Source organism: Indicator indicator, chromosome 19 (assembly GCF_027791375.1).
Source record: "Indicator indicator isolate 239-I01 chromosome 19, UM_Iind_1.1, whole genome shotgun sequence".
Classification (NCBI taxonomy): domain Eukaryota; kingdom Metazoa; phylum Chordata; class Aves; order Piciformes; family Indicatoridae; genus Indicator; species Indicator indicator.
Window position 1 is genome coordinate 3,067,038 of NC_072028.1, and position 72,089 is coordinate 3,139,126.

A 72,089-nucleotide genomic window follows, 5' to 3' on the forward strand; every position below is an offset into this window, starting at 1 on the left:
TGATACCCAGGTGAGCTGCTATGGCATCAGATGTCACCTCAAACCCTGGTCCTAAAATTTTCCTGATTACAGCACAGAAATCTGTGAGGGCTTTTTTGAAGTCTTGATTGCTTTTTGCTGCTGAATTCTAGCTTGGGCAGAAAGAACTATGAGGAGGTAGCATGCACCTTTCCTCTTAGCTGCTGTTTTTAAGGATTTGAAATCTAAGTACATGTCATGGGTGGGTACTATTAGTGTCTGTATAAAATGCACTCACTGAGCTGTCTACAGTACAGACACACCCTGGCTGAGGGAATGAGCAGGATTTTTCTGTTTCAGAAATTCCAACTCCTGCACTCCATGTTTGGGAGTACCCCAGAATTTTTAAAAGAAAAGCTGAAGGAATTGGCAGAAAGGAGGCTGCAGTTATACCTGATAGGGTGGAGTCATCTGCATTTTAGAGAGATTCTAGGAGCAGGGATTATCAGTCTGGACATAACATTCTTCAGGACTGAAAGAATTCATGTTGTAACATCATAGCTAGCTAGAAGTGGCTGTTGGTCATGAAAAGGAAGGTATAAACACCCACTTTTCCTCATTTTCTTTTCTTTCTGAAAAATGAGATTCTGGTAAAGTTGGGGGATGCTGAAAGATGAGTATCTCTCAGTGCACTGCTTGGGCTAGGTGTGACTCTGTGTCCCTTTCCTGGGTCACTGTCCATCTCCCATGTGTTTTCAGCCCAGTAAAGTATCCTCTTCCTTTGCCACAACCCCACAAGCCAGAGCTGTGGCTTTATAGTGAGTGCAGAATTAAACAGCTGGGGATGTGCAAGTGGCAGGGCCATAGACCCTGGGAGGCTCTTTAAAGAGGATTTGGAGCCACAACACAGTTTGTGAGCAAGATGTTTGTAAAAAAGATTTGTAGGTAAAGAGGAAAAGAGATTTGCATGATCCCCTGTATCAAAGAGCAAAGCCAGCTGGTGCTTGCACCCATCCAAAGTCTGAAACTTGGCCTGGACTTTATTCCCAGTACATGATGGAATATATTTTGCATGTATGTTTCATGCCCTTACACATCAGGGAAGAAAGGAGTTCAAAAACTCTTCAGACTTGAAGGTTTTTTGAAACTGAAATTTGATTCCTCGGTGGCAGCTAGAACAGCAGGAATAAACAGGTTGTTTAGCCAAGGATTTTCAAATAACACTTTCAAATGGAAAGTATTCAGCCATTTTCCAAGTGATTTAGACACTGTGTAAACAAACTTTGCAGAATTTGTCATTATTTCATTATTCATTCTGTCCTGTACATTCTTACTGCAGTTTATTTTAATTTCCAGCAGATGTCTTAAGTGTCCTAGAAATGATTAGGAGAGCTCTGATTTTGTATTGCTTATCAAAGTAAAAGAGATGTAAACAGTCTTTCCCCTGTCTGCCTAATACTCAGGGTAAAAAAAATACTTTATGTGGCCTTACTCCAGTGTTACCCAGTAGGGGACCAAGCTTCATATACAACCTGGCACTTGATGCAGGAGCTTGGCTGGCCTTTGCATGCTGCCTCTGGTAGAGCAGGAGGGCTGGAGCATCAGAAGCAGCACAGCTGCAGGGGAGCAGCTGTGTTCTCTCTGCAAGGACTTTCCATCTTGTACTTCATTTACTTGCTCCAGCCACTCCATAAAACCAGTATAAACCAATACTGCATCCTCAAAAAGAGAATTGTTTGGCAGCGTGTGCAGTGTATGTAATTGTGGGGAATTGAGTAGGGATTAACAAAAAAATCCTGTGTGGTTTTCCCCACCAAATAAGTTACATGGAAATAAATATTATTCCCTGAGTTTTTAATACTGCAGCTATGATTAGGTTCATTTAGAGGACCAATCAGCTTGATGCTGTCTCTATCAAAACCAGTGGTAAAACCCTGTGAGATTCCAGTTTGAGTTCAGTTTACCATCTTAATGGGAATAAGGAAGGAAGCTTGCAACAATTATCCTTTTATTATCCTGTTTTGCTTGATGATCAGCAAACAGAACACTGTGTAATAACCTTATACATTGCTGACATGTTGAACAAAGCACAGATCAAAAATCTTCTATGAATCACATTATGTATGCTTCATTCAATTAACCTACAGTGCCAGGGAATGTGCTGCCAGAAAGCCAATATTGAAATGAGACTGGCACTTCACATCTGAACTGTGCGAACTGGTTCCAGCAAGTGTCCTGTGTCTAATCCATTTAGGTGAGTGGCTGCAGGTCAATCACCCAAGTGGCACCTTAAAGACAATCTCCTGTTGTGTGTGTGTGCTGAGTCTCTGAGTACTGCCTCTGTAGTAACAGCCTGCAGAAACACACCACCAAGGGGTGGCTCCAACAGCACTGGGCAATCGGGTTTCATTGTGGCACTCATTTTTACAGCCCACTATGCAACACCATTTTCCATCTGATCCTCAGATGGAGTAATCCCGGTCCCACCCATGAGGGGAGGATAAGCCAGCAGGGTTGGATCTGCAGTCTCCTCTGAATCCAGGCACAGCTTCTTGGAAAAGGCTAGGCTGGGGTGCTGGGTTGCTCCTTTCTCTGTGATGCCCTATCACAGGTAGTCACTCAGATATGTGTGGATGATCAAGAAAATAGTTGGAAATGCTTATAATGGTCACATTCAGTGTTGGTTCAGGCTCTTAGCTGTCCTATTGAATAAGCAAGCAAGGAAAATGTAGGCTATTGTATCTCAAATGTATTTATTTCTGACAGGGTCCCAGCTGATGGTATTCAACATAAGGTTCTGTGCATCTCCTTTGCTTTGGAGCAGGTATGATTTCAGAAACAGCTTTCAACCATGGAGGCAATAATTCCAGCTCAGCTGTTCAGTTAAGTAGGATTTCTTCAGTTAGTGCAGAACTAAAAGCCAGAGAACTGTAAGTCCTTAAACCAAATGGCAGCATAATGGCATTGGAAAAGTCAATTTAATTTTTCCTGTCTACTATAGAAATGATCCAGAAACGGAAAATGATGCTTTTATATGACCAAGGAGACACTTGGCAGTAACAAGAGACTTGGTTTGATTATTTTTTTTTTTTTTGGTTAGGAAAATATTCCTAATGTAAATATGCAGACACTCGAAGGAAAAAAAACAGCAACAGAGAAACAGAAAAATAATCTGCCAAAGCAAACTGACTTAGAGAAGAAAACCATTTCACATGCCATCATGTCTTTTCTGTGTTAGCATCAAAAGCAATGGTTTCTCCTAAAAGCCTCTGGAAGATCTGCTATACTCTCCAGACCATACAATGCCTGTATCACCAGAAGACAGCCCAGTCACCATTCAGCTAACTTGCCCCACCAGCCTTTGCAGATATTGTTTGGCTATTATCTTATGTGGCAGTTTAGGCTGGGTGCCCCCTGCCACTGCTGCATGAGATACACCTCTGGTGTCCTGGGTGCCCACCCAGAGGGGTGGACACAGGAAACGACGTATTTCTACCCATAAGTCCTGCACCCTATAAGGCCATCTGGAAAGTCATTCTCTTCCTCTTTCTTCCCTCTCTGCTCCCACGGGAGATGTCCTCTCTTATCGGGTAATGCCGGGGCAGTATCCTCAAGGCCTCTTAGGCCTGTCTAGGCCTAATGCCAGGAGGAGAATGGAGGGGGGGCAGTCTCAGACCTGGCCAGCCTGAGACTTGCCTAGCAGCGGGAGGGGGAAGAAAGAGCCCTGGGGAGTTTGGGTTTACCCTCAGGTGGGAAGAAGGGAAGGATTGGGAAGCTTTGGGAATTCTGTGAGGGGTTCTGTACGCTTTGGGATACTCTTTGTCACTATGCTTAGTAGTTTGTAGTTTTTTTTTGTAGCCTCACCAATTGCTTTTCCATTTAAACTTTCCATCACTCTCCAATCCGTTTGTGTGAGTCTCATTCTTTTGTCCCTTTTGGGGCAAGAGACGATCTGTCTGGCCCCAAACCAGCACATCTTATCACTTGGCCAGCCCAAGGGCTAAGCCATTTCAGAAATCCTTATCATAAATAATGCATCTAGCATATCTGCCATCTCACTTCTTCTAGGGTAGCTAAGATGCTGCATCATTACTGCTGTACTATATAGTGAAACACCTCTCTCTGTGTAGGAAATGTATTTACAAAGATTACCCATCAGAAGAGCACAAAATGATTTGTACTGGAACCAGCAGCTTATCAGGAAAATGATGTTTGGCAGGGCCTCAGCTGGTCTGGCAGAACGTAGCACATTTCCAGTTCTGGCAGTTGTGGATGTAGAGCTGCTTCCAGCAGGGCTGCAGGTAGCTGGGAAGTGATTGATGGCAGCCAGGTCTTGGACCTGAGACCTACAGAGCCCTGTGCCTGGCAGGCAAGACAGCTTGCAGGAGCTGTGGGTGACAGAAGCACTTCACAGCTGTAGCTGCCCCTAGAGAAGTGCCTAATTCCCAGCCCCTCAGCCTTCACAGCAGAACAGTTTTTCCTTCACTATTTTCCCCAGTTATTTTGGGCTAATTGTAGCATCTTGGCATGGTCACAAAGAAAGAAAAAAAACCCATCCATCCAAATCACAAGTCTCTTCCCCTTTTTATAGCTGGCAGCTGCTATTCCTAAGCTAACAATTTCCAGTGGCACCTCAGCCCACCCATTTAATCCCTGGCTGCCCAGTGTGCGGCTTTGTCTAGTGGTGTCAAAAGAGTCTTCGTTTGTCCTTTTAGATAATGTTTTAGTTCAGTCATTTTAAAAGCTTTTACCAACCACCGTGAAGACTATTTCCTTCTGAATGAGAGCTGGTCTTGCATGATGGCAGGTGATGGAGTTTTCAAGAGACAGGCCAATCACTATGCAGGTTGTCAGTGCTTGTCCCTGGCCTTTTTTTCCTATCTTGCCCAAAAAGCAGAGTTCCCATATGTGAGAAAATGGTTCCCATGTATGAAGACTTAATCTACCTGTGTTAAGTCCACTAGGAGTTTGTTACTCTTTGTGAGGGATGAAGGAGGGCATGGAGCAGTATTCTTCAGGAGGTAAAAAAATTAGTTTTCCTGAAATGCTACCAGAGAGCAACGATGATGATTGAGTATTGTAGAGAATCTAGAAACCCTGAAGAGAAGGGTTGGGAGCTCCTTGTCAAACCTGGTAAGAGATGGAGGGGCTGTTAAAGTAGCTCCAAGGAGCAGTGTCAGTGCCAGGCACTCCTATATACAGAAACTCCCCTTTATACACCTGTCCCCTGTGGGCTTTGCACAGGCCTAGCTGGCTGGGGTAGGAAGCAATAGTGCAGCTGCCCTATTTACCTCCCAAATGTGTGCTGATGGGCACTTTGGCAGCCTGCTCAACATGCATGGCTTCATACAGAGAGATGGGAGCTAAACTGAACTCTTGAGTACTGAACTCTTTCCTTGCAGTAAGCTGGATTTACAGTGATGTGGTAAAAACCAGAAAGCCTCAGAGGCTGCCACACAGGATGCAACAGCCTGGGCAGTGCCTAAACTCCACACCTGTAACAAAGCAGCCCATGGCCTCCCTTTCCAGCATGCAAATAAAAAACAGGTAACATGCTGCAAATTCTACTCGCTTGCTACTCTTGGGCAGAGACATACATGACTCGTTTATCTTCATACATTCATCATCTTCATTATCGGTGCTGTTCCCACACCACTTCCCACTTTCTCCTCAGCACTGGTGGGGAGGTGCCCCACACAGCATTGTTAGATGGAGACAGTGCTCAGAGCTTGCTGCAGAGGTGGCCGACAGAGATGGGCCAGGTAAACATGAAAGAAATGGCTAAGGATCAACTGAGCACGATCAATCAGCACAGCAGCTCAGACTGAGGAGATAAAGCTACATTTGCATTTATACTCTAACCTCTTCTCTCCAAGGAGACCATTGGGATGTTTGCCTGGATGTTACAAATTCCTTGGGAAAGGTACCTGGATGCAGATAGCAGTTACAGTGTGTTGATTGCTTTGGCTTTTTCTGCAGTGAAATGAAACACCAGCTCACACCAAAGACCAAGCTGCTGCCAGGGGCAGAAACTCCTGCATGGTTCTCTAGAAGCTAGAGGTTTTAAGTGTGTTTTGTGCTGGCAATTGTGGCCATACTAGAAGAATCTTTTCTGACAAAAAACAACCAGTATTAATCACTAAGCTTACAGAAGATGAAAAGGGAAGCACAAAATGAAGGATGATGTGAGGCCCAAGGATACTCATAATCCTAGGATGATTTTTGCATTTTATCAGGCCACATGCCACACAGTGGCAGCCTTCTGCATCCCTGCCTGCCTGCCTGCCTGCCTGGCAGCAGCCTCTGTGTGTTCGATTGGATGACAGTAGGGTAGAGATGGCCTAGCGGGAAGGCTGGTAAAAGGCAGAGCTTTATTAGTAATCACAGAGAGACTGCAAAAGGCTAGAGCTGTTTGCTTTCAGCCTTATCCTGACCCTCTGATTAGGGATGCACTGATCATTATTTGCTTATTAAGACTTAAAAACAGAGAGCAGAAATTTTTCTCAGCTCCTCTTCACAATCAGCAAGTGCTCATATGAGCTTTTGGATTATAAAGCAAATGCAGTAACTACTGAAGTGAGATTTTCCAGGGACATTACAGGCTTTAGAGCATGTCCTGCATGACTGGGATGAATCAAAGTTAACATTTTCTCTTTGTTTGGATATTAAACTGCAGTTCATGGAACCCTTTCTTCTTTTCATGCAGGGAGACCTTCAAAGTCATGTACTGAAGTGCAGGCTTGAGATGACCTGCAAGGTTTAGTAACCATAATCAGTTCTTTGAAAGAAAAGGTAGAAGCCTCCTTGCAGGCCTAAGTCATGCCCTCCTGCTTTCTCTTAGCTAATTTGATGGTGGCTGTTTGGGATCCTCTTTGAACATTATTCCCTTAGATCATCTTCCTTTCTGAAAGGAACTGTCTCTTTGAGGATGTCTTGAGTATCAGTCCATCTCCCAGTGCAAAATCTAGAGACTAGTTTCTGTCTGTATCAAAATACACTTCCCTGAACAATTCATGACTGCTGCTTATGTAATGTTTTGAATTTCTTAAACTGTAACATTCAATGCTTTATATATGAATTTAATAAAATCTGTCTAGATACATATCCCTCAGTGACCAAAAGGGAATCTAAGACCTCAAATTTTCCTCTTAACCAGTTCCAAGTCAGCTCTCTAATGAGACCATAATACTAGAATAAAACATGTAAGCCAAGGATAATGCTATGCTCAATATTTTATTTATATTTTTATGTAAACATAATTTGCTTTGTAGGCACAATATAACAAAAGCTCTAAAGCAACAAATACAATTAAACAGTGTTTCAGTTCACTTCAATCAGGCTTAAGTTAAAGAGAAGCTTTCACAGTTCCTTTAAGGCAAATTGAGAAATAATTTGTTTCACTTGAGGAAACTATCCAATTGTTTTACAGTTGTTTAAACAACACTGTCAGTAGTAAGCATAAACCTTCATTTCTACTACAATAAGACCTGGTCAATAGCAAGTCTCAGCATTGTCATTTTGTATAGCATGCCCTCTACCACTTCAGATGCAATACTACTGTTTGTGATATTCTAAAAGGTACTTAGGGCTTGGGGGCCATATTATGTTAGCACGAATCCTGCTTCCAGGATTTCCATTAATAGCAGTGAAACACAGAGCAGAGTTGAGCTTGCTGATGGTAACACTCATCCGTGTTGCACTCAGGTAGATCCAGAAGTACTCCTCACTGCAATTACCTGATATTCTGCTGATCAGAAAATGGCCCTAAAATTGGTATGAATTAGCATGAAGAGTATTTTTGCCTTGCTAACAAAACCAGAAAGAACTAGCCAAAATGATTTCATTTGATTGTTGTCCCTATGGTGTGTGTGGCCATGACCAAGATCACCCATCTTTGTCTTGAAGGGTAATTTCACTGCAGAGCCACCCATACTGCAATTATTGTAACAGAAGAACGGATTTGCTAGTCTGCTTGCCCTACTAATTTAAGGCCTTGAGAATGCCACTTTACTGCCAGCTCAAAGATCACCAGCAATATTGCTCACTTTGGCATCAAATCAAAATTCCTAGTTATGTTAAGGTTGGTTGCAGGACAACATCATTACACTAACTGCAAAACAAAATTGGGCATGTTTCCTACTGTTGTCAGCTTATGAGTCATGAGAACTTAATGACCTTTCTTAAAAGCCCAATTGGCAAGCCCAGTACGTGGTAAACTCTCACTGAATACATAATGTTTCTGTGGATAAAAATCCCTGTTTGGGCCTGATATGGCACTGGAGGTACAGAAAGTCTAGCTTGAAAAGAAAATCAACTGTAGTGAAGTTCTGTATCAACATCTAAAGAAAACTGAAGTTCTGGTTCAATTCATATTTCAAAAGCTCTTTTGGCATTTTTCTCCAGTTATTTCTTCTCATTGTTTTTGAATTTAACTCACTGGAAACTCCATCAGAATGAAAAATTATCTGATATTGGAACAGCAACTTCATGAGTACAGTGGAAAGAGATGGACGTTAATACTCAGGCAGCAAGATGAAACAAACAGGAAAAATAAGAGAGGATCTTCTAAAACCACACATAAAAGTCATCCAGGCCTACAAGTCCTTTCACATTGAGAAAAGCCTGAGAAACCCTCCCTCTCCACTTCTCTCTATTAGCTTTTAACTTCTGTCACCACAGGATATTTGTAGATTTAGGTGAACAATTAGCCATGGCTGGGGAAATACTTTGGAAAAAAAGACATTGATTCAAGGCTACATGGCATTATAGACAGCCTTTGATATCCCTTTAGCATTTCTGCTGGAGGGCATTGCAGTTATTTTAAAATCATTGTTTTAACAAGACAGTTGTGGACCTGAGTAGCTGCTGCTTGGATAGGTAAAAGACATGGAGAAAACCTTTGCTTCTGTCATAGATATACTTTCCACTACTGGGAGGTAGATAAGACTAGCTGGTCTTTGAATATCTTGAATACAAACATAACTGTACATATGGAGCACAGCTCGTGATAGAACTCCTCACCTAGACAGAGTTATCCCCATTCATAATTTCTGATGGGATTAAGGCCTAAAACTCATTTTTAGCAGGGTTAAACTCTATAGGAGTTCAGCTCCAGCTTTGACAGTTGATCAGCCCATTAGAGATTTCAGAGCAGTAAACTCCAGCAACAAATTTCTTTCTCCATACTGATGAGTGATCCTTACCAATATGATTTAAAAATGAAGTTTAACGTTGGTTTGGATTTTGGACACAGATGAGTCAATGTGTCCTTGGCAGAAGATGTTGATCTGTTGATAACAATGCTAATTGCTACAGGCAATTAGAGTTCTGGGTCTAAACAGAGCAGCTCACTGACAGATTTCTTTGCCTGTAACCTACAGGGTGATAGCTCAGCTCAACAGCGAAGCATGGTAGTTGACACTCTGAACGGTGCTGATGACCTACGTGGTTATACGACACTCATCGAAGTCTCTCAATTAATGGTTTCTTGAGCTATTCAAATTCCACAATTTGAATCGAGGTATTTTGGAAAATGGAGAAAGGATTGCTTATAAAATGCTAAAGCATGACTGAGGAAAATGAATACTCTTCTTTTTTGCAACTTTTATCTGTGGTTCATAAAAGGAAAACTATTTTAACACTGAAAATCCACAAAATTAAAATCCTCCCTCCAGTTATTAAAGTCTTCCAGACAGCAAGTGGGGAAATTTTGTGTTACTATTTCCAGCTTGCAAAGAAAAAGCCAACCTCCCCCCAGATAACTGTATGCAAAATGCTGGAATTGCATGAGGAAGATGCCCATCTAAAATTACACAGTAACTTAATAAGGTTTTTAAACCAGAACTGAAAATCCATGGGAATCCTACAGGGTAATTGGATATTACACAGGAATGTCATAATACTGCACTGGATGAGAATGGCACTTGAGTTCAAAACAACAATGATCAACAGCTCATAGCTCAGCTGACTGCAGACAAATACAACACACACTGTACTACAGCATTTGTTCACTGATGCACAGGATAGATTTCCCAGTCTTGTTCCCTTCTCCTTCATCAATCTTTCTGCTTCCACCACTTCTAGCTGTTACTGGATGAATGGCATGCGCTCTTTATTCTCATTGTCCCCTTCATGGTCTTCTTCCTCTTCCCCAGCCTCACTGGTCTCTGTGCTGTCGTTGGCCATCTGTGGCATGAAAGATGAAGGACATCAGAGCACCTTTCACATTGTTTCAGTCATTCTTATTTCAGTTTGATTCATTTGATAAAGCAATTTAAAAGTGAAAGACTAGATGGTTGTAACATGAAAATCAGAACTCTTCCTGTGCAAAGCTGCTACTGGCACTACACCACTTCCAGCTAAAATTGTAAGCTGTTCCATCGTGGATAACAGCTGAATTACCTCACAGAAAGCAGCTCTGTAGGACAATTGCATCTGTGCACTTGTAGCAAACTGATACTAAGGCACTCGGCAAGGAAATGTGACTGTGTAGGAAGTTAGAGAATGCGTGTGAGCTCTGCTTTACAGCTTTCTGTATCTGCTCTTCCAGAACTGTGAGCTTTGGTTTACAGCCTTCTGTATCTGCTCTCCCAGAAATGTGAGCCCTGGTTTACAGCTTTCTGTGTCTGCTCTTCCAGAACTGTGAGCCCTAGTTTACAGCTTTCTGTATCTGCTCTTCCAGAAACAGGTAACATTAGTCTTTAATGCCAGCTAGTCTCTTCCTTACTCTCTTTCTTTTTCCCTTTGGGAAGGGAGAGGGGTTAATAGAGAGCATCTGTCACTCGTTTAGTGGCCTGCCCAGCCCTGATCCTTGACAGACCTGTCTCTGAAGCACAAGAGTGGTTAACTGGACAAAGTGGCAGTGTTTAACAGCATAGATTAGTTCTCTTACACACCAACATGACCTCTCTTAGCACACAAGGTGATTCTTGTATTAGCTTATAACGATTTCAAAACCAACTAAAAAGGGACCCATTACTTTTTAGGGAGAAATGCAGTGACATTGTATGTTCCCTGTTTGATTACTAGCCTCTGCTTGAAATGACACCAAAACTCTCAAACACAGCCTGATTTTACTGGAGGAAAGCAATGCTCAGAAGTTCTCCTTAATTTAAGACTCTTTCATGGAATTGTATCAAATTTATTGTCACCTCTAACCCATGGCTACTGTGAATGTACACTATCAAGCTAATAGATGGAATAAATATATTAATGTTCTGTTGTTGTGGTTTTTTGTTTACATTTTAAAAATGCAATTCAGCTAAAAATAATGCTCAGTTTCCATATGAGTTCCCAAAGCCTTTTCCTTGCAGTGATTTTATATGAGATTTGGGGTCAATTTCAGAGCAAGTGTGAATAAGAGCTTAACTCCAGATTCTTCTCTGTTCTTTTGAAACAGGAGATATTTTGAGTCTGAAAGCAAACTTCATACATCAGTATTGATTTCAAGTCTGTTTTTCACTACCTTTACTACTCCTTCCCACATCATTTAGGCATGTGCCTGGCTTTCATTTACTACTGCCCACTGTAATGTTGTGGGACCATGTGAAGTGCTCCAAATCAAGTGGCACAGAGCTCCATCACAACTATCTTCCTTCAGAACATTTCTAGAAGTGTTTAGATACTATAATTTAAAAAGAAGAAATTCCTACCAAAGGTATAGTCCAGCTTTTGTATGGGAATCAGAAAGCAGTTCTGTTTGTACCCTGAAGTACTTCTGTGTCATTTTCTGTTCCATCCATTAATTCTTACTAATACAGGAATTCTGTATTATATGACATGTCTGCTTGCTTTCCAGCACATGGACAGAAATAGATGTGGCTGTTCCACCCTGATCTAAGACTTGCAGACACATTTTTGGAGAGGCAGGCAGCTGTTCAGCATAGAAAAGTAACTGCTGGGACTCTAGGAATTACAATTATATTTCACTTTGGGTTACATATATAAATTGTGATTATTGGTTGTAATTAGGTGCTGTAGATGTAGAAGAAAGCCATATTAAAAAAAAGAAATCTCTAGCATGCTTTAACTCGTGTGACTGTACAGCATGTATGTAGTGCTTGGCACTCACCAGAGGAGTGGGTGCTTTCTCCACATCCAGAATTAGTTTCCCTATATTTCCTCGGTCATGGATTCTCTGCATGGCCTCCTTCACCTGTAAGAAAGACAATTTATTGGTAATTTTCAGGCACACTCTAAGAGAATCATCTCCTTCCAAAACCAGCAATATATTTAAGGCATGTTTTGATTGCCCATGATATGTCCAAAGTCATTCAAACAGCTGCTTGAAACAAAATTAATCGGTAAACATTTTTGACTGAATTTGTGAGGTCTGATTTTTGCATTGGGTTTGTCAAAATGAGATGTGAGTCTTGATGACAGTTTCTGAATAATGTGATACATACAAAATGTTAATGCAATACAAAAGTAATGGTTAGCTGAGGTGCAGAGAAAAATACAGGCTCAGGGAGTTAATCCTTACAGGCTGGTTGTTAGATTTTGTCTCTGCAGAATATTTATCATTAGCCCAAACTTTTCACCAGAAGTATGAGATGTTTTTCTAACTGACTGATGATATTTTGCAGTTAATTTCTTTTCCATTTGTACAGAGGGAATGCTGTATCCAGGCACTGCCTGTGATTACTGCAACACTGTGGTTCTCACTGCAGAAGCAAGTGTTTCTTTCCTTCTTTTTTCTTTCTAATTAATTTTAGAATTTTATCGTGCCGTACAGATACCACTAAGACCAGACAGTTAATTGCTGGCTGCAATTAGCACAAGTGAGAAAGGAACAAAAACTTACTAGTGCACTGGAGAGGAGTTTAATCTGATACATGAAGTTTCAGAACTCATGAGAGCTCAGTGTTGATGAATGGAAATTGTGTGTGTGTTGCACTGAGCATTCACTATGCAGCATGCTGCCTGCTACTAAATTGCTGAAAATTGGAAGACATCAAGAGTTTCCTTGCTTTCTTGGTGGGAAACCTCAGGAACACAAAATATACACAAAAAGGCTATTTCATATCCTCATCACACTAATTTTTGCCCACATAAAAGGACATGTTGAGACAAGAAAGAGTTTAATGTTAATAGCATCTGCCATCTGTGACATAGTTTGAACACCGTAGGAATAATGGCACAGAAGTTTCAACCAATACGCTGACTTGGGAACAGGTGGCTCCCACAGTACATTTAAAAACCTGACCTGGGGTCCAGGTACCTGAGATAATTACTGACTGCCTAATACATAAGGAGGTGTGAGATTTTTAAAGATACTAAGCAAACACAGTTTTCAGCTTTCAATTAAATGCAATGGATGCTGGGCACAAAATGTCTTTACCATCTGTCAGCCTTATTTCAAAAGCTGACTGCAGTGAACTCAATAACTCAGTATCACACCCTTCATTTGGCTAAGTGGTTCCCTTAATTTGTAAATACCAGACTTAAAAAAAAAAAAAAAGCCAATCTGCTAAAACAAAAGAAAAATTGCCCTGCAATACACAATGGTTTTCCAACTTGGGCCACAATTATGAATTAACCTTGGAAAACACACTCTTATGAATCCACTGGAGAAAAGGCTGATCTGTAAATGAAGTCCACAAAATCACAATGACTTTTATGAAGTTATCTTATAGCATAAACAATACCTAACTATCCTCATAATAATAATAACAATACTTAACAATAATACCTAACAATACCCATCTATCACAAAGATGATCCAAGGGCTGGAACACTTCTGCTATGAGGACAGCCTAAGGGAGCTGGGGTTGTTCAGCCTAGAGAAGACTCCAGGGGGACCTTAGAGCTGCCTTCCAATACCTGAAGGGATCCTACAAGAAGGCTGGAGAGGGACTTTTCATAAGTGTGTCTAGCAATAGGACATGGGGGAATGGTTTTAAGATGAGGGAGAATAGGTTTAGACTGGATGCTAGGAAGAAGTTCTCTCTTCTCTAGGAAGAAGTGAGGGTGGCGAGACTCTGGAATAGGTTGCCCAGGGAGGCTGTGGCTGCCTCCTCCCTGGGGGTATTCAAGGCCAGGTTGGATGAGGCCTTGAGCAGCAGAATCTAGTTGAAAGGCATTCCTGCCCATAGCAGGGAGGTTGGAGTAGATGATCTCTGAGGTCCCTTCCAGCCTAGGCCATTCTATGATTCTGCAGGACTTCTTCAGCACTATGGACAATATTCCATCACAAACATCCAACAAAGACTGAGGAAGCAGCAGTTGTATTATTTTTTATCACTCTTATTAGCCAAATCAATCTTTTAGGAGTCTGTAACACAGCGTAAATAACCAAAAGACTCGTGACAGAACTGGAGAACTCAGCAAGCACACTTGCTCGGCCATTGAAATTTATGAGCAGAACATCATGTGGTCAGCAGGGTATGCAACATTTATTTTAATTTGTACCATATCATATTTAGCAAGGCAAATCAGAGAAAATGTGCTTTCCCTGCATTTTTTACATGCACACTATCAAATTTAAGACTCTAGAGAAAGATTCAGGAATTGTTTCCAGGACACTCATAAGTAGCTTGCAAATGCAAACAGCAGGCAGAGGCAAAGGGAACAATAAAACTTCTCACAATAATAGTGGCTATGGAATCCAGATGGAGCTATCAAATACATAAAAAATTGAGAAAAAGTTTGAAGAGCTGACACAACATTTGTGTATTTTAGTGTTATTTGCATCTTACCTACCCAGTTAGTCAAGTTCTGTGCTAGTGCAATGCCATTTGCCATGTCTGAGTTATGAGACCGTGAGCTATTTTATAAAGGATTAATTTTTATGTTTGCAGCTGCTAACAGTCCACTTATTCAACCAAGACTGCAATTACTTGTTTCCCAAGATGCCTGAATATAAAAAACATTCCCTTCTCATACTATAGCAGGCAGAGAGCATTAAATACCTTCTTTGCTATGCAAGTATGGTTAAGACTTAAGTTGTTCTATGCAGACTACAAAAGTGCTGTGCATAGCCTGCCCATCACAGAGTGGGGTATGTCTGCACGTGCTGGAGGTGTCCAGGGAAAGCTGCTGAAGGGTCTAGAGAACAAGTCTCATGAGGAGCAGCTGCAGGAAGTGGGGTTGTTTAGTCTGGAGAAGGGGAGGCTGAGAGGAGACCTCATTGCTCTCCACAAAATTCCTGAAAGGAGGTTGGATGAGGTGGGGTTGGTCTCTTCTCCCTAGTATCAGGTGATAGAATGAGAGGAAACAGTCTGAAATTGAGCCATGGGAGGGTTAGATTGCATATTTAGAAAGATTTCTTTCCTGAAAGTGTGGTCAGACATTGGAACAGGCTGCTCAAGGAGGTGGTGGAGTCACCATCCCTGGAAGTGTTCACAAAATGTGTGGACATGGCACAGATGTCTTGTCTGGCTTTTCATCTTAAGTCATTCATTTCAGGTCTTCATCTCTGCTGTCCTGGCAGTCATGGCACTGATTCTAAAAGCTGCCAAAGCCTGCAACCGAAGTGAGACAAGTTAACCTTGGATGCCCACTACAGAAGAAGCCTGAAAACTGTACTGAGACCATGACTACTTCAGAAAGTTCCTGTATAGAGATGTTTTCCTGGATATAAGTCTGACCCTCTATAAATAATACATGCCTGAAACAACTGTGCTCCAACTTTGTATTGCTATAGTCAAGCTTCCACTCATTTACCCATTTTACTTCAAACTAATTTGTTGGCTCTTCTGCATTTGAAATCAAGAGCCAACAGTAATCTCTACTGAGGTATTCATAAATGCTTGCTGACATTCAGTTGCCTCTGGAATCTCGTTTTGTTGATAGAATATAGCAAAAGCAGTCTAGTGCTTTATAAATATAGGAGAAGTTCAATGGAAAATGTATTGCTAATTATCTGTTGCACCATTTCACAGTGTGAAAAATAAATGCAGCCCACCTAAGAAATGGATGCTATTTTCCAGCCCTTGGATATTATTTTAAACATAATGATCCATTTCTGTATTTGGCTCTTATAAGGAACCAATCTCAGGAGTGAAATAAGAGAGACTGCAGAGCTGGAACACTGAACTCCTCACTTTGCCAATATAACACATTGGGGTCTTTAGGCCCACATTAGTAGTATGGATGTTTAATAGAGAGAAACAATGAAGGCAGCATGCCATGGAGAAGCTTCCTAGTGGAAATGTCAAAACATAAAGCTTTCATCATCCTACATGAAGCTGTTCAACTCAGTACTATCATTAATTGTGTGGTTTTTAAGTCAAGTTATACATTTACTTCAGGAAATAAAAAGAGAATTGAAAGACACTGGTGATACAGAGAGGGGACATTCTTTTACCTCTATGAGGTCAAATGCAGTTTGTTGCACAAGCTGCCATCTGTGGATTAGAGTTTCATTTACACAGACAACTTTACCCCCTCACTGTCAGCTAAGGCAGCTTTATTGGATAGTGGCAGAGGACTGTGTACTTTGTTTTCTTAGCTTCTCTGCTGATAGTGGGTTTCCTGAGGTGTATAAAAGGACTTCTGCTTGCAATAACGGAATCCTTCATTCCCTTTTGGTAAATAAAGGCTTAGTATGAAAGGCTAAAGAATCTCATGCCAAGGTTACAAACTTAATACAAGCCAGAAGTGAAATAATTTCAATTACCTCAGTGTAATGTGTCAAACTCACCAACTGTTCTAATGCTGTATCATCACATGTTGTCACAAAGGTGATTAGCACACGTCCTTCACCTCCAGATGGGCGCAGTGGAACAGAGCATCAATTTAGTCTATGATCTACAACTGTAATTTTTTCCTCTCATTAGTTCCCCACCTTTAGGTTCAACATTGCTGTTTATCTTCACACATCATTTCAAAGAATCACCTTTTGTCTTCTGTTTACATGACTTTACACACTGAAAACATCCAAGCCTTCCAGCATGGCAAAACAGTAATCCCCAAAACAACAAAGTCATTGCAACCCCTCAAATTCTTAAGTCTCTTCAGGTGTGTCTACGGGAAGCTGAAAGCAGCTGAGTATTTGAGAAGTAGCTGCCATAGTCCTGTACCCTCCCTCACTGGCTAATACCATGGCATGCTCTTGGCCAGTTTTAGAAGCAGCATCTGTGTCTTCTTAAACGTACATACATCATGTCAGCAGAACCTCCACTTGATCATAGCCAAGCCTGCTAATCACAGCTGTGGCACACAGAAATAGTAACAGCATCTTTTAACCATCTGTCATTCTACAGCCAGTTTCATATACAAGTAAGAGAGGTGGAACAAACTATTTTTCAACAACAGAACAGCTTCATCCTGAGGTCCTCTTACTAGGAATTGGCTGGCTTCACTCAGAGAGTTGTGGTCAATGGCTCAATGTCCAAATGGAGACCAGCATCAAATGGCGTCCCTCAGGGGTCAGTACTGGGACCAGTGCTGTTTAACACCTTTGTCAGTGACATGGACAGTGGCATTGAGGTACGTACCCTCAGCAAGTTTATGGATGACACCAAGTTGTGTGGTCTGGTTCACTTGCTGCAGAGAAGGGATGCCATCCAGAGGGACTTGGACAGGATTAAGAGGTGGGCCCAAGCCAGCTTCATGAAGTTCAATGAGGGCAAGGGCCAGGTCCTGCACTTGGGTCGGGGCAATCTCAAGCACAAATACAGGCTGGGCGAGGAGTGGCTCGAGAGTGGTCTCGAGGAGAAGAACTTGGCAGTGTCAGTTGATGAAAAACTCAACATGAGCTAGCAATGGGCACTTGCAGCCCAGAAGGCAACCATCTCCTGGGCTGCATCAAAAGAAGAGTGACCAGCAGGATGAGAGAAATCATTCTTCACCTCTGCTCTGCTCTCATGAGACCCCACCCAAAGTACTGTGTCCAGTTCTGGTGCCCCCACCATTAAGGCTGGGATGTGTGAGGCCTTGAGCGACCTGGTCTATTGCAGGGGGGTTAAAACTAGAGGATCTTTAAGGTCCCTTCCAACCTTAACCGTTTTATGAATCTACTTGGTAGTGCAATTATGAGGTTCAGTGTGTGTTGGAAAGGGCAGCTCACAGCAGGACAGCTCCTTTTTGAGGACAATTTGGAATATTCTGTGTATACTGGTTCCACTGGTGTAACTTCCATGACATCACTAGGTTGCATGTCAATGAGAAGAGCAGGTATTGTGAAAGGACAGAAGCCTCAGCTGATAAAGGAATACCAGTAGTGTTCAGTAGGCTTCAATTACTCTAACATACATTCTGTATATGACTTATCCTTCAAATATGATTTTCACACAGGTCAGCAATTTCTGACCACTCTTCCAATCTTGGCAGAACATGAACTTTCCATTAGGAGAACTCAGTATGTTCCTTATGAAAGCTGAGAGAGCTTTCTCCTATGACCCTTGCCCTAATTCTTTATATGCAGCTAAAACAAGTTCAGCTTTTGCATTACTTCTATGCAGGCCTTCTCTGACAGAAGAAGAGCAGTCTGCAAGAGCCTTCCTTACCAATAATTAATTCCTCTCTTTGCTCACTTGTGCGTCTGAGAAGCCTGCAACTGCATCATGTCTGCAAAATCACATGGACAGGATCTCCATGGTGATGGTGTCATGCGGTATGCAAACATCAGCTGGCTAGTCAAGGTTACTTTGGCAACCCAAGTGTCACAGGTAATGATCCAAATCTTGTTCAGATTTATGAAAGAATAATCTGAAGCCTGTTTTTCATGCTAGGGCTGGTTCTGTTCTGTTGCTGTTCATAGCAGACACCATTTCAATAAGCCCAGAGCTATCTCCATTAGAATTACAAACACTAATATCAATAATATTTATGCATCATTTGTGTGCAGTAATGAAGAAAAAGATGGGCACTGCTGTCTGTTCTAGCTGAGATACCACATAAGCAAAGCTTTACTATTGAAACTTTCATTAGTGCTATAAGGCAACATGATTTTTATTACCAGACTCACTGCTGTGGTCTATTACCAAGCTATGCTTTAATATGAATTGTGAGCTGCATTATAATTCCAGATTCTCTTCTCAGACAAGGAGAGTGTTTTTTTCATGTCATTGGCACGTGTGGCTTTTAAACCTGAGCACAGCTCTCCATACAAAGAGAAATCACACAGTCTGTTTTCTGGGTTTATGTCTGGTTAGCTTTGGTCTGGGGAAGGGAGCAAACTCAGTTATCAGAGGATAACTGTTTCTTAACTGCAGCTGGCAGCTGCAGGGGAAGTGGACTGGTACACTGCTCTGTGCAGCTTTTGGAGGGCATTAGGGCATGGGAAGCATAGAGCAAATGTCCCTTGTAGAATCACTTGCCAAAGCCCTCTTATCATGGCTTGGGCTACGAGAAGGGACAGGACACAGGGCTCCCTGGGTCTCCTGTGACACACACTGAGCGAGCAGTCACCAGGCTCCTTTGCGTGAATGACTGTGTCCTTCTATCTTCAAAAGTGACATCTGTCAAGATTAGTCCTGTTGCTATGCTGGCGTATTTCCCCCTTGCCAGCTTTGGAATGCATCTCATGTTTATGCAGCATGATTGAGTGGAGTAATATTTCATTGGGAAACATGCTGACTGTCTTTAAAGGTTGTTGGGTTTTTTTCAAAATGAGTTTGCAATACTTCCCTTTCTCAGGCTAAGTCTTATGTGCAAGGTTTTGTAGAAAAGCTGTTTGCCTGGGTGTGATCACTGATAATTACCCTATCACAGACACTTCCTTGGACAAAACCAAACCTTTACTGGCAGGGATTGTTTCCCGTGGGACTACCCCTTTGCTGGTAGGGATCGTTCCCCTTGGGAGCAATGGAAGAACCTGTGTTGAGCACAACATACTTCCATGGGACTGATCTGCATTCATGATACGAATATTTTCCTTGCTCTGTGTAGCAGACTAGATATCAGAGAAGTGTCTCTAGTATTGAATTGACTTAACTGCTGTGACAAAATCCTCCAATTATGTGTTTCAAGGGAGCTGGGTATATGGGAGGCTGGTAACCCCACATCTGTAATTGGCCTGGGTTCTCTTCTCTTACCTACACCATTAATTCTAAAGAGACCTCTCAAACTCCCTTTCTTCTCCTGGAGGCTGAGGGTATGCAGCACCTTGCAGACAGATAAAGCAGCACAATATTTACAGGATTTTGAGCAGGCTTTATTCCTGCCCATGGTGAATACAGACAGCTCTTAACATGCAGAAGTGAAGCACTGAGCATGTACAAGACGACACAGCAAACTCAGGCTATATGAGGCTGCATTTTGATAAACACCTAGTGACAAAAAAAGAGAAGTGCATGTGGAAAACACAGCTACAGTCAAAATAAAGTGCTAAAGTGTTAAAAAAAATTAGTATTGTGAGCATTGATTTTGAGCTGATTGGAGTATTTTAGACAGAGGAGTAGGAAAATAGCTTGGGTCATGGAATCTGTTTCTTTGCTCTGTTACACTGAGGTTTTGCACCAATGGTTTTGCCTGCTGTCTTGGGTTTGGCTGGAATAAAGTTAGCTTTCTTCCTAATAGCTGGTACAGTGCTGTGTTTTGGATTTAAGGTGAGAACATCACTGATAACAAACTGATGTTCTAGTGGTGGATAAGCATTGTTTGTATCAAGTCAAGGACTCTTCAGCTTCTCATGCTGCCCTGCCAGCGAGGCTGGGGGATGCACAAGAAGCTGGGAGGGGTTGCAGCCAGGACAGCTGACTGAAACTGGCCAAACTCCATACCATATGACTTCATGCTCAGTATATAAACTGGGGGGAGTTGGCTTGGAAGGTCATGGCTTGGTGGTGGGATGGGCATCAGTCAGTAATTGTATTGTGCATCACTTGTTTTGTATATTTTATTATTTCCCCTTGCGTTCCTGTCTTATCCTGTCTTTATCTCAACCTATGAGTTCAGCTTCCCCCCCCAATTCTCTCCCCCATCCCCTTAGAGGAGTCGGGGACTAAGCAAGCTGTGTGGTGCTTAACTGCCAGCTGGGGCTAACCACACACCTGCATACATGCACACAGAGAAAGTACTTTTGAAATCCCTTTCATTCCTCCATTGCTATTCACAACTGCAAACAGCAGCTCTGGCCTCTATTCCCTTCTGCTGCTTGTCAGTGAGAAGAGACCTTTTCTCTGGAATACCTTTTAGCCTCACTGTATGTTGCCATGGCAGCAAGACTAAAACCAGACCCAAGATGAGAAAAATGTCAAAGGAATAAAAACTGATGCTACAGGCAAGTCCTGACTCTGAGTCTTCCCTCAGCTATTGAAGACGTCTATTAAGTTATAGATCTTTTAGATGGAGAGCTACAGCTGCAGAACTGTGCTGCTTTATCTCTTTTCTTTTTCCTATAACCTCCTGCTGACGTCAATGAGTATTTGTTTTGCCTCAGTAAAATTCAAAGAAAAAGAGATTTAAAGCCTTGTAATTACAGAAAAACTGAGCCAAATCTTGCCAGCTTTTACTTGTGGAGTCAACAGGGATAAAGCACAAAAAAGTCAGGACCAACATCAGATTAAATATTTAGAAGTACTGAACAACAGTGGCTAGATTATCAGTGTGGTGGAAGCTTTCCCACATTGTAAAAGAGGAAAAAGGATCTTCAAATTTGTTCCATCAACACAGAGATTGCAACAAGTCAGGATAGCTCAGGGGTTATTCAGCACTTTGATGGCAGCAGACTAGCATTTTGGTTGCAAGTAAAGTGCTGTAGAAAGAACATCTCAAAGACTGTGTACTACCTTAGGAAAACCTGCAGAGAGTGAGAAGAAAAGCTATTTTTGATTACCACTAGCACTGCACAGGTTTTCTCATTATCACTTGTTATTAGCATAAGCTTGAAGAAAAAGGGAATTGTTTCTGCATTGATATGGGAACAGATTACCTTATTACTTTCAAAGTCAAGGGTTGTTTCTCATTTCTTCCTTTGGTAAAGAAATCCCTGGAATACACTCAAGCAGTAAAGCCACATTCTGTGAATCAGGATGAAGGGTCCTGCACTGGAATTTCTTTTGGAGCAGCAATAAAGCTGGAACCCCTGGACCCAAAGCTTCTGCAGCAATGTGTCTAGCCAACAGCACAATACCAACCCTAGGCTGAGACTAACCAGCCTGAAGATGAGCAGTGTTGTGTGGTAAGGATACAGAACCCTTCTGATAAAAAGCTCCTCAAATCCCCTGACCAAAGGGAGATCCCTCCTACATCACTCCTCTGGCTGGCACTATATGCAGTGAGCCACTAACTCCTAGCTGCTGTCTGAGGCTTTGGATTGCTGATAGAAATTACAACAGCATGGTCCCAATTTATATTAGGAAGATGGCTTTAAGTACATCAAAGCCACAAGCAGAGGAGCTCAGAACACAGCACCTTTATGGTACCTTTCTCCATTCTGAGCAATAAAGCATTTTACAGTTAGCTGCAGCCAACTACTCAGGCAGGGATGCCCCAAACACTCCTGAACTTGGGGTATTTAAAAGAGCAGTGGTTCAGATTCCACTCCAGTGAGTCTGGTTTGGCCTGCAGCATTACACTGAGGGGAATTCCTTTGGCTGCAAAGGAGTTTTGGCAGTTGCAGGCAAAAGAAACAGGCCCTTTGGTTAAGATGCAGCAGTCTCCTGCCTAAATTGAATTCATATCTAATGTTCAGCTTGGTGTATGACTGTATTCCATTAAAATCGGTTGTAACAATTTATGGCAGGAAATAAAATTTATTACATCCATCCACACAATTAAAAAAAAAAGAGAAGACATTATTTTGTTATTGACTATCAAGCTCCATGACATCAGTTTTTAAACTCTTGCCTCAGCAATGCTGCCTTGTGATCTCTTTGAAAAAGAGTTTGGAGGAAAACTGCCCCAAGCCACAAGTATGTCTCATCTGTTCTCTTTCACATAACCATGCCTTCATACTCAGAATGTCACTGAACTCTTCTCCTCTTCCACCCCAGAACAGGCAGATTTAATTGCAAGCACAGTGTGTTGTGTAGGGTGGTGTTTGTTGTATTGTTGTCTTTCTAATTACACTGCCTAGACTGTAGAAGCCGAATGTTGTTCATCTCCTTTGCACAGCCTTGCAGCAGCAATCTTGTCTGGTTACTCCTCTGTGGGCATCTGGCAAACAGAGACCCCTCTTCACACATGAGTGAAAGATCAGACAGCCTTTCTGGAACCATGTTGTTTCACAGCCATATGAGAACTCCAAGTCTAAAAGACTTCCAGAACCACAGCTTTTCACACAGACAGTCTAGACGCTTGCAGGACACTATTTAAAGACAGAAGAGTCTTTTCTTTGACCCCATATTCTGAGCTAACTAGCTTCATGTGTTCCAAGTCAATCCATGCCTTGACTCTGCCTCTGGATAAATGAGCACAAACATTGCTTTTGGGGGGAGGGAGGAGGGAACCAGCTTGCAAAATATTGGGTGATTTTTGAATATTTGAACATCTTGAACACTTAACAAGAATCAATGGCAATTTTACCACGTTTCTGTATGTGTATTCCTTTGGAACACCAAAGGCTCTTTTTGCAGGGACTGCTACATTTGAGGAACTATGGTCAAAACCCCAGCTACTCATTTTTACATTAAAGTCCTTCCAAGTACCTTCTGGATGCGACAAAACCAAAAACTCACATGTGGCTACTTTCTTGCTCTTTCCCAAGCTCTTTATTCAAATTTCTGTTTATTGGAAACAAACCAGTTTATTTTATATAAAGGAGATATTTCTTTGTTTGTACCTCACTGGAGAGGACCTACTTTGTTTTGGGAAACTGTAAAACTACAGAAAACTTTCCCAAAGGAAGGTAATTTTTTATCTTGCGTTATTTCACGAGCACTCCATGCTGATGCCCTGTATTACTCCCACCTCATTTATCTTTCAGGCTTGTCTTAGTTCTCTAATCCACCAGAAACATCATTCAATAACTGGATCTTCACCAAAACCTCATTTCTACAGTCTTCCTATCAGAGACTTCTCCTTAGCTTTCCAGCACCACTGTTTTTTGTCAGGATTTCTCACCAATGCTTTTACATCCAGACTTAAGGCACTACAACCTGTATGACCAACTTTCTTCTTGCCTCCTTAAACCTTTCCTGCCATGGCCTTGCAGCAGTAGGGGCTTCTCACTGTGCTTTGCTTTCTTCTACTTTAACGCTGTAATAAGATCTTACCTCTTCCCCTACCTTTCCCAAGTAGCAGTTGATGTTTTTAGAAGTTGGGCACAACTTCTGCCACTTCAACTTTTCATTTTCTAAATGGTTCAAGTGAGTAACATATCTTCACTCCCCAATGTGTTCTGTCACATATTCCTCAGCCCTTCCTTGAACTCTCTTTTGAGCTAGTTATTTCACAATATGGGATCTTAAAATCAGTGACAAAAATTAAGAAATTCCTGTACTACTTGGCTGCTCATTTCAAGGAACTTTAAGTCTTCTTTTGTCACTACTACAGAGAAGAAACCACGGTCTTTTCCAGAATCACTAATCCAAACCATGGCAACTAAACTTATTGGTTACAAAACACAGTAAACATTCAGTCTTCCAGAAAGTAAAGATATAATAATTTAAAAGCCTTGACTCCAAAGTCTGAGCAGCTTCATATACAAATCCATCTACTAGGATCAGATTACAAATGCACATTTAATACTGTCTTCAAATAAAAAAAGAAAAAGCAAATCTCCATGTTCTTTTATAACAATGGATTGTCTCCAATAAAATCCATCCTTCATCAGTAAACCAATTATGTACATTCTTGAAACTCATCAAGGTAAATCCCAAAGGTCTCTAAAGATCCAAATGAGAAAATACTTCTCCATCCATTTCTTCTCCCATTTGTTTTTCTGTTTCAAAAAGTAGTACCTCGAGGATTCCAAATCTAATTATTCACAGGCCACCCTTGTGTTTTTGATTATTGAAAAAGCTCTCTTAAGTCAGATCTTACCACTGGGTGCCACTCCATAGCTTCATTAAAATTAAACAACCCCCAAGCCTACTGATATATTAAACTGTAATGCAGTTGTAATGTTAGAGAGTGTGATTCATGCTTGTCCTATGTTTCAGCTACATCAGTTTAGAGTAAGATTGAAATCCCTCCTCTAGGTAAGAGGAAAGGTATTTGAATTTATCTTTTTCGCTAGCTGACAGCTTTACAATTTATTTTGCAGTCCTATTTGCTTTATTATTTAATCTTTCTCCTGGCACCGTTAAAAAAATGTCTCATTCTAAGCCTATATTAAAGATCTTAACTTCACATAAGTATTGTACAATGTGATTGCTACAAAAATTGATTTAGTTTACAAGAGGTTTAATGCTCATGTGTGAATACTCATTCAGTTTGGCATTACATTGCATCAACTGAAATCAAACTGCTGTGTAATTGGTAGCAGAGAGCTAAAGCAGAAGTCTTCAAGGGACAAAACATCAGTGATTCAGCCTAGACAGTTTCTAATCTAATTCAATTAAACTTGCATGTGTAGATGCACACACACACAAATAAATAAATAGCATGTATATTCGCTACAATACTTCAGCAAAATAGGCCAGAACTTTAATAACACATTTTGCTAGCTCTAGGCTAATGTAGGAACTCTTCAAATTATACTGGAAGTTTCTTTTAAACTGAAGGACAGCATCATACATAGAATATAGAATCACAGAACACGTCTGGTTGGAAGAGACCTCAAAGTCCAGTCCAACCCTTGATCCAGCACTGAAGGCTCAATGCTAAATCATGTCCCTAAGCACCAGGTCCACAAACTGCTTGAACACGTCCAGGGATGGTGACTCCACCACTGCCCTGGGAAGACCATTCCAATGTTTGATAACCCTGTCTGGAAGATGTTTCCTCTGACTGGGATACTCATTCTCTTCCTCTCTTTAGTAATTAATTGCTCCACCTTGTGATGATCCAGTACTGAAACTCAAGGTGTGTAAGACAGGACTCAAACACTGGAATACATGGACTCATCAAATTTAATATTCAACTGTCCTTCCTCATTACAATCAATACCTGCAATGGATAAATTGGATAATATGCAGATGATGCACACAAAACTATAAAATTATCTTGTCTACAAGTTCCCCAGATATAACAGCAGTCTGTGCTTTTTATGGGCTGTTGGCAAAGTTGTATGAAATAGAACACAAAACCTGTGTGATCTGTGCAATAAAGATCATCTAGAAACCTCATCAGACTGGTAGTATGAAAACAATTAGAAGACAAAAAAGAAAGTAACAACCCAGGAGATGAGTTTTGTGCTACTGCTCCTGAGTTCCAGAAATTCTATCAGTCATCAACATGATTAGCTGCTGAGAGACAAAGGTGTTTTTTTGCTGATGGAAGTCCTTTTTTCTTTGGCTTCTGTTACACAGGTACACTGCTAAGCAGATCCCAGGAGCAGATACAGATTGTTCATTTTAGAAAGGCATTTGTAAGCCAGCAAGGCCCGATTAATTAAAAGGCCCCAGTTACTATAGTTATGCATCTAGTAATAACTAAACATCCTTCTACTGACAACTTGAACTGAGACCAAAAAACGTTTCTGAAAGAATAGAAACAATCACCAGGAACTATTAACACAAACCTCAGATTTCTCTTTCATGACACCCTGGGAGAGAAGCTGGATTTCTCACATTAGCAGTCCCTGCCAGTTCAGCTTCAACAACCAAGAGCTTTCTTTCCAAACCAGTCAACTAATTAACAAAGAAGCGTGAGTGGAATTTTTTGACACAGAGGAAAATCCTAGATTCCATTCACAGGCTCTGTGGCTTAAACTACACACACTAATAGTGCATAGCACAAGAATGAAATGGCATCTAGATGTGTCTTTGAAAACTTAAGTTTCTAATCTTTTCCCTTTTGTATCTGCTATCTATCTAGCATTTCCCACTGATGGCATCCAATATCTATTTCCGTAAGTGACAGAAAACACTCATTGTTCCAAACCTTCCAGTTCATGGTACTAACAACTATTTAAGGTAAACTTTCTGTTAGAATCCATTTACAACTATTTCTACTAGTTGTTGGGAGGTATTAGCTTATATTTAATCAACCTGTGTGCAGGACTAGGAGAAGACAAGCAGATGTTTCACTGCATTGAGGCAGAAATAAAAAAGAATGGATTGATGTGTATTTCAATCAAGGGTATAAAAGCAAGCAGCTTTTGCTCCCTAAAATTTCATGAATAGTCTAGCAGTTGTTTTTGAACAGGGAAATGACTCTACAAAATCCCATTTTCCTGATTCCTGAGAACAGCTAAAATTCTATGACACAAACAGTAAAATTGAAGTGTAGAACATGTCAGAGTCAAACATTCAGGAAGAACATAAAAGGAATCTATTCTGTCTCAAGGTGTCCTAGATGTCTGAGATATATTCTCTCTGATTTCCCTAACTCTGTCTCTGGTAATTTTCTTGCACAGGTATAGTATCACTCCATCAATTGATACCTATGGAATGTGTGATCATTTATCACTTAAAAGCCAGCTAACATATTTCAGCAGGCAGACTATTCCTGCAAATTACTGCTTTTTCATAGTAATTCAGCAGCAGCTTCTTCCTTCTTATTTTTTTCTAACAAATGGCAAAGCAGTTTCTCCTCTATCTCCTGTTGCTAATTTAATTAACTGGAAGCATGTAACTAGCTTTATCCTTAATAGTGCACACCTTCTTGGGGAATCTATCAATCTCAATCTATCTATGCTTTCTGTATTATTTTCCTGCCTATCTCCCAGTGCCCTCACATTACCCATCAGAAACCAAGTCTACTGCTGTTCTCCCCTGGCCTGCAGTTACAGAAAGCTATTATCTCTGTGGCACACAAGGGCAAATAGAAATGACAATCTGACCTGACCCTGAAACATGTATCATGACTCACCACTGCACTTCCAGTGTCTCATGCCTTCTAGAAAAGTATTTTCTGCCTGTGTATCTCCATAACTAATTAATTCCTCACAGAGTGCTTACTAAGTAGATTAGAAAAGTGCTGTAGCTGCGGACTGTGTTTATGTTAACTGAGAGAGGTTTAGTCTCACACCAGTCAGCTTCTAACCTTTGTAACAACAACATCTGAGCACAGAATCGATGTTTATCAGAAATATTGCCAAAATAAGTTTCCATGTCTGCTACTTCATTCCAAGCCAATGAGATGCCAGTGCCCTGAAATGAAACTGTTTGCTGAGGTCTGGTAGCACACACAGCATTCTGAGGTTAAAGCCCCAACGAACACTTTGAATCACAGAGATTTTTAGGCTGATCCATGATCCTTCCACTGACATGCTGCATGGCATCAGGCAGGTGAACTTATCCACCATCTCTTTTGTTATTTACCTATTAAGTGAGTATTACAGCATGAATATTCTCAGCATGCACAAAGGAACATTCTGAAGACTCCGGATGGCAAAATTGTTTAAACAAGTATTCAGCTGGCAGGCCAGACAAAACAAACTAAAATTCAGAAGCTGTAGAGAAAAGAGAAGAAAGCACAGAGCTGGAATAAATGACTTGTTTAATTAAATTCCATTCATGTAGCTTGAATTTATGCAGTGTTTATGAATAATATATAGCAATTGAAAATAATTGACTTCTGCTTACACACTTAACAGACTTAACAAGTGAAGTCTGAGTTTCCTAAAAACATCTCAATTACCCAGCCTGATTTTGTGGTAATCACAGCTAATGTCATGTGTCTGATGCCTTATTTTAGAACCACAAGGCCTGTATCTAAGTCTTGTCTTGCTTCTTTCTCTCTCATTCTTTTAATAAAATCATAATCACATTACGTTGTCATCAACGGTGTGTGAAGCCAAAAAGACTTCTGGGCTATGCCAATGCTTGCTGATACAAGTAGGAAGAGTGGAATGAATTACCAAGTAAGATGAAGTCCTGTTACACAGTGTTAAATGGGGGAGAAATGTAAATGATATTATATAGTAGTTTATTAGCAACTTAATAAGAACAGAGAGGATCCCATAATTATGTATATGCAATGTCTTGAAGGGCAATGCAACACCTAATTAATCTCCAGTACTTTCAAAGTATGGTTTATTCCTCTAAGCATATAGCATCAAAATTCTTTGGAATAGTAATATTTCTGTCAGATAAACATCTGGGGGGAAAGTCTTTGCAAAATCTTTACTGAAAATCACCTTACTCATGGCTCAATTTTCATTTCTTTATGTTCAGTACATTTAATGTCAGTGAGGTAAAATTCAAGTGGGATAGGTTTCTCTTTACTCTTCCCAAAATCTGAGAAGTGTTTTGGCCCGTAGCTGTGTGTAATTTGATTGTGAGAGTAGATACAAGCTACACTGAATTATTGAGGCTTGGCTTCTCAGTCCGCTTTCCCCACTTCTCTCCTTGGAAACCTGTTACATCAGTAAGAGACAGCTCCTTGCATTTTTTGCATTCTTTTGATATCTGCATGAAGCTTGTATTAAACTTGTGTTAGACTTGTTTGTATACAAAGAAATATCAGTGATGTATAGATAAAACATTTAAATCTACTTTGAACTAGAGATGTTTATTTTATACAGCCAAAGGGAACATAACCTCACACACAGGAAGAACAAAGAGTTCCAAGGCAGTATCACAGGACAGTATACAGGGGGAGCTAATGCCTGTAAATCAGGAAAGCAATTCATGAATGACAAAATTAAGTACTGTCACAGAAATATTCACAGCATCAAAATAAGCAGACTCTGCACTGTGGTGCTAGGGAAGCAACACTGCAAAGGAAACACCAACCTGCTCTGGGAGCTTTCACAGGTTGAGTTACATTTCCCTCTTTCTACAATATAACACTGCACACTAAATTGGTTTATGCTTATGAAAAGAATTATTCTTTTCTATATTTAAAGGTGGCTTATTACTCATCTTGGTTATAAATTAATTCTAGATTACTTTTCATACCTTGAAGAACAAATGCAAGTTCTAAATGCTACAGAAGTCACTTGACATCAGGAAAGGTGTAGCTTGTTCAGCTGAAGAATCTGTTTTCATCAAGCAAAAAAGATAAAACCCCTGCATCTGCCATGACTATTTTATCACTAAAAGAAAGATAGAAGATGGCATTTAGAACAAGGTACCAGCCTGAGCTGCTATTATTAGATTGCCTTCTTACTATGTTAAAAGAAACTAATGGGTCGATTTTCTCTCTGTCTTACTATGGATACATGAAAGGCTTTTTGTCCTAAAGCTAAGATCAGTGAAAGCTATGAATGGCTTTTGATGAAATTAAGGTCTCTGCTTTAGGGTGCTGTAATTATTTTGCTATCATGGGTTTAAGACTTCCCATCCTCAGCCCCAAACAACGCTAATATCCCTCATACCTGAAAACATGAGCTGAGATGGCCATTTACATGAGGATGAGTTCAGTGGAGAAGATAACAAAACTAGGCTTACACTACCTGAATGCTTTGAAGCCACAGAGCAGTGCTAAAACCAAACATACTGTGATGGCTTTGCCCCCCCAAAACATGCTATAAATTCAGTATGAAAAGTGTTCCTTTGTCCATTTCTTGTCACAGGAGAGCAACTTGATTAAGCTGAGATCTTAGATGGACAGTTTCTACTGCTCTCCTTTGTTTAGTAATAACATTTGAGAGCTACTGCTGAGAACAGTAAGAATGAGAACTGCAACATGTAAGAAGTGCTTCTTCTAAAGGAAACATCTGGAAAGGTGACCCAGGGTTAAGGCTCCTCTGGGATTTTTTTCTCCAAATATTTTCATTTTGAATGTCAGTTCCTGGATTCAAGTTCATCTCCATGACAGAGTTACTAGTCAGAGGACAAATGGATTTTCCAGTGAGCCTCTGCAGAGGGTGATACTCTTCCATGGAAAAGTATCCCATCATTCATTTTTCAATGCTGTGCAGGGATCCACCTTTATGCCCCCCTCTAGTTAAACATATTTAATCTCAGTGCTCTTATGGGCCAGGAAATTTCCTCCGGAAACATCAAGGGTAAAAATTGGTCATATTGGTTTAATCTCTAATGAAGACTACTCAGATTGAACAAATGAAAGTGGGCATTTGGAGAAAATCAGGCTTACTCAACAGGAAATGAAAAGTAATCAAATGTCAAGCTCTGAAGTGTGGAGATATGAAAGCTATGGAGTTAAAAAAAGAAACCTCCCAAAACAGAACAAAAATGCACACCACCAACCTTTCTTCAGCCTGGTTCCATGCAGTCCATAGCTATGAAACATATTTCTGTGTATCCTATTAACTTGAGAGTCAGCCCCAAGTTATTTTTAGATCCAAAATAAAAGATCCCCCAAATGCTAATGCCCTGAATGAGAAGAATTCAGTGATACTTTGCAATCGATTAAGGACACCTCTAGCACTGCTATAGGCCTGAAGATGCCAGCCAGACTTTTCCTTTGTAAATTGCCAGACAGCTCATGGAAAGCAAGCAGGCATGATAAATGAGCTGTAGTTTTCTAGTGCTTCTTAACAGATGTATTTACACATTTCACAATCTACCGGTGGGGATGGTGAGTGTTACTGCCAAAGTTTAGACAAAATGTTATCAAACAGAAGTCTCCCAACAAATTCCCATCATGTTGACTATTAAGATCTGCCTGCTCTGTGTAATTCCTCATGTTATGTCCTCATTCAAAGTTTTGTAAGCTATTGCTAGTCATTTTAATTACCCTTTTCTTGCTCACCAATCCATAGGAAGTACGTATTTACATGAACAAAGAGTCTGCAGAATGCCTACCTAGAGATTGTGCCACTTGAATTCAAAAAATAATTCATGATCTTATTCAGTAATTTTAAAAAACTATATAAAAAACATATCAACCCCTTGCATCTGATTCCATTTTTCTTTTACACTGCTCTTTAAAGCACTTTCTGTCTCAGACAATAGGAGAAAATTTTGCCTTGTCTGAGCCAGCTGCTCTTTATCATATCATCTCATTTCCCTCCAGGAGTTCAATGGTGAGAATTAGCCACTCCCATACCACTGGATAGTAAAACCTGGGGAGTCACTGGGTTGTTGTCAGTGGCAGTGTGGCCTCAGGTAGACAGTTTAGAGAAACAGGAAAAAATTCCTAGGAAAGTTGTCATTCCTCTCCTTTTTGCTGAAGAGGAACAAATGGAGCCCATATTGTGCTGGATCATTTCCATCTGCTGTACCACATGAAGTGGCATGTTTGGGTACACTGGGCCAGATGTGATAGAATCACAGAATGGTTTGAGCTGGAAAGGACCTTAAGGATCAATCTAGTTGGAAACCTCCATGAAGCATGAAGAGACATATGGCTCCCACATTAGCACAACCTAAAGCAGTACCCACCTTGACATATAACTTGGTGCAGGCACATACAAGCCCCAGTAATAATGCAATGCATGCTGCTCCAAGAACTGTCATAGGCTGTCCCACCATGCAACTCCAGATCTCTTACCTGTGTCCAGGACAAAGATGGTGCTACAATGCCAGGTGAATACTGAACAACAGGCTGGGCTCAACACCCTGCCCACATGGCATTCAGAATCTTAATAAAATCCAGTATTACCTAAGGTATTCATTCTGCTGGGGGCTGTTTCCTCATGGATGCACAGAGATACCAGCTAACCTGCTCAGACATTTTGAATAGCAACCCTACAAGAATACAACCACAATAAGCAAAGCCCTTGCAGATGATGCATCTGAATGGAGGTGTCAGGCTCAGTGCACTCCACAAACACAAAGCACAAACATTCATCTGGAGGTGCCACCATAATCCTGCTGTTTCTTTCTGTGTTAATATCTGCTCACACCTCCAAAATACTTACGTTCATGTATCAGCATCTTAAGTATAAAGGTCTCAGAAATAAGTGTTTGGGTCAAGGGGCTTAGGATTGCCCAGGCTGACCAGATTAGTCTCTTCACATGACTTTACAGACAGCTGAACATTTAGAAGGAAAAAAAACCAGAACCCAAACCTCCACATTCCACAAACGTAACTTCTATTGAAAATGATTTCTGATTTGACATCCTGTGATACTTTTTCAGTAGCAGCCTGAAAAACCTGCATGCTTCCAAGGCTTGCTTGCAAAAATATAGCACTGAAACTATTTTACATCTATTTTACATCTTTTCCTCAGAATAGTTTTCAAGTTGTTTTCAACTATAATGTCTGCACTTCACACTGCACTTGTTAGTCACATGATTCATGCACTTAGGGAACAGAAACAATTTTCTAAGACTGAAAACTACATTTATCAGTAGTATTTTCAAGAACTTTGCACAGAGCAATTGAAACTCCAAAAATATTTTTATGAGAGAAATGTGTGGATAACTCTGAACCAGGGAGTTCCTGAATAGCAGGGGCTCTCAAGACAAACTGTGCACAAGCTAACTGTGCACCAGAATACATGACTAGCTAGAAAGCAAATTTAAATCCATTTTTACATCCAAAAGTGCAGAGATTTCAGACATTTCAAAAGAGAGGAAAACGTTTTGCTCTTACCTCTTCCAAAGCCCATAAGGAATCAACCACAGGCTTGATCTTCTTACTGTTATAGAGATTTAGGAGTTTGTCCATCACGCCCTTGACCAGGCCACTTCGATTCTGTTTGAAAAGTAGATTCAACAGGGAAAATCCAGCAATGACTTTGTTCTCCTCATACAGCTTGATAGGATTTACTTTCTCAACCTGCCACCACTGGAAAGCAATGAACAAAGAGGGTGAGAAAAACATTTTGTAAGAAATGTACAGGAAGCTGTCTGGGCAGGTGTGACACACGACTCATCCCTTTGAGCTGAGACAAGAGATGCAGTAAGGATTTTATTGAAGGAAGAGGCAAAAATGACACAGATGACTGATGTGGAAATAAAACACATCTTCCATTAACTTTACACCCATTATTATGTTTGTGATATTTGAGCAAGCCTCATAACATCTAATGAAATTATTTTATCTCTTTTAACCCAAGAGCATCCTTGAGACAGAGACTCCACTTCCTAGCAAGTTTTATTTGAATGGGTCAGTTTAATTAAAGTTTTCACACAGTTTTGATGAGTTCATTTTGCATTATAATTAGATAAACAGTTATAATTTCATACAGAATTTTATGTGCTGCTTATTCAGTCAATAACTACCAGTCCTGCCTGAAAAACAAGGCAGTTGAAACTGGTTTCATTAGGCCAACCTCCCCTACAAATTATGTGTGTCTGGATATGTTTATTTTAACAGTACAAAGGCTGCACAGTAAAGATTCTCTTGTTTTGGTTCACAAACACAAGACAGTAACAGAAATTGTCCCACTCAGCCAGGAAGAAAGTATAGGAGGCAAAGAACAGCTTCTTGCTACAGTCTTTGATTTATCTTCTTCTCAACTACACCGAAATCTGAAGCTAATTTCTCCTGGGAAGTGGTTGTTACTGGAAGCTCTAAATGAGTTCCTAGCAGAGAGATTGTATGACACATCTTCAGTCCAGACTTCTCCCTCTGTTTGTCTTGTCTGAAGGAATCACTTTCACTCCTGGTTAACTTGTTTCTTGCTGGCAGGTAATTTGATATATTTGCCCCTCTTGCACTCCCTAGGACTTCTGAGCAGGTTTTGGTTGTACTAAGCTGAGGGGAAAAACTCTTGAATTTTGAGTTTGCCAACATCATCAATTAGAAAACAAATGCAACATTATCGTCTTTGACATCACTCGAGATGAACACGGAGAGCTGAAAACCACAATTCTGTATGGAACTAACTTCTGAAAAGCTGGAAATGCCTGGACACAAGTCTAGATATATCTCCTTTAACACCTCCTTTAAGTCATTGCCCCATCCTGACTGTTTTCAGATGAGTAACCTACAGGGTACTGTTTTCCATACCCATGGATACAATATTCTGCCATAAGTAAACAAATAATGCAGTCTAACTTTAAACTTGGCTGTACAAGAGATCTATGTCTGATAGCTAACAATTTAAATATGCACTGCTCACAGATCTCATTCCTGTCTAGCTGTCCTATCAGAAGAAAACATGTCAGACAGCACTGCAGTCAGAAAAATGCTCTCTTTAGCAACACCAGAAGTAACAACTTAGTAGAGATAAACTGGAATGGTAAAGATGAAAATGCACTGGGACACTTACTGATTTTGCAAAACTGAAGAAGCTTTTTGTCTCCCCAGTAACCATGTTAGATGAACCTGTAAAAGATGAGTACATTCACACACAGCTTATTACATGCTGACAAGTAGATACGTAAAATCGTTTCCATGATTCATATTTAAGAAAAAACTAACTTCCCCAGGTTTAAAAGGGAATATACTTTGGGAAACAATAACAAAGAGGCCAAGGGAGCCCTACAAGTTCATAGGAATTCTGAGATGTCAAAAGCAATCTATCAAATCCTCCAAAATCAGGAACAGGTCAAGTGCACACAGCATCTTGACACCACAACTCCCTATAGCTCTCTCCATCTCTGCAGTAAAATGCCATTTGTCTCTGACACACTACTGTTTAGCAGCAGTCACCACACAGGTGTCCCTTCTCTGTAAAGATAAAGGTATCTGGCCACTACCTGCGTGAATGCACACCTCAAACTGTTAACAAACAGAGTGGCAATTCACTGACAGGGGCTTCATGACACACAGGAACCAGGCTGGCTTGTACAGTCCAAACAGACATCCAAGTGACAATGTGTTTGTTATTGCCACCCTGCCAGCTAGACCAAGCCCAAGGAAGCAGCTATGCTTATCCATGATGCCACTGCACCTTCCACTGTGATACAGATCTACCACCAATTTCAAAAGTTTAGGAATCAACCAGCTGTCCCCCCCAGAAGCTGGCAGAACTATAGGGCAGACATGTTTACTTGGTATCTGGAGCAGTCCATGTCCATGAATAGAAATTCGTGAGCAGAAGCCTGGGCTTGAATTCCTCAAAGGCACATCAAATAAAAATGGTAGCATTCTTCCCAGAGTCTTCCTCCAAGATTCATTCCCACAAGAACTATATTACAGATTCTTTGGCCACACTGTGTGGTCTGTAGAATGAGAGATCCAAGCTTTCTCCTAGGCTTAGAATCATAGAATTGTTTTGGCTGGAAAAGACTTCTAAGATTATCAAATCCAACCATCAACCTAACACCACCATGGCCACTAAACCATGTCCTGAAGTGCCATGTCCACAAGTTTCTTGAGCACTTCTCCTGCATGACCCAAGGACACCAATCAATCTGAACATCTGTCCAGTTTCACTATTGCACTTCAATTATTTCTTTACAGAGTTTCTTTGCATTGCCTACTGTTTTTCAATAATTTACTCCATGTTCAGCTTCACTAAAATCCTTGATTGGAAATGGTCAAATGGAGAAAGTATAACAGGGTGGCCTCCAGTTCTGGGAGGAGTAGCATGTGTGATTTTAAGAGGTTTCAAGCTTTGCAAAGCTTTAGTTTTGAAACACATCACTGGATTTTTCCACTTACCATATAAAATGTAAGTACCAAGTGGTTTGAGGAGACTGAGGCCTTTCCCGGTATTTTCTCCACAAAGACAGTCCAAAACAATATCTACTCCATCTGTTGAGATTCTAAAAAGCAAGAAAGAAATCTCACTTTGCAATAAAATCCACAGGACTGGTCAGCCAGCATGATACAGGCTGATTGTCAGGGTAACACTAATATTTTCCAGGTACTTTAGAAAGGACTCTAAGGCAGGCCACTGGATGAACATTCACTTTGCAATCAAACAGCTTTCAGTGGCTTCCATGGCTGAATTCCTTCCTCACCCCCTAGGAACATTTCCACACTTCTGTAACCCCTGGGCTGGGTTTGGTTTTGTTTTTTTGGCTTTTTCATTTGTTCTGGGGTGGTTGTTTTTTTGGGGGAGATTTTGTGCCCTGATGAAACCTGTTCCCTGGAATACCCAATCACCTGTAATAAAGGAGGTTCCTACTACTGTCATTTCTCAACCATAGACCCACCCTTCTCTGCTCATAAAGACTCAAGACTCCCTTGATTTTTCCCTTAGGAAGGGAAGACTCCCTTAGGACTACACCCGAGCCACTGTGCAGCAAGCAAATGCAGAGTTGCTGTCTTCCCTGATGGCCAGCTAACCTTTTCAAGCAGAAAGTAAGATATGGCTAATATCCAGCAACCCAAAAAACTATACCATTCTCCCCAATGTCTCTATAGCATTCTTAGAATTAACACTTTTTTCTTTTTTCTTTTTTTTTATGTACAATGAAAATATCTAGATCTAAGCAGCACCACAGAGTACTGACATATTCTACAGGGTGCCAGTTATCAGTTGTGCCAATCCTTTGCACCTCTCTCTAAACCAGGAAGAAAGCACAAACTAGCTTGTTGCATCTACATTTGTTATACCCCCTGGTTTTCTGCCTCATTGGCCTATTGCCAGGTTGAAAAATATGTGAAATTGCAGGGATTTTAAACAGACTTAGAGCAGAAGTCCTCCCTTTCTTGACCAGGTATCCTTTTGATTTCAGTAGCTAAGGTTTTTTTCACAGTTAGGGGTGGTGTCAAGGAACTATCCCAAAAAGAGCTGTCCTGGTAAAGGGCAGAAGCAGGCAGTGTTATCTGCAATCATAAAGTTATTAGAAGTTTTTATTTCCTTTTTCCTTTTTTTGTTTTTTAACCATTAATTTCTGTTGTATCTGCTCCCACATCACATACCCACTCAGACCCAACACCCCTGCCACGAGTTAGGATTAAGGTTGGTGCTGGACTCTGATTAATGTTTTCAAGTGTTGTTTCTCACTGAATTGATGTTTATAAAGTGGGAATTACTAGAATTCAATCTTCATTTCACTACAGCAATTTTCCAGGTGCAGCAAAACACTTTGGGATGTATACTTGCCCAAGAAAAAGGCTATCAAATGGCTGAAGAAATGTGCTGCAATTCTTCTGAGCTGTAAGAAAATGGTAGGGGTTATCATCTGCTGGACAGGTCCTATTTTTGGTGACAATTCCCATGCAGAAAAAGTTTCCTTTGATATAAAACATCCTTTGTGATGGACCATTTCAAATGTTCTCTTAGGTCCCCAGGAGTGCTCCAGAAACAGTAGCAAGACACCTTGCATTCTCTTCCAAAGCCAGTCTGGGTTGCTAACAGCTCAGGCCCTCTTTGAGAGCTAGTGACCTTCCTACTGAGACCTGCTGAGACTTTGCACGTCACTCTGAGGAATTTGAAGGCTTGACAGGAAGCCTGTCAACTGCAAAATCAAAAAGACATTTTTTACTAAGATTTTCTTATCACCTGTGCTAACATCAGTATCTAAAACCAGACTGGAAAACAAAGTATTTGACAGCATGGACATCGGAACACACATGATGGCTTCAAACGGCAGCAGGATGATTCTAATCTGAATGCAAACAAACAAAATCTAAGGATCTGATATTAAAACAGGCATCATGTGCTCTGACATCAATCCCTGGCAGAGGATAAAAACCCAGACAGACAGAAACACGCTGGAGAATTCCAAAACCTGGATAACTTACAGATCCACTGAAGTGGCTTACAGTGAGCTACATCGTATGCAGGTAATAGCAAAGTGTATCCTTCTGGTAAGGCCTTCATTCTTTTTCCTTAGTTTACTTTGCTCACAACAGAAATTCAAGTATGAACATAGGACTTGTAAAGAAAAAGGGAGATTCTTGCTATCATGTCCTGTGTAGTGGACAGATGGAACATCTGGAATAAACTGTAGCTCCCAAACTCAAAAATGTAATTTCTTCACATAAATACAATCAGCCTGGTGTCTTTCACAGCATTTTGGCAGATACTGTACTCAGGAAAAGAAAAGGTTACCTCTTTACTTCTTGAACATAGTCTGCATTTCTGTCGAACAGGTGAGTTACTGAATCTTTGATTGCTTCATGTTTGAAAGATGAAGCTGTTCCAAAAACAGTAACATTGGGAATAGTTGAACAGAGCTGAGCAACAGCTTGACCCTGCAAACACATTATTATGTTAGTTCACTGACATGGAAATTGGTTGATGGACTTTGCAGCTGCCAATTCACTCATGACACAGCAAAATCCAAGACCAAACATGTGCAACGGCTTCCCAAACTAATTCTTGACAGTGCAATGCAGTTCAGCCACAGGAAAACTACACACAAATCAAAAGAGTATTCTGAACATAAAGCAACTGCAAGGATAGAAGTAATGTAATGTACCAAAAATATTTTGGAAAAGATTTCTTCTTGATCTTTGAACAGAGGCAGTGTAATCAAAGGGAAATGGCACTAATATACAAGGATCTCCAAACAGGATTACTCAGAGTGCTAGAGAAACATTTCTCATTTCCTACTTGTGCCCTATATGCATCTTCCCCAGAGCTCCTTGAGTAGTGTCAGCAGTCTTCTTTGCACTTCATACCCTGGATCAGTGAGTGCTTCCACACACAATTCCTGTCTGCTCAAGGGGAAGACCCTGCAGCACCTGTTGCCAGAACAGGATTTCTGACAGATCATATAAAAGTGCTTGGCTCCTCTGGTGCTCAGATACAACTTTTATGCTTCAGGGTTTTGCAATCTTAATACAGAAGGTCTAGTGTAGTCAGTCCCAGGAAAGCTGACAGTCTATCATTCCTAAAGAGTCACACTTTCTTAGGGTTTCAGTGAGAGGCAGAAAGTTGGTGTAAAAGACTCTGCATCTGGTTTGCCTCTTATTAATAACAATAATTATTACTGATGATTCAAAATGCAGGAATAACCTTTCAGTCACACTAGCAGGTTTGCTTAGGCCAGTCCTCAACCTCAGAACTGATCAACAGCAAAGGGGCTAAAATGGCCTAGAGCACATATATGAAAATAGTTTTCCTAGTATATCCATCCTGCACCTGGGCAGGAATCCAGTGGAGTCAATCAGATGCTATGGCACAGTTTATGTAGGACTTGTGTAGGACTTGTGTATTCAAATGTCTGTACTTCAACTTTCCAGCTTTGAGCCCCAGAAGGCTTTAACTTTCTGAGTTTTAACTCTAATTTCATAAGGCTGAGAGAAGAAGGGAAGCATTGCACACATGCTGATCCATTTAGACTTCAATAAACACCCTAACAGGTCATCTTTTTACAACCCTAGGTTTTGGGTCACTCTCAACATACTAACAAATGGAAGAGAGACTTTTGGTAGCCACATCCTGCCCCTTGTACCCACATTATTCCACTGGAGCTGCCATGGTTACACAGACATGCCCAGAAGCAAGAAATGGCACTGTCATTCTAAAAACAACATCTGATGGAATTCAGCAGATCATTTATGTTTACAGCCAAAAGATTGCCATTTGTAAACTGTATGCACGAGCAGTAAAATCATCCATGGATAAACACATTCCTGTTCTTTCCAACCAGACACTTGATTGTCTCTAAATACCAATAATCAGTGCTTGGGTTTTATTTACAGTAGAATAATTAGATAATCCTGCATACCCTGGAGGTCTTGGCATGCTCCCATATAATGCTGAACATAATTGTTAGTGACAATCCTCTGACCTGAACATGGTAAGGGAGGACAATAGGACAATATTATTATTATTTAAATACAGTGGTATCCAGGAGTTTCAGGTTGGTTTCCTATTGGATTAGTCAGTTAACAGCTACACAGCAAGGCATGGGGTATGGGATCCTTTGGACAGGTACCAACATAGAGAAGAGAGCAGGAGAAGAGATGCATTCGCATTCTTACAGATGAGAAATGGAATAGCACAGAAAACTGAACAACCTGTTCAAGAGGTCAGGGACACTTCCAGCAGGACCCAGGTATGAACTCTGATTCATAGCACAGGAATCCAATTCAAAAGACAAACAACTTTTTCTTTATAATATCATCCATCATTTTCCTCGGCTGGAATCCCTGATCTCCTAGAAACCACAGGAACATCCATTCCTGAAGGACCTCATCTCACAAGATGTAATGTATTCCAGGAGCACAAAACATTTCCTTCTTCTTGGGCTTCATTTCCCTACTACTTACTCATTCTGAAGCCCGGGTTTTACTCTCCAAAAATGTTGTAATAAAATTACAAGAAAAAAAAAATCTGGATTTTATCTCTCTCATTTTCTTAGCCATTTTCACTAGCAATCCTCTTTTCTCCCTGGCTGTGCCTCCCAGAAAACCATCACCCAGAGTGCAGACAAGTCAGTAGTTTATGGTGTGTGCTAGCTGAGTGACACTGACATTATTGATCTATTCCCTAATTAGTTCTCTGCATTTTCAATCTGACTTGGGAAGATGAGGGATAATGAGTATATCCTGAATCAAAAACTCTGAATGTTTAAAAGGTCAAATATTAGAATAGAAAACATGTTGATTTTTATCCTGCAGAAGATGATTAGCATTTAAGGAACTGACAGTCAGATGAACAGGAGAAATGCACAGAACACCCCAGGATGTGTATAACCTATTTTCCTCCTGACTCAAACTCCTTAGTACACCCCTCCCTCCCCCAACAGAGATAAGCCTATCTCAAATCCCAGATCAGAATACCTTGCAGCTTTCTGCAGATATTTAAAGCCTTAAAACTGATTCACATGACCATCACTTTTACGATTGACTAAACAACATCACTGTAGCATTTTGAAGCAATTCCTTTCTTCTACAGCTTGCTGAGGATCTTGATTTGACGTTGACTCCAACTTATTTTTGTGCAAAATGTTCTCAGTGTTTGTATCTCAAAAATCCAAGAATAAAGGCTGATATTGGACTTCTTATGCTTTCCCCTCCAAAACAGGAGAATTGAACTCAACCTCTGAACTTCACCATTTCACTAATTTCTGTGGAATTTGACTAAGCTACAGAACATCACTGTGGCTATGCAAGTCACTCTTAAGTCTCTTTTCTAATTCCTTAAATCATCTAGCTACCTCTGGATTAGCAGCTAGTGTTTAGAGGGCTATACATTTGAATTGCAAGCATGTGGGGCTCTGGGGTTCAGAATGTTCATAGTTCACAAACACAGTAGCACAGAGAGTTTTGCAGCTGGAAGGAAGAACATCCTCTTCCCAGGGCCATGGAGGGCCAGGTGAGGTATCCAGCCCCTGTCCCCCTGCACACTCACACCAAGAAGCACCCTTTGATCACAGGGGCATAGGAGCCCTGTCCTGCCTTCTGGATTCCAAAGCCGTTCCTTAAAACTTCCTTGTGGCAGCCGGAGGAGAGCTTTCTGTCTCCTCCCTGCCCAGGCACAACCACATCATCTCTCCTATCAGCTTTCACCATGGAGACCACATGGATATGGAAGCAGGCAACACATTATCAGAAATAGCCTATGAACAACAAAGCCTTCCAAGATGGTGTCTAATTAGATAGGCATGATCTGGAAAATGAAAACAAAACTCTTCACACATCTAATTTTTCACATATGATGCAAATTTCCATCTATAACTGCTGACTAGATTCTGCTTCCAAAACATGGGGAAATTAGTAAATGGCAAAAAATAATTCTCACCTGGACAATTAATTTCACCTTTGGCAGTCTGAATAAAATTGTCAATCGCTACACTGAAAGGGCAGACACAGTTACAAAATGTTTCCTTAAAATGGAATTCATGTCCTTTACAATACATGTATTTTATATACCACTTATCATGCAGAACTCCTGAGAGTGAGTCCTTAAAGAAATTAATAACTTGGATTAAAGCATTGCCTGGAAATGAAGAGTGTCTCCTAATATTGCATTTGGCATGGGAGTGTTGTGTCTCTCCAGCTTCAAAGTCTGTTTGATATATTCCTTTTCAAGGTAGCCTGTCCCTTTATAAACCCGGTATGTTGAACCTAATTTACACATGTGATTATTATAGAATTTCTTATAAATGGATATCTTTATAGCAGTTTGAGACCCAGTCAAAAGACTGAAATTTCTTTACACTCCTTTACTTTAAAATCCAACTTGAAACCTGCAGGACAGAAACTTCTCATACTGAGATAATCACATAAAAGAAAAGAAAAGTAGATATTTAAGAAGTAAAACTGAAATACTGTTCTGGGGATTTAAACAATTTCGAAGCAGAAAAATGTCACTGACATTTAAAAGTCAATGTAGAAAGTATGAATAGAAAACTTACTAATCTCAATAGCTTATTAATGATAACTTAACACTGAATAAAACATAATTAAGTGGTATAAGGTAGTGGATTTCCAAAAGGGTCTGACCTAATGGCACAAGCCAGACCCCAGCTTGATCTGCAATCTGTGCACTGAAAGAGAGCAGTTAAAGATCAGTATGCTTTAAAGAAGGCATCTTCTTTTGCTGTTATGGAAATTGAGGCCAGCTTTAAAACAGGAGAGAACAAACCATCTGGAAGACACCACCCTGCAAAACTCTACATGAACCAACAGCATCATTGAAAATACAATTTCCAGGATGTATTTTTGCAGCCCAAAGGTGCTATAGCATTTAAAAAAACCCAAAACCATTCAGATTTAATCTTGCACACAAAACCTGTCTGGAACCAAATGTGAGGAGAATCCACATTTCCAAAATGCTTTGTTGCCACGTAACTACACCTGGAGGTAGTACAAAGTACACAAACATAGTAAGAAAACTGTGGAAGAAGACATCTACTATATTCCTGGCAGCAAGGAAAGCTTTTCTTTTGTGTTAGAAGTAAGATATACAACACTCCATCTCCTGAAGGTGTCTTTTTCTTTTTTTCCAATTACAGCAGAGGAAATTGGAAACCAAGCAGTAAGGTGAACATCACAGGGTGGACAAACTGCAATGTGATTCTTGAACAAGTTGTAAGGCAGCATCTGCTGCACTCAATGCACTACAGATAAATTTTGGAGTAGAGGTAGGAAAAAAGAGTCACCAGGAAATAATGATATCTGTTACCCTCAAAAATCTCTTATTTTCTGCAACAGTTAGCAGGGTGTGTTTTCTCCTCCCCCTTTGCAAAACTGTGCAGCTCAGTTGCATCTAAAACTCAGAGCTGAACCCCCATCTGGTATAAAACCCTTCCAGTTCAATGGAGCTACAACATACCCCAGCCAGGATCATTGGCCAAAGGATATAAGCTATCCAAAAAAGGTAGAACAGCCGAGGAAGAGTTAAGAACTGCCTGTCTGTGGCATGACTCAGCAGGGGTTTCAGGGAAAGGACATGTCCTCTGGGGACTGTGCAGGGCTTGAGAGGCAGAAAGAAAGGCCTTCAGAGACTGGAGCCTGCTTTGGTCAGGGAAATTGTTTTTTGTGTATGGCTCGCCAGGCTTTTGTGTTTGATTAACAGATTATGCTCTGAGGCATGGCACTGGGACTCTCCTGACCTGCTGAGGGAGCACATCCATTGCTTTAGAGACATCCACAGCACAAGACAGCTCAGCTGAGATGCCCTGTCTGGCTTTAAGTGAGATAACTTGGGTACTTAAAGCAGCCTAAACTTGGTTACACAGAGCTCTGTGAGAGATGATTTGTTCCCTTTTTTGGCTGCTGGAGATGAAATAAGAGGAAAGCACTTCAACAAATACAGAAGGACTATAAACTGCTAATATGAAAACAGTAAACACAGTCCTGAGAGGGAGCAGGAAAAGATTATAGCAAAGTGGGAAGTATTCATCCCATTGTACGTTATGCTGGCCAGGATCACCAAAAAAGTGGAGTAAATTCCAGTTATGCCCATTCAAGAAGGACTGGCTCAAGCACGAGAGCACTATTCAACATGGTCCTACCTGCTAGGTGCAGACAGAGCTAAATTCAGTCTACCCATGCAATGTTTAAAAGGATCAGGGATGCTGTAAGGCCTGTTTTAAAAGGCTCTGGCTTTTACACGAGCTAACTGTTGCTCTGCTGTCAACCAGCTCAGAGTTCAAGAAATGTGTATGTATCTGCCTGGACTGCTGTCTGTAGGATGACCAAGGAAACAGACATCTGACCTTAGAAAGAACAGGGGTATGATCATACAAACCTGCTTTCAGCCTGAAAAGTACAGGTCAAGGAGAAACTTGATTCTGAGCTTGCTCTAGCCACAAACATTGCACGCATCCTACCAAAAAGACTTGAAAATTGCCCCAAGAGTAAAAAATAGCTAATTTTAACTAATGGACAACACCAGAAGAAGAACAAAGGTACATCAACTAGCCACAAATAAAGTCCGGAAATTGAGAAAGATTTCTCACCATGCAAGACAGAGAGAATCTGAAGGGATAGACACATAGGTAGTTTTTCAAGAAGAAATTTGTTAATTCTCTTGAAGGGGTTTCTATCTGCTGCCTGTGGTAGAGGGTGGCCAGATCTACTACAAAGTGCCAGTTCGTTGTCAGATAAAATATCACCACTTCAATGATTTAGTTTGGAACACATCCTCAAATATTTGCAATTGATGCAGGGGAGACACAATAAAAAAAGAGGGCTTCTGCCAAGCAGTAACCAATCCTGCCAGGATGACCTAAATCTGGTGCCAAGTCAGATTTACCCTTCAAATTCAAACACCAGAGCTGCATCTGTAATATACTCTGCTTGCACTTCCTCTGCTGCTGCGCCTGAAAGGGAAGGTCAGATCACAGCTTCAGGATAGCAATCAATGCCCCTGCATGAAAGGCAACTTAATTTTAGCATTTGTGAGATCAAAATGGCTTTAGATAAGTTAGTTTACTTATTTCCAGAAGTTTAAGGGGACCTCAGAAGGCTACCATCACACACTAATCATATCCTAGGCACAGACGGGAAGACAACTGCTATAGTTACCTCACTACCAAAAATATCTATAAACAAAACAAGGCCACACAAATAAGCTGAGGCAATACATAAAGGTCCTTGAGTCAGGGAAAATTCTCTATTTATTGGGAAAGCTGCAGAATCCTTCAAAAGAGGACTGGGAGCCAGAACAAAGAACCTCACAAACAGTTCTGAAGCAACAAGTCCTTTTTCATAAACTGCCTGAAGCAGCTAAAATAATGATCTTGCATAATGAGAAAGAAACAATTACAAACTTCTAATCCCACAGGGAGCCTATTGTCTCATTAAGGCTTTCTGGAATTTCTATGACATTTAGAAACAAATGACGTGTTTCCCACTTGCTGCAAGTGGGAATGGACCTTCTATCTATTAAAGCAAGAACACAAAAAAATGCCTCTTCCCATAGCAATTTCAGTGCCAGCTTTCTGATTTATCAACTAAGAACTTTGCGAGAATGATTCGATTCACTGAGGCTGTTAAAATTTTCAAAGGACTGACAGATTATATTAGAGTGGTTTAAAGAGTTACACAAGCACCTCTGAAATCTTGGTGTCTTCTTAACAGCAACGAAAAATTGCCATGCATCTCTAGAGTGGTATTTGACCTCTAAGACCTATCATGCAACAGGAAAAGTCTTTCTTTTCCAGTCTTAGTTAGAGCTGCCCTTGCCTTACAAGGAACAACAAGATGCATGAGGCACTCTTCCCCATGTCATCATCAGCACTCTGTTTTGCAGGCAGGCCAGCCCTGTCTCCCCAGTTCACCATCCCTCCTGGATCATACACAGACTTTTATCAGCTACTGGCCAACTTGCTCATTCTTCCTACCCACATCTACGGTCTTTCCCTTCAAAACTCTGTATTATTTAATTACTTAGCAGATGATGAATCTGGTTTCTCTAAAAGGTCCACAAACAGCCACAGCAGAGGACCAGTCAAAAGGTGCTCATTGAGCATCTGTAGTAAAAGAGAGGACATCAGCAGCTCCTTACAGGCACAGCCCAGCACGGAGGCACAGAGGCTAAGCACTAGTGAAGACGACTATGTTAGAGGCAGAGCATTAACAGTGCTTCAGAAAGAGAGGGAAGAAATAATAGGTTAGAAAGAAATAAAGACATTTATAGCAAGGACACCCTATCCTAACACTAAGTCCATTCTGTCTAGAGGCATGTGTATGGGCAGGGACTGCTTCGGGGTGCTTTGCTAATTCTGTATCCTCAGCTCATGCAGTGTCAGCTGGGCAAAAGGCCTTACAGCTAAACCTGGGACTTCAAAGTTCTCCTGAACCTGTGGCCTGATGTTGCTGTAAAAATCCTGAATTCCACATGAAAAGGTTTAATATTAAAGAACAAAAAAGTCAGCCATAAGGCTGTAGGTTGCAGTGTGCCAAAGCATAATACGATTATAAATTCCATTCATTTACAGAAGGATTCCAAGAGGACCATTTACTGCAAGTAGGATTATCGTTAGCTAAAAATACTTTGTAAAGGGAACTCATGAATTTATTCCTTTGATTACAGCCTTCTTTTATATGAGAACCTAAAAGAAAGTCTAAGGACACAGAATTAGGGATAAGGTGTTTGGGGCTGCCCACCAGACTTCAGCAGACAACAGAATATTAATTTAGCAGAAGAGGTACTCCAGTCTGAAAGGCTGAGATCTGTTCTTGGGTTGTAAAATCTGCCTTATGGAAAAAAGCTACACAATTTCAAATGTAAACAAACTCCCCTGACACTATCTTAGCATTTTTCACAAGCTTAAGCATTTTCCAAAGAAGAGAGATTTTCCTAAAAGGTAGTTCAAGGAACTGGTAACACAAAATGCTGGCTTCTTAATTCACTGTGTGGCCTGGTATTCCACAGAATTCATCCTGCTGTTCTTTTGCCCTCAGAACATAAAGCTTTGTTACTAGTGGTCAAAACTATGACAGACAGCAGCCACCACTGACTGAAATTCAGCTTTTATATCTTTTCCTCAGGGTTGGCATGATAATGTTTTTCAGTGCTTTCAATCCCTCTACAACAACAACAAAAAAAGAAAGCACCACACACACTCACACATGGTATTTGCAGGAGCATTGCAAGAGGGCCGTTTACTGCATGGAGAATTATGGTTACCTACAAACACCTTGTGCAAGGAGTTTATTTATTTATTCTTTTCATTACAGCCTTCTTTTGCATAAAAGCAGTACAAAGCGTTTAAGTTCAGGAATGCAATGTTTGGGACAACACTTGCTCCTTAATCTCTGACAACCAATTAAAGGATTTTGGACTGGGTTTTGGATAGGGATTATTGTCAGAACATTTTTAGTTCACCAAAGCTCCTGACAACCATTCACAGCAGCCTCTTGGTGGGAAAACAGATGCAGTTCCTCCCATCACAATCCCTCATACAGGGAGGTCTGATACCAAACCAAACTGCAGGGTCTGGTCCATTTCAGAAATCAAGATGCATCAGACATCTTCACTTACATGGTGACAGGAAAGGAAGAGAATTTCCAACTTACCACCCCACCTCCTGCCGAGTGAACCAACACAGACATGCCTTCTCTTAGGTTAGCAACTTCAAAAAGCATCATGTAAGCAGTTACAAAGTTCATGGGAAATGCAGCAGCTTCAGAAAAACTCATGTCATCTGGGATCTTGTAGACAAATTCTACTGGGGTGCAGACTACTTCAGCCCATGCATTGTAGTTTACAAAAGCCATAACTCTGTCTCCAATCTGCAAACAAGGAAGAGAACAATGTTCAGGATATGGCTGCAACTGAGACAAGACAGCAACTTGTAAGACCTGCAGCTCTCCTGTTCAAGCTGGTGGGTAACTGACTGTGGAGATAATGATGTTCCACATCTTTGGCAAAACAGTAGTTAAGCTGTTTGGCTTTGGGCTTTTATAATTTTGTAATTGTGTTTATTTAAAAAGTTGGATGTAACACAAATACCCAAAGTTAAAGGCATCTCTTTTTTGGTAGGCTACTTCTGTGATGGAGCAGTCTTCCATCACCCCCAATACAGATCATCTTTGGCTAGTAGCACTCCTAAATAACAAACGAGTCTGTAAGCAAAAATAGTATTCTGATTAATAACCAGAAAGGACTAATGAAATATTCTTTTGGAATGCAACATTTCTCTGCTCAATTTATTTGGAAAATATATAGTAGTGAAAGAGTATTTCATACACGGAAATAAAGATTTTGTTGTTAACATTTGATACCCTCGGTTGCTTCTAGGAACCTTCCAGAGGTCCAGGCACGTTAAACTGATACATTTGTATAACAGCCTTCATTGCAGCTTCAGGGGTTTAAAATGGAGACAGTGCCTCCCTACAGATGGGCAAGAATAACAAGGTAACTGGAGCTTCCAGGCTCCTGCAGGGTTACAACCAGGCTTGGAAAGCAACACTGCCTAGGAGTAGAAATTGCTCTGCTGGGGCTACTAGGGAGAGCAGCAGTGAGCAAACACTTGGCCAGTGTATAGTGAAACATTCACAGGGACAAGTGTTACAAACTCTGGGTAATGGCTTGTCAGAACCAGCCCCTATGCATCTTTTTCCTTGCCTTAGACCTCTTTGCCTCTTGGAATACACCAACACAAGCAGCATCCTTAACCATCCAGTGGAGCCACAATATAAGCAATAAGGCAGGAACAGCATCAAACTTCAGGACTTTCTCTTTTAACCAAAACCAACAGCATCTGTCCCTCTAAAACCTCTTTGCTTACCTGCCTCACATTCTTGATCTTATGTTCTACTACCACCCATGAATGTTTGAGAAATACTACAGGTTCTTGGACTATTTAGACTATATTCCACAGAAGTGGAGTAAAGCACAACACTTTTACCTTCAGGCAAATGTTTACAGCACATTTTAGTCTCCCAAGCACCTGTCATCACTTTGGCTTTGGGATATTGCAGGTTTGCTGAAAGCTAAGGTGCTGGTGACAGTTCTGAAGGGTTTGTCTCTTAGAATGAGAATTCTGAAACAAAACAGTCATTTCAATATCACCAAAATGCCTCCTCCTTTTGAAAAACACATTCAAACTAGCAATGCCTCACTGGTAACCACTCTGTGGTTCCCTTTTGCTGTTACAGAACCATCTAAAATCTGTTTGGATTTATCAGTCGTGTGTCTTATATCCCTGTGATCAAACACAAAACATTACCAAAAGAATGCAGAGAAGTCCCCCTCAGAGATTCCCAAGGGATTTCTTCGCAATAATAAACACCATATTTTACCACAAAGACAACACAGACCTTAGGTCTTAGCTCCTGAGAATCATCCTCACAACTAGAGAGCAGGCTCCATATATTTATGTTCAATAGGAATCAGCTATTTGTTTTAATGGGAGAAGAAGTAGGCATTGTATCATTATTCCATGACAAAATCTTTCTTTCAATGTAAAATATGTTCTCACACATTTCTGTCAAAATGGAGCATCAAAATTTGATGCTCAGGTGATAATGCAACTCCAGCAAGACAATCAATTCTGGCATTATCTCAGGTAGTAAGGGCCAGTAAGACACATTTTTCCAGGCCATGAAGTGCCCACAACTTTCATCTGACTTTAACTGGAAGAGACCTATAAAGGGAAAGAAGGTCAGAAGATGTAGGGTGCAATCCTTGCCATTCCTATGGACAGTGGTGACAGCATGTGTCAAAGAGACAACAAGCATCTGTCAGGCTCCTCTTTTGTGCAAGGACTGCATAAAGAAAGTGGCAGAATGCTCTTGCATCTTCCTCACAGTTCATTCTCCTGTTGATGGGTCCACACCTGTGCAACAGCAGCTATTTGGAGTGTCAGCCCTTCTTCATCACTCAAACACTACTAAGGTTATGCAGATCATGTGCAAAAAAACTAAAGTACCAGGGCTTGTTTCAGCTTCAGGGGGTAACATCAGAGCACAAAGACTTGCTATAGTCAAAACAAAGATACTAGTTTAAAAGAGGCCCAGTATATTCAGTCAGGTGCAATGTTATTCAAACAAGCACCATCTGCTGTATCCTCATGATGCCCTTTAAAAATAGCAAGAACTTTTAAACTGAGAATGCTAATCTAGAGCAGAGACTCCCTACACTCCTTTCACAGGATGTTCTTCCATGTGGAGTGTAACTATAAACCACAGATAATAGTGCAGAACTGAAGCAGCAAAGTTACTGCTCAGTTATTGCCTGTCACAAAAAAGCATTGGAAGATTATGTCTTGTTTCAAGGTAGAGAAGGGGCAGGGTAGGAGAAGGTAGGGAAATGTCCTATGAAGAGCTCATCATTAAGACCCTGCTAGAAACTAAACTGTAATTATCTTCACTCAACTAAGAAATCTTTACAGCTCTGTTAGAAGAGCAAAAACGTTACCTTTAAATAAAAATGTGTTAAGCAATTGTCTTCTTACGATCAAAATACAATAAGGATTCAGAAAATACAATTGCTTGGTGGCATAGTTTACTCAGCAAATAACTAAGATAGGACTGATATGCATTAACTCAGGTTTTATTGCAAGATTTTTTAACTACTTAGGGAATAAAGTGCAAGACTGGAGGGATTACAGATGTTTAACATCAATAATGGAATAGAAGGTAGGACAGAATGCTGTTTATATCTAACATGAGATACTGAAGAGTACATAACTGGTTATGAAAACTTTATTATGAAAGCTTTATTATGTATGTATTAGCTATTTGTCATTTATGGCTATTCTGTGAGGTGAAATAGATTGTCTTCCTCAGTGATCAGAGCAAGTCAAATACTCACAATCAGGGTCCCAATTTTATCCACATCTCATGAATGCACAGGTGCAAGAAGCAATGCTTATCAAGATCAGAAATTGGAACTAGAATCAGTAGCACATGGGCTCTGTTGAGGAACAGAGTAATGATGATAGCAAACATGGTCAAGAAAAGGAACTTAATAAGTTACCTCAATTTCTTGTACTTTCTTAAAAGACATCAGTCATGCCTTCCAGTTCCTATTTAGCCATCAGGGTATGTACATGCTACAAGTGACTTTTCAGGAAAGATTTGAAGGAGATTGACAGTGGTGGCTTTAGAAACCAATTCAAGAGGTCATTCTCATGCTTGAGGAATAGCAAGGTAAAATGAGCCTAATAATTTCAACAGGGTGGTGAAGGCTTCTGTCTCTGGTGCACCACAAGGGATTAGGGACAACATACTCAATGAACTGGTGATTATTTAGTCTTACTCTGAAAATAAAGAGAGTATTACCTCAAATCCTTTCACACTATCTCCAAGAGCTTCTACAATTCCAGAGCATTCAAACCCAGGAACAAGTGGGGTCTTAGGAGGGTTGTCGATGTTTCCTTGTCGCACCATCAAATCAATAAAGTTCAAACCACTGTAAAATACAGGAAAAGAATTTAAAAGAAAATAAAGTCAAGACTATTACCACAGACTAGAGGAAAACTTGACCTGAGTGATGGGAAAGCCAGAAAGCTTCAGGGCAGCATTAAAGAGCTGGGCTCCACAGCACAAGAGGGACCCAGCAGACATTCACATTCTTCATGCGTGGAGCAGACTGACTTTACACTGTGCTGTACAGGCCTCGGGCAGAAGAGTGCACATGCAAGACAACCACATCTGTCATTAGCCCCAGAGCTTCCAAGACTGTTTAGGAATCACATGTGGAGACTCACAAAGGGGAGTAACAAATTCAATTGTAACCTTAAGACTTCTACAAACACATTTCCAACTGGCAAGCAAACCCCTGTTCAACTTCAGAAGAAAACCCCAAAGCTCACACATTAGAGATGTTTTGAGCCAAGAGCAACCTGATGGAACTGTTTTAACCTCTGATATGACTCCAGGAATTAATCCTATGTTCATCCCAGGCAAAAGTCCAAACTCCTGATCTTACTAAGAATCAGACAGGCTGTTGTTTTAAAACTGTTCCTCCTGGATCACTTTTGTACAGTGCTGCAAAGCTTCTTCAGGTCTTGGGAGCCCTCAGGGTTGCTGCTCAGAAAAAGCACAGGTCTTCCCCTGTAGACTCAGTTTGGTAAAAATCTTGAGGTATCTTTGCTTTGTCTTTTATATACTACGTAATTTTATTAAGTTAAAGTTTGGGGTTTTCCAGGCAGCCATAAAAAAACCCAACCAACCAACCAAACAAAAATGGTACCATTTATCTACTATGTGCCTACACTGATTACTGGCACAAATGCCATGCATAGTTAAAACTTCTAAACCTCCCAACTAGCTAAAATACACTTCAGTATTAATCCATTGTTCCAAAACACAGCCCTGTATTTATTGTAAGCCAAAACTGCTGCACATTACCTCCCCCAACTCCATGAAGCTATGCACACAGCCAGTCCTACTCATGCATATGATACCAGCAACTGCTTGTACACATAAAATTACTGATGCACACAAGTGTTTATAAGATGCAGCTTTAGTCAAGATGCTAATCAAGATACAAACAGATTAAACAGACCCAGCAAACAAAAAGACAGGGTAGGCACACAGCACAAGCATGAAGACAAGACAGCATTCATGAGATGTAGGTCACTGGGTGGGGGGGAAAGAAATTCCACTAAATGTACATATTTGTAATTGTGGTGGAGGGTTTAAAAGCAACCTGAACCCACAACTTTTAGCTCTGTAAAAGCAAGATTATAGATTAGTTTTTGAAAAGCATGACACTGACAATCTAGCTTGAGAAACTCAAGAGAAAAACAAATACAAAAACCCCACAACATGCTCACACACAAAGCACAGAACATTAACCATATGGAAGGTTAGGAGGGGTTTGGCACAATTAAATTGGGAGCTTTGAAAGGGTTTTGGAAAGGCCACTTCTTATGCAGCAGCTAAAAACCAGCTCCTACATTGCCACTGTAATGTTGATAATGAACAAGAAATGCCAAGTAACAAAATACCTACAAGGTAGTCATCATTTGGGGAAAACCCCAAAAAAATCCCCAAACCTGTCACATAACCAAAAGACCCACAACATACACAGCAGCAACCATTTTGTGTGTACCTTAACCTCAGAGATGACATGAATACATCTTTTCCTCCTATCCCTGGCCAAAAAGCTGCCTGGCAATCTTTAAAAAAAAAAAAAAAAAAAGAAGTGGGAAGGTTTGAAACTATCAGATCTCATACTTTTTATCCAGAAACACTCATAGTTTATGAAGAAGACTGCCTTTAAGAACAAAACTGATACACTCTGCACTACTCTGCTACACTTAGGATGTCTTTTATTCACTAAGTTTTTTCAAGTGCTGTTATCTCAGAGTCACAGTCAGAAGGGTCACTTCTGCCTCGCTCCTCATGACGCACATGTACAGTGGTGCAAGAATAATTATAAGAGAGAAAAGTCAAATAAAGGGAGGTAATTACAGCACACCGTTCCTTCTTCATACCCCCTATCTGAAATACTACTTTGGTTTGTTTCAACTCCATGTCTAATCTTCCCAACAATATGCATTCTGCAGACTGCCAATTGCAATGCAAATACAGCCATTTCAACTGCTCCATCATTATCAATCAGCAATTACTTCAGGAAATATGTAGAAGCTGTGACTCAGCTTGGACATCGATGGCTGTTCCATTTCTTAGTCACTGAATGAGGCTAACACATGACTCATCTCAGCTGACACGTTTTCAATTGGATCATTGATATTCCAGACCTTCAAAAGAATTATTCATCTGGCTTTGTGCTAATAGCAAGATCTCCTCCATCATCTCCTCTATTTATAGTCCCATACTACCAAATGTATACATGTGATTTAACTGGTGTATATGCCTGATTCAACCAGTTTAATTCCCCAGTGAATATGGAGACCACACAGAACTTGAATGTTTTACTGACAAATACTATTTGTCATACATGCACACCTTCTTCTGAAAATAAAAATTATTTTTCTCCACAAGTTGATGGAAAAAACTAATCATCTACAATGGTGGTCATCTGCAAAACTGATTCAACAAAACCCACCATTTGTTATCAACACAACTCTGCAGAGCAGCCCATCTTTGGCATGTTCAGCACTGTGTGCATCAACACGTGTACAGTGCACCGGGCAAAGCCAACAGACACTCTTCTCCCAGAGCAGACCACAAGTCCATCATCATCCTGCTCAATCCTCTGTATTTACAGACTTTGATTTTGCCTTGTTTGGAAGCACAGTTAGGTGACCTGATCACATTTCAGCCCCACGGCCATTTACAGCCAGGAATGACAAGCAGAGATGCTCCACAGCCCACAGGCTCCTCTGGCACGAAGGGAAGCTTCCAAAACACACATGGTGTTGTGCAACCTGCCAGTAACTACCAAGCAGTTGGGCAGGTCTACGGATGTCAGACAGCGATCATGCAACTCACACAGCTCACTAGTGATAATGAAACCCTGGAAAGCAACCATAACTGTAGCAGAGCTAAATATTTCCATGTAATAGCCAAGTGTTTTCTGACAGGTAACTTGCTATTTATGATACATATTTACTGCTTTGAGGAAAGTGGAATTTCTACAGGTACTGGACAGTGCTGTAAAGCCCTCAGGCATTTAAAACAATATGTCCACATGCTCACAACACTTTAAGTTTTGCATGTTAATTTTTGTTAACTCAATTGTTGGAAAAAAAAAGAAATCAGTCAGAAAACAACACAGCCTGTTCTCAAATGGAATTAGAGCCCTGCTTCATAGCAAAATGAACTACCCAGCAGCTACTATGCTACCAGTATTTCTTCTATTTCACCTAGCATGGAATTTCTTGCATCTCCCGTTGTGGATAGTAGAGTTAAAAAATAAGTAAATAAATGAGAATGGAAAAAAAAAATCTCACCCCTTCCTTTATTAGTCTTCATTCAGACTGGTGGATATTGACATTTTTCATGGGCAGTATCTTGGGGAAGGGGCAAATACTCACACAGGTCACAAACCTTATGATCTCCATTAAGCACAGGATGGAAAGCCCAGTATCTGAACACACCAAGCCTACTGGGATTGTCCAAGATCTGAGGCACACCCAGCAGATACACCATTCAAAACAAGCTCACTGCCCCACTTTAACTTCCAATGCAAGTTACTTCTAAAATAAACAACTTGGCCTTCACCTTGGAATTTATCTTCTAGAAGGTCTGTTTTCACATAACAGAAGAGGAAAACAGCAGATTCATTCCTGCCTAGGAGAAATTGATTTAGTCTTTGGTACACATCAAGTTACATGTTAAGATCCTAATGTTACTCTGTCACTTAAATAATTCTGTTTTCTTGAGAGAACATGTGTACTGAGAACCAGCTATCTAGGAAGAACAATCTGCTCCAGTTGTCTGTGAAAAGAGCCTTCCAGGAACGCTCCTTTCAGGATGCTAGAGATGGACAGCCACTTGTCAGCTGGGCACAGGAACTGAGCACTGCTAAGCCATCGCTGGCTCCAGCTCTGCTGTCACACCAACTCCGAAGAAAAATTGTGATGACTGAAGTAAGCGATTCCCAGAGAAAAAAAACAGCAAATATGGGGAGGGAAAGGGACGGGTGCTGAGCAACGCACACAAGCTGGCATCCACTTTCTCAGAAGAAAACAACACAACGCAGTTGACCAGTTTTCCCTCCCCATTTCTACCTCAAAATCGATGACAGGGTTTGTTTTTGTTTTTTGTTTGTTTGTTTGTTGTTTTTTTTTCCCCTTACAGCCGCTGCTGACAGCACAGTAACCCCCGGCTCTGCTCCATGTCTGCCCTGTACCGAGTGACCAAGAGCTCAGCCTGAGCCACGGGTGGGTTTCCCGGCTGCTGCCGCGGGGAACAGCCAGAGGCAGTGGCGCAGGAAGCGGCAGCTCGGAGCGGGGCTCCCCACCGTAGGGGGAAGCTACAAGTGAGGGAAGTTACTGCAACAGCCTCCCCTCTGCCCCGGGGAGCGGGAGGGGAGCCTGCGGGGCTCGAACCGCATCCCGGCCCCCTCCGAGGCCAGGAAAGCCCCGCCGCAGGGAGAGGCGGGTGTGGGGTGTGGATGGGGAGCCTCCCGGTCCCGCGCCCGCCCAAGGGTGGCCGCACCCCGCCCGACCCCGCGGGGCATCCCTGGACCGGCCCAGGCAAGCAGGAGAGGGAGAGAGGTGATACTGGACCAGGCTTTGACGCGGATCTTCAGCTCCCCCTCCTGTGGCTCCGGCATGGCTTTCTTGGACACGCGGAGCTTGTTGAGCCCCCCGAATGCGGACAGCACCACGGCCCTCATCTCCTTCGTGTCCCCAGCCCTCAGGCTGCCGGCGCCGCTGCCCTCAGCGGCTTCCTTGCCGCCCTCCTTCTGGATCATCTGCTCCGTCTCCTCCGCTCGCTGCGCTCCCTCCTTGGCCATGGCGGGGCTGCGGCGGTGCGGCTCCCGCCGGCTGCTCCTGTGCGAGGCGCGGTGCCGCCGTGTGGAATGGCCGCGGGCGCGGCGCGGAGCGGCACGGCGCTCGGTCCGCCCGCCGCCGCAATGCACCGACTAGCTGCGCAGCACCATCCGCCGCCGCGGTGCTACTGGAGGCGGCCCCGCTGCCCCCTCCCACACAAGTCCCCTGCACTTGCTCGGCCGCCGGAGCGGGAGGACAGAACCGCCGGCGTCGTGAGGGGAGCGCCCGTAGCCTTCGCCGCGCCGAAAATCGCACCTGGGGGACGGGCGATGCCCTGGGGCGGCCTTGGTCGGACCGCGCTCGCCTCAGTTTGACGGGCTGGAGGCCGGAGAATGTCTGGCTCCTGTCCTGTCCTGTCCTCACTGGTTGGGCCCCCAACGGGACCCCCAGGTAGGAGCCCCCAACCACGACCCTACGGGCCGGTGCTGGAAGTGCTTCCACACCCCTGCGAGGCAAAGCCGAAAAATCCCCCACACCCTGACACTTCCATCTTAGGCCTGGGCACAGCCCAGAGCCCCCAAGGAGCTCGGTGTGTAAGCTGGGGCCAGGTCGAAGGCTGTCTAAGCAGTGGGCTGACACCATTTCCTCTGTGCCCCACACCTAAGGGCATCATGGCTTCAATCTCCACTTAAGGTGCCCAGGTCTGGATCATTGCTGGGAAACCAAGTATGTCTACTCCTCACCTGTTCTTTGACCTGAAGCTGTGCTCAGGGCCAACCAAAGAGAATACTTGGCATCGGGGAAATGTTACAGGCAGGCAGGTGCTTATAACAAGGACACACATAAGCAAGAAACCCAAGTGTGAAACCACTGTCATGCACATCCAGTCTTCTATATAAGAGGTCTCTTCCCAGTCATCGATGCCAGTGTTTGCTGGTTCTTGCAGGGAGCTCAATCCTTCAATGCAAGATATCCACCATCTAGAGCTTTCTGTGCTGGCCTGGTTTGGGGGCCCTAAGGAAGCTCGGGCATCAGACACCTGGGTGGATGGGTACCTGCAGCCTCACCTATGACAGACAAACATGGATTTGGGGGACTCATTAGCTGTGGTTCCACGGATGTCTAAATTTTGTTTCTTGACTTCAGTATTAGATGCCTGCATCAGTTTGCTGATGGCCCCAGTCTGAATAAACCCACTTCTTACATGCCTAAAATTTTGCATGTACTTAAGGAGTTTCAACACTGATTGCAGCACACTGTGTGTGTAGCAAGCAATCCTGCAGACCAGTTTGTGGATACAGGTCTTCTATCAACACTCCTGCAGCAACAGTTCTTAAGAAGTTTCAGGACCTTTCTGACTCATGGTAGGGAGTATCACCACCATCTCAAGGCATCAAAGACAGTGTGAATCAAGCTCACTACTCTGGATTTTAAGGCAGCAGACTTCACCCTCTTCAGGGATCTGCTTGGCAGAGTGTCATGCGATAAAGTGCTGGAGGGAAGAGGGGCCCAAGAAAGCTGGTTGGTATTTAAGACCATCTCCTCCAAGCCCAGGAACAGTGCATTCCAAGAAGGAAGAAGGCAGGTAAGAGTGCAAGGAGACTGGCATGGATGAACAAGGTGCTCCTGGAGTTATCCGGGCAAAAAAGCAGAGTCTGTAAGCAATGGAAATAGGAATGGGCCACGTGGGAGGACTACAAAGATGCTGTCCAAACAGACAGGGTTTGGGTCAGGAAGGCAAAAGTACAGGGAGAGCTAAACTTGTCTAAGCACATAAAAGGGAATAAGAAGAATTTTTTCAGGTATGCCTAGTGAAGGTGTCCCTGCCCATATCAGGGGGGTTGGAACTAGATGATCTTTAAGGTCTCTTCCAACCTAAACGATTCTATGAATCTCTTTGGGCTATGAATTTGTTGCAGTCTGAGTCCATCGAAATCAAAATTTTACAATATGCATTTATTTAATCTTGAGCTATGTATTCAGTGTACTTAGAGGAAGCAAAACACTTGGAAGTGCCTATCATGAGTAATGGGGTAAAACACTTTCATTGACATTAACAAAGTGAGGGAATGGAGGAGTAGATGGAGTTTTCATATTTCTTTGTACTTTGTATGTAACACTTTGGAGCTTTTCCTGTCTAGTCGGTAAGAAGTTTTGCAGACAAAGTATTTTTTAAAGCCCATTTTAGAGAATTTGTCATCTAAGCCTGTCAAAAGTGAAGCAGTAAACAAATACATGTGGGGAGCAAGGGAGGAGTACTAGCCACAGGGAAGCTTCAGTGTAGCTTCTTTATCTCAAGAACTTCAAACAGATTTTATCAGAAGTGAGGTCTGATGCCTCAAGCACCTCTTATGTTGCCCTTAAGATATGTTTTGGACAAAGATTCAAAACCAGCTCATTAACACCATCGAGAATTTTCTGTGTGATGCACTGAAGTGATGCTATCCATTCTGAGTAACAGCTTGTGGAGGGATCTAGGCAGTTTAAAGGTCAGGAAGCTTTTCTCCTCCTTGCTCCCCTGGTAGCACTGTGAATATTCTCTTGCCTGTTTCCTGTGCTTGGGTAATTCAGTGCTGTGGTAGGGAATACAAAGTTCTGTCACTCTAGATCTGGCCATTTGAATGCAAGACCAGGTGAGCAGCAGCTGAATAAAGACTAACGTGTGTTTGACTCCTAATGATTCACTCAGCTGGCATCTAATTACAGGTCTAACTCGAATGGTAAAGTGCAGAATGACTGGGGAAAGTAGAGCAGATAGCATATGTCAACTAAGTGAGTAATGAAGAGGCCACAGGGCAGCTCACTCACATCACTTCAGCGATCTGAAACATCAAAGAAGAGAGTCTGGACCTTTAAACTCTGTTTGTTTTGCATTGGTTTGTCTACTACTGTAGTCCTGTTCTGCATTGATGATTTGGGGGTTTTCTGGTTAACCCTACCCATAATGATTGGAAGCTATCTCTGCTTCTTCTTTGTCCTGAGCCAGAAGTTATTTATCTGAAGTGATTCATCAAGTCAAAATGATTTAAGGATGGCCATTTTGTAGAAACAAAATGTTCTACTTATGACAGAAGCAGTGCTTGCACACATCAGTTGTGGCAACTGAGGCAACATGTAGCAGATATCGTGACATAAATCCTGATTCTGTTATTTTGATTTAATTCATAAGCACTTCTTTAAGAATATTGGATGATGCAATGTGGAAGCTTACACTAAGATGTAAAAGCAGGATTTATTCTGACAGTTGGCTGTAAATCTAACCACTCTAGAAATAGGCTGTAGGATGACCATATCACTTCAGACTGCAATAAAAACATTCTCATGTTGGCTTTCCATTGACTTCAGTGGCCAGTGGATTAGACCTGTAAGAGTGAGAACAGAGGACTCGACTTGATGAATGTAGTTGAGTAGTGACAATCTTAATGAGCATGCTGTGAGAACCTGAGCAAAAAAACAATTGGGAGTTCTTTGGTGAATATTTTTACTTACTGGTCAGCCTAGTGATATCTCTTCTTTGCAACAGGGATTTTTAAAATGGAACAGAGTACATATGGATGAATGCTGGCAGCTACAGTCCACAGCTCTTCCTGATTCAAATTCCTTATTTTCAAGAACCTATGTGTGATTATATCAGGGACAAAACATTCTTCACAGATATTATTTGGAGGGTTCATGCATGAATTTCATGGAGGGGAGCAGCCATTCAGTATAAATCTAATTGTGTTATTCCCATGCTTTTGGAGTGAGATAGCTGAAGAAATCTAAGTTGTTACTGGAAATACAGAACACATGGAAGGTCAATCAAAAACTAAGGTAGATGAGTTCAATGCTAGATCTGGTTCTGTGTGTTGAAAAAAACAACAAACTGAACAACCCTTGGACCTTTGTGAAAAAGAACCATCCTATCTCAGACACTTGCTCTGTACTTTTTTATGTGCAGGTGGGTTTTTTGGAAGAACAATGAGGTTTGCATTCAAGAAGGATTCAGTGTTGTTGTATCAGTTCCCCTTCTTAGCAGGAACATTTAAGACCCCCAATAATGGCTAATCACTTTGCTCAAAGGAAGTAACAGAGAAATGGCAAAACAAACCTCTCACTTAAGTTGGATAATATTGCATTTTTTTTTAATCTCAGTAATTTTATCTGAGGCATAAGCCACATTTTGTCTTAGAAAAAAATGTATTTAAAGTACTTCTAAGCTAAATGATATGTTTTTTTTTAAATAGATATAAATTACATTAGTAAAATGATACTGATATATATTCTGGCTGTTTTAATGCATAAACAGAGCACTTTTAATACACTGAGTTCCAAAACCATTATTTTCTTTGCAGCCTATTGTTGCAAAATTCTGTTTAGTGCAGGGACAGAAAACAAATCCTCAAGAGTCCCTTAACTTTTAATCTTATTCAACATCTTCCCTCCCTTGTGTGCTATAGAGTATCCATATTGCTTGACAGCAAATGCGTCTTATGCATGATGCTTTGAGAGCATGATCAGAATACGTATTTCAGCTGTGGTTATAGCCTATAGTCTACAACAGCTCTTATCCCTGTATAGAATGTATTAACAAAGACAGACATTTCCAAAGGAATCTCTAAGAGCATAGGATTCTAGATTTATTTGTTTGGGCTTTTTAGAAACAAAGGAGAACTCTATTTCCTGAGGTTAATTCACACTGAGATAATTGTTTTGTTTTGTTTTATCTTAGCTAAGGGCTTTCTCTTACTGGTGGAGCTATGTATGAATCATAGAAGCAATGAAGCAATTCTCTATAGTCACAGAAAAAAGAACTGTACATTTTCCTTCACTAGACAGACACAGTTTAAAGCTCCTCTGATTCATCAGGAGTAATGAAAATGTGTTGTGTTTTAAATTAAAGAGGAAAAGAAATCAAAGCATTCACGCAGGATTTGGCAAGGGCGATATAATGCAATATGACTTCTCTTGGTGACTGCTCAGTTATTGTATTCCTTCAGTACTTGGCCATTTGTCTTGTACAGAAATTGTGTTCAGATAGTCCAGTGGTGGGTAGAACAGAAATTAAATACATGGATCACATTGTTGTTGATGAAGAAATAATGCAATTTAAGAAAATTTAAATAGCTTGTGAAGTCTTTGCATCATGGTGATGATAGTCATCAATAAACACAGACAGACCAAAATAAGCCCTTTTAACAAAGCTTCATTTATGTATTTACTTTCTGAGCCATTTTTTTGGCTATCTGAATATCTGAACACATGCTATAAAATACTGTTCATTATCTTTGCCTGCTGTCTGTACAGAAGCTTTGTTTTGCTTATTTCTGAAGATGCATTTCAAGAGCATGTGACATAAAGGTTGCTGCTCTGGAAGCAGTGATGCTTCTAGCTTGAATTTAAACTTGAAGGTATTCTATTAATTTGAAGCTCTTATGAGAGCTCTGTGTCACGGGACAGAATTTCCATAGGGTTTACAGTACAGAGAACTGTCCTTTTCTCCCACAAACCCTTGATGCAGCTTTTGCTAGCACTCTGATTGTACCCTCTGTGATGGGCCTTTTGAAGAAAGCAACAGGAAACTCTTTAGCTTAATAGTGTTTTCTATAGAGTTTTATGTTTTATCATGGCCTGTTAATGGTCTCACTTCCACAGCTAGTTACTGCTTTCTAACTCTTTGGTTTTAATAAACCACTTGAGCATGCTGCTGTATTCTGTTCTTCCTCCAGACAAAAAAAAAAAACAACAAAAAACCCAAACGTACCCCTGCCTCAACCAAACAAAACCAAACCCCATAAACCCCAGCTTATTATGAGATTGTTTTATTCTGAGCACGTCTTGAAGACGGCAATGGAACTGTTCATTACAAAGCTGCTAGATTGGATCTCACCTGGGCTGACAGAAACAGGGATTTTCACTGAATGAAACCAGATGAGTTTGCAGGCAAGGCTTAGATCCTTGTTTTCTTTTTAGCTAGGATGGAGTTCACTTTCTTTGCAGCAGCTCATATGATGCTGTGTTTTAGATTTGTGACCACAACAGTGCTGATAACACAGCAATGTTTTAGCTATTGCTGAACACTGCTTACACAGCGTCAAGGCCTCCTCTGTTTTTCACACTGGCTTAGCAGCAGGTAGGCTGAATAAGAAGTTGGGGGTGGGGAGCACAGCTGGGACAGCTGACCCCATCTGATGGAAGGGGTATCCTTTACCATACGACACAGTGCTGAGCAATAAAAGCTGAGGAAAAGAAGGAGGGGAGGGTGACATTCATGGCTACCACTGAGGCCCTGCTTTCTTGGAAGCTAAACATCTGCCTGCCTGGGAAATTGTGGTTACATTCCTTATTTTGCTTTGCTTCACTAATTAATCTGTCTTTATCTCAACCCACAAGGTTTCTCAGTTTTTCCCTTCTGATTCTCTCTCCCATCCCACTGCAGGGGAGAGAACAAGCAGCTGTGGGGCTTATCTGCCTGTTGGAGGTAGCCCACAACACAACCAGAAAACCAACTGTCTTCTTTTTATAGGAATTTGAACAGGTAAACTGATAGATTAGGAAACAAGCCTTTAAAATCTCATGCTTCTTCCACCTAGAGAAGTAGATCCTTAGTCTACAGTTAAACTAGGTAAGCTTACACTATTGATAATGGCACTGTGCCCAATATTTATAGTAGCACTAAAATAAGTGTTCTAGTTTTATGACTTATTGATTCCATTTGTAGCTGTACTTCATGGTGCTGGTAGATAACTGAAAGACAAGTATTACAGTCTGAAATGGGAGTATTTGCTGGCACCAATGTCACTAAAGAAGAGGACTATATCATTCTGTTTCTAAGGGACTTTGGAAAAGTATTGGCTTAATTTCCAATGTTCTTTTCAATAATAACCAGATAAGTGCTAGGTAAAGGTGAGAAAAAATTAATATAAACTTTGTATAGCAAACTTTCACAATTGAAAGAGAGAAAAATGATTCTTCAGTGCTTTTGAAAAATCAGGTCTGGTCCTATACACTCCATGGTCTATAAATACATTTGGAAATCCTGGGACAAAAAAAGTCCTAAGTCAAGAGCCCATACAGCTCTCTCACACCTCCACAGAGACTAAGTCTGTGTGGTAAGAGACATCCCAGTAGTAGCATAGGATGAGGTTGTAGACTTAAGGTAGACCTTGTGGCATAAGGGTAGCATTCTTATTTTTCTCCCTCTGGAAACTTGTGCAGATGGATTCTAATTTTGATAACTGTGTAAGTGTTTAAACATGAATTCTAGAACTTGGACAGTGTAACCACTGGACATTGAAGTGCCAGCTAAGGGTTGCAGTGGGGACTGCTTACTACCATGATGTAATCCCATTGCATGATTGTGATTGCTGTGCATTTCGACAGTTTCTGTCTTTTTGAGACATTCTTAAAGGGCTTTGAAGTCATAATGAAATGATCTATCATATGGAGGGTTTAGATCACACCATCTGTCTCCTTGTATGAGCTAACACAATTAGATAGAGAATCATAAAATGGTTTGGGTTGGAAGGGACCTTAAAGATTATCAAGTTCCAATACCCTGCCACAGGTCACCTTCCACTAGATCACAATCATTTGATTGATCTTTTGCCCAGTCTAAGAAAAACTGCAAGAAAATTTGGGCATTTTGGACAAATCTTTTTCTTTCAGGGTGATATAGAAGGGTCACAACTACTTCCTGAGCATGCAGTTTGATTCTGCCTCACTGTGAGATAATTTTATATCTAAAGTCTAGCTGGTCAGTATATTCATGTAAATTAAAATTGGAAACCATTTAAGAGTTTGGAAATGCAGCCAGAGGTCCCTTTGTGAAGTTGCAGTACACAGTGGACTGTATGAGTGCTGGCATTTGCCTTACTCTTTAAAGAAATAATTCAAAATGCAGTCTACAGTTAAAAATCAGGAAAGGCTAACTTGGAGAGTGAATACAGGACAAAGGAAAATGAGATTTCTAGGCAAATGGGTATTTTGAACTATAGAAATAGAAAAGCTCTTCCTTTATCTTATTGTGTAAGAAAAATAGACAGACTTTTCTGCTTGAAATTTTAACCATAAGCTAAGCAATGTCCTTTAATGGTAGGTAACCAGCCAGTATCTGTCTTTAAAGATGAAGATGCTGACTAGTATCTGGAATCTCAGGTAGAGGAGAGGGGGGATTGTATTACTAAATCAGATCCAAATACCAATACGATCTTGGTTAAGCTGCAGTATCAGAATTATTTCTGCTGAATGTCAGCCAAGTTTCTTCAGAGACCTTGAATTCAGTGAGTGTCAGGAAAGTATTGTCCCAAAAGACTAGGAAAAATGGATTGTTTCCAATAAGAGGCTAGACCTCTAGTCACCTTGAAGTTACCTCCCGAGTAGGAAGATGGAAAAGGTGTAAACTACTCTTAAGTATTAACTGAAGGATAAAGCTACTGTTAGGTTAAACAAGTTAAAAGAGGAGTAGGAACCTATCCACAATTATTAGCTAGGTTCAGAAAGGATGAACAGTGCTTCAGAAACTCAACACTGTAGGATTTTTCACTTAAATTTTAACAAGGTAGTGCCAGGCAGGGCATTGGACTTGCTGTGTTTTGAGAGAGAAATGTGGGTAGGAGCATGAAGGAATGAAGAGAAAAGGCAGTGCCCTACAGACTCACCTAAGCAAAAGAATCTGATATCATTTCTTGGGAAGCAAGCACATCAAAAGAGAAATTCATGTGAAGTTGATCAAAATAGGTTCTTGAGTTACTTTTGAAAATGAGTGCCCTAAGAAAACATTCCTCTAAGAGAGACAGGAAGCCTTACATAGCAGGATAGTGCTCAGTGGTCTGAGATACTGCAGGGGAGAACCTTCAAGGACACAGAACAATACTTCCTTTAGCTGTGCTCCAGCTTCATGGCTACTGAGGCTGACCTCTGCAAGGGGCTTCAAAAGTAACACAGAAACAACTGAACAGAAGCCCTAGCAGCAAGCTTCCTGGATGAGCAGGCAGCTGGGAATTTTGTCACCAAAGTCCTCTTCAAATAAAAATGCAGAGCTAAGTCTTGTCAGATATTGGAGGGAGTTGCCAAGAATTAGCAAGAGTCTGATGGACATTTGCAGTGATCAAGTGCTGCTGGTGAGCAACATCAGAAATGGAACAACTTGTGAAAAAATGAACCCTGTCTTAGCAGAACCCTGCACAGGCCCTTCACTGGGAAGCTGTGACAGAGACATGTCAGTGTTGATAGCAGAGGCAGGGCCCAAGTACCCAGCAGTGCTGCACAGGAAATGACCACAAGAATGAACGAGTTCCTGCCAGGCACTGATTTTTCTGCTTGAGCACCTCAGCCAGGAGCTGGGTTGCTTTGCCAGAACGGAGAACAGGAAATTCCTTCATCAGGAAAATGCCTTTCTGAGAGGGTCAGTCCAGCCTGATATCAGCACATCCCTATCCTGAAGATACGTTCTCCTTGACAGAATTCAGGATGTGCTTAACGATACATCCTGATAAGCAGCTCCCCTTTATCATTGCTCTCTCCTTTGAACTGTGCCATCTAAGGAGGAGGTGCTTGTGCAGTAAATCTTGTAATGCACCATCCAGTGTGTTCATGATGCCTATATCACCACCTACACAACATGCATATGCTGCTAATCAGTGACAGAGCTTAAAACAGCCCCTAAGTCACAATTTCCAGTCCTCTTATTGACCTATACCCATGATCAATATCATGCCTCCCATCATCTGAGCTGCTGCAATGGATTTTACACATCCATAGATCTCTCCATCTGTGAGGTAAACCTCATTTTCAAACATCCCAACACATTGTATCTCACAGCTGGGTAGGAGAAGAACACATTATTAGTCCACAAAGAGTTATGGAGGATTAGCTGTCAGGAACTAACTAACAAGCTATAAATCAAGTTGCTGTGTATGAATACAAGGTTTCCAGCAGCTTAGGGTATTCTCACTTGTTCAGCTGCTCACTGCTCATTCCCACAACCTGCTGCAGGGTGTTGCCTGCTCAGCTGGGCTGGCCCAGCTGCACTTGTGGCCACCCTGTGAGACATACCCAGGAATTGCTAGGGCTTAAAACACCCTAGAGTGTCAACTACAGGAAAATACATGTCCATGCAACAAAAACTTAGAGAAAGAGTTTCCATAATTTTTCAGTCACTGATCTCTTTCCCAGACCTTTTAATTTCCCAGGAGGTACCACAAACCCTCTTCCATAAAGTATGTCAACTTAACGAGCCAAGCTGAAGACAAGCAAAGGTGAGGGATTCCTGCTGTTAAGTATTTCCCCCACCTCTGCAGTTAAAAAGGCATGCTTCAGCCAGGACTGGGCCTGATGCTGCACTTCTTCCTCTACCTTCCAGACATATTCCCACCAATCAATACTTCAGCAGGATGCACTCCCAAAGACAAGGATACCCTAAAGTGAATATCACTGCCATAGTGTATCACTTTGCCTCTGAGCTTAACAAACGGAGTATCCCCATGAACGCTTGTTTCTGTATCCTCTCTAGCTTAGCTGAAGAGATGTCAGTTGTGCCGAGGATTTCTAGCTGTGAATACTTGCCAGTTTGTGCTAGGACAGGGATACTCCAGTTCCACTTTGTTCAGTGGTAAGCATTATCACATTGAACTCTAGCCCCCTGTAAATGAAAGAATATTCACTTCATATGAAAAATTAGAACATTTTATTTCTTGTCTCAAATTTGAACTGCTCTGTCTTCAGGTTACAGTGTATTTAGTATCGAGCAGTCAGTCATCTACATAATATACTAAGAGGCTTTTCTGAGCGTCATCTGTCTCCTAGAATTCTTTATTGGCTTATTTTGTAGGTTCTGAACAACTCTCCATTCTTTCATATTTTGTGGGTTACAAGATGAAATGCCAGCTCCTCTGGATGAGACAGAAGAGTTCTTCCAGCCTGAGACTGAGTTCACTAAAATTAAGCTGTGATGACCTACATTAACAAGTAAGTCCCTTTTTTAATTAGTCTTTTTTTTTTCTTCATTAAAGCTACATTATTTAACACTAATTCTAAGTAGACCGAAGAGAGTTTGCCAATTTTGTTGGAGAGTATAATGGTTTGTGTAGAGTCACCTATACACTGTAGCAGTTTAGATGAAGTAGTTGTCATGACAACTCAATTAACTAAATAAACATATCTGTATGCAGCAGCAGCTCATGTCTTCTGCATCATCTGTACCTCTGCACAAAGCATGTTGAGTATATGTGCAAATGAGCCTGTCCTCTGCTACCCCTTGGCCTCTCCTCCTCCCCTCACAAGCAGGCAATGATGAGAGTGAGGTACGTGCAGTACTGCTCACTTCTGCTGAGCACCTCAGCTGGAATCCTTACAGGAGTGGAGCTGCTTCTGACACTGCAGAAATCCAGGTCAAGTCACTGTCATTTTTCTCTCCCTCCCACTCCTCCCCATTCTCCCTTTTAGGCTGGTGGATTAGGTCACCTTTCCAGAAACAGCTTCTAGTTATACTATAATTAAAGGGGAAAAGGGACAGTTTGTGGATAAATACACAGTACATCACCTTCTTGCCAATAAAATCTGCTTTTAAACAAAGGACTAGCACAACCAGCATGACAGCCAACCTGAGGTTTTCTTTAAATCAGCAGGTTTATGCATGCTCTTTTAGAAATATGCAGCATAGCAACTTAAGTTACTCAAATAGCTCCACTCACCAAAGACCTGTGAGCTCTGGGATAATGATATCAAGTCACAAATAAGTTTTAATTGCCTGCACTACAAAAGGAACACAATGTTGCTTCATAAAGGAAGAGCTGTTTCAATACCTCACGCAAAACACAAAGCAGCAAGGAAAAGAACAGATAAAAAAGAAGGGTTCCTTATTAGAAAGTTGTTGAGGTTACTGCAGGTTGAGGCCTAAATGCAATATAGAGAACAGACAAGGCACCAATGGCTGTTTTCATGCTTGAGAGCATCTATTTTCTTATTCCACCTTTTACGTGCTCTATGTTTATCTGTCAGAAATTATTGGGAGGGATATAACAATAGTGATAAATAGAGCCCAGGAGGAAAATGGAACAGAAATAACAACACAAATGCCATAGTCTTAATAGAGCAAAGACTTTAACTGTTAGCCCCATCATTATTATCTTCATCCCCATCACATTCTAGTAGTGCCCAGGCCGATTTTTGATCCTGAAAGAAGCATCAGATAGGTGACAAAGTCCTGTTTAGCTCAGGAAAAAAGTGTTGAGTGAAACCACACCTGAATTTTAAGAAGATGTTTTAGTGACCCTTGTCTGGTTTGCAGTATTCTGTGCAGTTTACACTGGGGTGAATTTTATCCAATACTAAGCCTTAACAAATTTTAAATAACATAATATAGGATGCTGTTTTGGAAAGCATATAAGCCACTCAGTTTTGTCCTTCTTGGCTTTGGTGTTTTTCTAATGGGAATATAAGCTCATGCCTAAAATTAAACACTTTTTTTTTTAATAGAGGGATTTTTTGTTTGTTTATTTGGTTTTTTGTTTTTTTTTTGGGGGGGTCTGAAGTCCCCAGTGACTCAACTAGTAAAGTTTCACTGAGTTTACCTGGCTTCACTTCAATTGTAATTCTCAAAAAATTAGAAGAATGAATTAACTCTACCTTTAATATTTTTCGTGCTTGAAAAACACATAGATAGAGATCAAGTGCCAATTCTTTCCTCAAAACTTTGGTTACAATCATCTCCCAAACCCCACATAAAAGTTAAGCAGAACCTCAAAAGATAACATTTCAATATCATATTTCTGGCTGTCAGATTCAAGCAATGAATGATGGATGAACTAAGTCAGCATTTACTTAAGATACAACCCTCACTTTAGAAGAACACATAAATTTGATGATTGTTTTTGAGGTGCATCATCCCAATGTACTGTGAAAGCTTGAAGCCTAAAGATTCAGAGCCTGTTGTTCCCAGGCACATATACTTGAAAGCCAACGGAAAGTGCCAAACTGAAGGAATTCAGTCCAGAGGAGAGCAGTGATTATTCTGAAGAATTTCAGAAACATTGTGAAAAATTCTGAAAAGTTTTCATTTTGCTGCCCAGGCTGGTGGGAAGGAATTGACTGTTCTTCTGGTTTGTCTGCAAGGTGGCCCAGGACTCTGAGTGCCTGGTGGCTAAAAGACACTGATTTCTGTGCCAGTGTAAAGGGACTGATGCTGACAGGAACCCGGAAGAGAATTCAGATTACCGAGTCAGTAAGAGGTCCAGTCCTATTTATCTGATTAGTCTCATGGAAATCTTCTTCAAGCATTTGAACAAAGGGCATTCTTTGTACTGCTAAAGCTAGAATTCACCATGCCTGCTTTCCTAATGGACAGCTCCACACAGCAGAGGGATCATCGCTATCTCTGGAATTGCACTAATTTCCACCAGCTGCAGATCTGACTCACAGTGCCTAAACGTAACTGAAATGTCTTTATATCCTGAGCTCCGCAGTACATCTCCAGAAACCATATGACTGCCCACCACACAGAATTGTGAACCATCTGTCTGTTCTGCTTAATAAGCCTTAATGTTTAATAAGTAAATGAAATATTTAATATTTACGGAAATGAGGCTGCAGGCTGCGCAGTTGCAAAGCGCAAAATGGCCAACAGAATGTACACAGCTGCATTTCTGCCTCTGTGGATGTAGCTGAGGAACTCCTCTGATGCCAGACACTTGCTGAAATTAACATTCCTTAATGAGCAAGCTTCAGGAGCAGACTTTCTTATGCTTTTGTTTATCAGGATGATTGTATTTTAAGCAGGCCCTCTGCACACAAATGTAGGTGTTAATAAATAGGGTCAATAATTCAGGCAAAGAAGAAACTTTTTCCCCCCCTTTTTGTTCCCATTCACCATTCTCCATCCCTCCCTGCTTGTCTCTTTGTATTCCAAGTTCAATTCTTTTTCTTCACATTACTCTCACAATATAAACTGATGAAACTGCTCACCTAACACTTTACAGCTTCAACATCTGTGAATAACCAGGATGGATATAAAAGACAAAACTTGGAGAATATCAAAAGAACTTCCTTACTGACAGTTAAGACCCAAGGATCTACCTAAATGAGGCATATTAACAATATCAGATACCAGCCCCTATCTGGGAAAAATCTAATAACCTGATGAAGTTTCACTGGAGCATTTATTTTCACTGATGCTCTTAAACTCGGAGCAATGTTTTATGTAGTATGTAAATGGGCATGATAATCGGTTACCTTTGGTGAAAACTAGAATAAATACCACAGCAAATGCTAATGCTCAAAATTAATGTTATGGTTTTAAATAACATGAATATATTCAGAAGACAGTTCTCAGACCACAGAGATATTTTTCCTTCTACTTGAGAGAAAATAGTTTTCCTAGCAGAGCACTCTTTCATGTTCCTTCTTAGGGCTTAAGAAACCCAATTATCAGTTTGCATGGCTTCACAAACAGCCATGTAATGGACTAGAAGACAGACTGAACAGGGCAGGCTAGGGATATTTGAAATCTGTTCATTCAGTCTTGAAGAAAAGCATGAATGCAGGCTTACAGTGTATCTTCAGGTTGCTCAGCCACTGATGTACAGTCAGTATGAACGGACTGGAAGCATATTGCCACTTCCAGCACATCAGAACATGTTCCAGGAAAATTATTTAGCAAACCCAGCAAACCAGAAAATTGTATGTGGTCAGTCATGCTGCTGCAGAGATATGCACATACAGTCCCACGCTAAACAGCCATAAATCATGCGGGTTGGACAACCCTGTATCTGACTGCCCCCCAGAACACAGCAGCCAGTCTAAGGTAGTTCCAGCCGCCTGCTGCCCGAGGCTTAGGTATGCTGGCCGGACGCTGCAGCAGGCTTGCTCCGACGCACCCGGGAGCTAGCGCCCTCTCGTGGCGCCATGCTCAGATGCTGCCCGCTCAGCCCTTAGGCACTCAGCATTCCTTGACCTTAGGCACCTTCTAATTCTTTGGTCTTTTCCCCTTGGAAAGGAGAGACAGCTCTGCTACAGCAAGTCCTTTCTATTTCCCCTCACCAGATAGCTTATGTTTTTCAGTTGCAGAACTCTTGTGCTTTTACATTTGAATAATCTCTTTTTTCTTTTTTTTTTTTTTTTCCAGACAGGTTAAGAGGTTCATGCAGATACAAAGGTCTCAGTCAGCTGCCTTTTAGCCCTTCTCAGCCTGAAGATTGTGCTACTGCACACTTTCTTTTCTTCAAGTAAGGAACAATTTGATGTTGGGTGTATAACATGAACTTCCTGTTAGCAATATCCCCCTTTTTCTAAGCACTGGTGGGCATTTGTTTA

At 41.2% G+C, this 72,089-nt stretch overlaps 1 protein-coding gene across 1 annotated transcript; it reads right to left on the reverse strand.

Annotated features, from left to right (window-relative positions):
- Positions 1 to 10,044: 10,044 nt before the first annotated feature.
- VAT1L (vesicle amine transport 1 like) lies at positions 10,045 to 56,824 on the reverse strand. Its single transcript, XM_054389828.1, has 9 exons — positions 56,595 to 56,824; positions 51,730 to 51,859; positions 48,019 to 48,234; positions 38,648 to 38,790; positions 36,304 to 36,407; positions 34,967 to 35,022; positions 33,343 to 33,537; positions 12,029 to 12,112; positions 10,045 to 10,143 (listed from the first exon to the last, which is right to left on the reverse strand). The coding sequence occupies exons 1-9, from the start codon at positions 56,822 to 56,824 to the stop codon at positions 10,045 to 10,047; spliced, it is 1,257 nt and encodes a 418-aa protein (XP_054245803.1).
- Between the last annotated feature and the right edge of the window lie 15,265 nt (positions 56,825 to 72,089).

What these genes read in the sequence shown, in the direction of transcription:
- VAT1L (XM_054389828.1), bottom strand. Translation starts at nt 56,824, where the DNA reads ATGGCCAAGGAGGGAGCGCAGCGAGCGGAGGAGACGGAGCAGATGATC. An exon ending in TGGTACTTACATTTTATATG is followed by an intron (nt 35,023 to 36,303) that starts GTAAGTGGAAAA and finishes CATCTTTTACAG; the next exon opens with GTTCATCTAACATGGTTACT. An exon ending in TCTTCAGTTTTGCAAAATCA is followed by an intron (nt 33,538 to 34,966) that starts GTAAGTGTCCCA and finishes ATTGCTTTCCAG; the next exon opens with TGGTGGCAGGTTGAGAAAGT.